Source organism: Pleurodeles waltl, chromosome 9 (assembly GCF_031143425.1).
Source record: "Pleurodeles waltl isolate 20211129_DDA chromosome 9, aPleWal1.hap1.20221129, whole genome shotgun sequence".
NCBI lineage: Eukaryota > Metazoa > Chordata > Amphibia > Caudata > Salamandridae > Pleurodeles > Pleurodeles waltl.
Genome location: NC_090448.1, coordinates 32799681 through 32871769, shown reverse-complemented (window position 1 = coordinate 32871769; position 72089 = coordinate 32799681). Strand labels below are relative to the sequence as shown.

The following is a 72089-nucleotide window of genomic DNA, read 5'->3' as shown; positions in this document are numbered from 1 at the left end:
AGCGTATCAAAGCCCAAGGACCCATTAATGCATAAACCGTCAACAGCCCATGTTTCTTGGAAGGGACACATATCATACAAGCTGACATATTGTGACCAGTCATTGTCTTTCAGTTTGCTAGCCAAGCCGGCTATATTCCAGGACAGTATTCACAAACACCCCCCAATATATTACAGGTGGGAGGTGCAGGGAGTGCATACAGGTGTGATGGCTGAGTAGGGAGAAGGTTTTATTACTAATCAGTTGGTTTTTACTCTAGGGAATGCTCCTGAACCACCAGCAAGTACAGCCGCTACCCACGACCAGATTTTGCAGTTGGACCCTTTTTTCCTCGTATCATGGCCAGGGATCCAGATTTTTCTGCTGTTATTGTAGGTAGTGATTTTCAATGATTCTCGCACTCTACTGCTCTCGGCCATAGAACTCTTCTTATTGTGCCATGGTGCCAGTCCCTGCCTGATAGGGCTGCCTTCCCTCGACAAGTCTGAGCTGCTCCGACACCCCTCATCCCCATTGATTTTCTCCTGATTGGAGGAGGGGCAGGGCAGCACGTCGACCCCCATTATATAAAAGCAATCTGCGTGACTGAGGATTAATCTAGCTATACCTGGAAGGGTGAATTCAACCAGAGCTGAGGGGCAGGAAATAGCAGAATCACCTTGAAGAGTGGTGGAATGAGTGCACCTCCTGCCATAATCAAGCCGCTGTTGCTTGATTCCCAGCTCGACTAATTTCACATCACTGGAGGAAAGAACTCTCAGCTCAGGTACAGCATAGAAGAGGCTTAATAGTCTAGACCTATTTAGGGGTTGGCTTAGGCCAACGTCGGGGAAGAGATCGATGAATTCCAGGCATTGCCCGCTGTTTCCTCTCTCTGGCGCAATATCACTGGGGCCATCAATTCTAACACAATGTGAGTCACAGGCATCCAAGCTGTCTCTGTGTCTAGGTTCTGAAGGGACTATAAATGGCAAAGCTTCCGGGTTCAATCCAGGGGGCGCCCTCAGTTCTCTGGAGTGCATGAAGCCTTCTGTGCAACTTGTTCAACTTGGACTGCTACCATCTCATGGCGGCAGGGCGAGGGATTGCAAGTCTTAGCTTCCTTCCTTGAGCCCTTCCTACCGCCATTCTTTTAATCTTTATAGAGCTTTTCGCCTTATTCCTAGGCTTTCTTGCTATTACTGGACTTTCTTGGCAAACTGCTCCTTCCACTGCACCCCCCTTACGGTTTTCCTCGCAATATTGGGGCTGGGTGGGTCGTAAGGGTTCCACTACCCCTTTGCACTTAGCAGCCAGCCGGGAAGTGTTATCAGGCAGGGAGGCAACTGGATCTCTGATGCCCGTGTTCTCCTCACTTGGCACATCCTTGGTGCTGGCAACCGAGGCTATCACCCTGTCTGTGCAGTTCTTGTTGTTGGAGAACAACCATTTGAGGGAGTAAACTGGGAATGGTGTAGCTTGCTTCCCCTTTTCTTTAACACTTCCCTTGTTCTTATTACGCCGGTTCATGGTTACCCCTGTTTTGACAGGGGCTTCACCCTGGGGTCCCAAGGTTCTCCTTTTACACTACGCAGTGCTAGCAAGTAGCTCCTCCGGTGCAATAAATGCAGCATTTTTACTAGGACTAGCCTTGTGCTCATCTGCAGGAAGGCTACCCTTCTCTGCTGCAGTAGGCCCGGCGCCCTCTCCATAGACATAAGCACCATTGCGACGAGGGTTAGCCATGCTTGTGTTAATCTGTGGTACACTCCCAGTTTGAGAAGGGTTGGAGTCTACATTTTGCGTCTGTATAGTACTCCTTGTAGTGGCGTGCCAGGGGGTCTGTGGAGGTGAAGCCTGGTTCCCCCCAGATGTTCGCTCACCCGGGACTAAGGCCTGCAATATCATAGTTAGTAGTGACTCAATATGCTCAGTCCCCCCCAAGGAATTTCTCCAGTAATGCAAGAATCGAGGTTAGAACATTATTTAGTGCAGTCAATGCCTCGGAAATAATAAAACCTTGTGGGATCTCCAGGGATACAGAGTTATTCCTTGAAGACTGACAGGCAAAAATGTGCTGCTATAGAGAGTCAGTCGAATAAAGCCCTCCGCTAGGGGAGGAGCTTTTATTTACAGGTTTGAAACCAAGCGCAGCCTCCGCGGGGCCGCAGGGCTATCCTTAGCAGGCGGCAAAACCTTGGAAAGTCCACAAGGGCCAGTTATAACTATTGGACTGCAGGGTACATCTGGGAGCGTGTAATCCAGGAACACAAGAGAGCTCTCGTATAAAACGTCACTTTCCCCCTGTAAAATACCATTGCCCGGGGCACCTGTATCCCCTGGTTCGATGGTTGTTGTACGGTGTTCGTCACTAGGCCGTCTATGAAGAGGAGATTCCTGCAGCGGCTCTTGCAAGGGCTCTTGGCCTTTCCTTCTCTGGAGCCCTCTAGGTTCGCTCTCCTTCCTTGGGCTCTCCAGTGCACTTTGTTGTCCCTTCAACGTACGGCGAGACTTCCTATGAGTTTGCTCACCTGCCAGCACTGTCACTGACGATCCTGCCAAAGCATTTTTATCGTTTTCAGCAGCTCTTATCTCACTATCTCTCTCTGGACATCTGCCATGAGATTCTCTACCACCATCCTCCATCATCAGGCTAGCTCCTGTTCCTGTTCCAGAGGAGCACCCTGTTACCCTAGCAGCATCTCCAATTCTATTTGCTTATTAATCTGCTCGGTGTTCTGCTGTAAAGGGGGTGCCTTGTTCACCTTCTGATAGAAGCTAGTTATAAGCCTATTGGGAAGTCTGGAGTCAACCTCTCTAGAGTCGCCATCTAACAGGGGTGCAGCAGAAGCAGAATCGGGTCCTGTAGGCATCGGTCCATAGGAACCACCAGTAGTCCCTACCATAGTCTTATGTTCCTTCTGGCCAGATCCTTTTGCTTTAGGTTGTGCCATAATCAGTCTACTGAATACTCTCATTGAGCGCCTTGGTGAAGTTTGCCTGGCACTGGTGGTTCGTCTATTTTTCAATCTCATTTTCTTATTACTTTCTGTCCACCACCGATGTCCGACAGTGGCCAGCAGAGGCCAAATGGTTTAACAACCGCAGCCGAGCCCTGTGTGTGATAGAACACTATAATGGTGTGACCGAACAGTATCTACCACTTAACCCAGATCCAGGTGGCGGGGCAGTACGCTGAGTGGAGAAAGCTGCACCAGATCCTAGTCTGGCGACTTCTGAGCCTCTCCGGCTCAACCCTGCGGCCCTGGCTCTAACGCCTCAGCCACGCACACCGCACCACGCCACACCACACCACACCAGCCCTGCTGCACTGGCTCTAACGCCTCAGCCACGCACACCGCACCACGCCACACCACACCAGCCCTGCTGCACTGGCTCTAATGCCTCAGCCACGCACACCGCGCCACACCACACCAGCCCTGCGGCCCTGGCTCTAACGCCTCAGCCACACACACCGCACCACGCCACACCAGCCCTGCTGCACTGGCTCTAACGCCTCAGCCACGCACACCGCACCACGCCACACCAGCCCTGCTGCACTGGCTCTAACGCCTCAGCCACGCACACCGCACCGCGCCACACCACACCAGCCCTGCTGCACTGGCTCTAACGCCTCAGCCACGCACACCGCACCGCGCCACACCACACCAGCCCTGCTGCACTGGCTCTAATGCCTCAGCCACGCACACCGCACCACGCCACACCACACCAGCCCTGCTGCACTGGCTCTAATGCCTCAGCCACGCACACCGTACCACGCCACACCAGCCCTGCTGCACTGGCTCTAACGCCTCAGCCACGCACACCGCACCACGCCACACCAGCCTTGCTGCACTGGCTCTAACGGCTCAGCCACGCACACAGCACCGCGCCACACCACACCAGCCCTGCTGCACTGGCTCTAACGCCTCAGCCACGCACACCGCACCACGCCACACCAGCCTTGCTGCACTGGCTCTAACGGCTCAGCCACGCACACAGCGCCACACCACACCAGCCCTGCTGCACTGGCTCTAACGCCTCAGCCACGCACACCGCACCACGCCACACCACACCAGCCCTGCTGCACTGGCTGTCTCTTGTGTCTCAACACCTCGGAGTCACAATATCACAGTGCCTCTGTACACCCTCACTGCGTAGCGCCTAACGAGGCAGTCGCCATTGGATCATCCGATTGGCAAGTTCTAGCAGGGTGCTCTCTGCTGGTAATAAGCTGAAGGCAGAGGGGTCATGCAGGTCGTGCAGGGGTTCACAGCCCCTTTTACCTTTATATCCTTGTGTTCCCTTCCTGCTGTCTTCTATCTTTATGTACCTTTATTTAAAACACGAGGGTGCAGGAGGGCACAAGCAGACACAAGCAGGCAGGTAGGCAGACAGAGGACAGGGGGGAGACTAAGGAAACTATGCAGAGTTAATAGTGCTATACAGGTACTGCAGGTGCAGGCAGGTTCAGGTATTCAAACAAGCAGTTCTCCTCCAGCCCCCTTCCACCTAACCTTCTTTCACCTGGTAGCTGTTGATGGAGGAAAGTCCTGCGATCCCTTAGCAGCCGGGGTAACCGGAGATCCCCACACCTCTCCTGGCTTCGTCTCCTCATAATCGGAGGAATTGTAGAACCGGAGTGGAGATATTTTTAATATCGCCCTGCTCCCTGCCCCGTCTGCCGTTCACTCTTGCCAGGCCGATCCGGTCCCTGGTGCAGCGCAACACGCCGTGTCCGGCCCGTATCTGTATCCCCCCGGCTGCTTGCTTGCTTGCTTGTTTGCTTGCTTGCTTGCTTGCTTGTTTGCTTGTTTGCTTGCTTGCTTGCTTGTTTGTTTGCTTGCTTGCTTGCTTGCTTGCTTGCTTGCTGCTCGCGTTCCCAATGCGCGCGTCAGGGCAGCAGCGCCTCTCTCGGCAGCACGTCGCTCTCCTCTCGTTCACGAATAGGCAAAATCTTGTACCATGCTTTTGAGATCCGACGGCTGTCCAACATTCATGCTCTTTTAAACATGCTAAATGATTGTGATTGTTATTATAGGCCCCAATGGCAATAACTCCTGCTTCCCGCCACCTCCGGCGTGACTGGTCCGGGAATAACAAACAGCTCCTTCCTGCTGAAGACTGTATGATTGCACTTTTGGGCATCTCTGCAACTGTCATTTATACCAATGTTGATTGTATTACAGTTGTTTACATCTGTAATGCAATGATTGCACTTTTTGCATTTGGTCCTATTTACATGAGATAATTAATTCTATTCTTGATGGTCTCTTTAATTAATTTTATGAATTTGATGGCACAATTGCACTTTTGATACATAACCATTTAGCCTATAAAGACTTAGGGCCATATTTATACTTTTTGACGCACAACTGCGCCAACGCAGTTGTGCGTCAAAAATTTTAACGCCGGCTAATGCCATTCCAAAGCGCCATGCGGGCGCCTTATTTATTGAATGACGTTAGCCGGCGCAGCTGACTGGTGTGCGTCAAAAAAAATGACTCACACCAGGCAGCGCCGGCGTAGGGGAAAATGGAGGTTGGACGTCAAAAAATGGGGCAAGTCAGGTCTGAGGCAAAATTTTGGCCTCAACCCGATTTGCGCCATTTTTTTTTACGCCCAACCCACATTGAAATGACTCCTGTCTTAGCACAGACAGGAGTCATGCCCCCTTGCCCAATGGCCATGCCCAGGGGACTTATGTCCCCTGGGCATGGTCATTGGGCATAGTGGCATGTAGGGGGGCACAAATCAGGCCCCCCTATGCCACAAAAAAAAACAAAAAAACTACTTACCTGAACTTACCTTAAGTTCCCTGGGATGGGTCCCTCCATCCTTGGGCGTCCTCCTGAGGTGGGCAAGGGTGGCAGGGGGTGTCCCTGGGGGCATGGGAGGGCACCTCTGGGCTCCTTCCGAGCCCACAGGTCCCTTAACGCCTGCCCTGACCAGGCGTTAAAAAATGACGCAAAAGCGGCTGGACGTAATTTTTTAAGGCCCGCCCACTCCCGTGCATCATTTTTACACGGGAGTTTAAATAAGGCGCACATGCCTTAGAGTCATTTTTCAGAAGGGAACGCCTACCTTGCATATCATTAACGCAAGGTAGGTGTCCACGCTAAAAAATGACACAAACTCCAAGATCTTTGGCGCTAGACGGGTCTAACGCCAAAGTATAAATATGGAGTTAGCTTTGCATCGGATTTGCGTAAAAAAAAAAGCGACGCAAATCCGGCGTAAACAGAGTATAAATATGCCCCTAAGGGACATATTTATGGCCAAGTGACACAGCGCAGCAAGTCAAATCACCGAGTCACAGGGAAAGGGCAGTAATGCACCCTATTTAAATGAACACAGCACATTCCTACCTTTGACTCCGCTCTGGCGCCATCTTGGCTGCCGAGCTCCAATGCAGGCACCCTTGCACCCTGGTGCTAGCGTGCCTCTGTTGTAAGGAGGATTGTTTTTGTGCAGGAAGCGACACCTTCCTGAACAAAAGCAATCCCCTGAGGCATACTCCTCTTTCTATGCGTGCTGCAGATTTGCGCTGCATTGCTTTACTCCTGGTTTATGAAGTCACTCAGGGCCACGGAAGGAGGCCTTGCGGGGCTTTATGAATTGCATTTTTGCATTGCGTCACTCTTGCGCCACGTTGCGTGGTGCAAGAGCGACACAATGCCCTAACATATATTCCCCTTAGAATGTAAACAATGAGATTTTTTCATTCATTTTGTGCAGGGACAGCACATTTGCACTTTTGGCTCTTTTGATGGCATGAGTGCACTTTTGGCTCTTTTGATGGCATGAGTGCACTTTTGGCTCTTTTGATGGCATGATTGCACTTTTGGCTCTTTTGATGGCATGATTGCACTTTTGGCTCTTTTGATGGCACATTTGCACTTTTGGCTCTTTTGATGGCATGATTGCACTTTTGGCTCTTTTGATGGCATGAGTGCACTTTTGGCTCTTTTGATGGCATGAGTGCACTTTTGGCTCTTTTGATGGCATGATTGCACCACTTTTGGTCCTTTATGTGATTCTTTGATTGTACTTTCGGTCCCTCTGCGACAATCATTTCTGATGTTGATAATTTTATATATATATAATGACACAATTGCACTTTCTGCATCTGGTTCTATTTAGTTGAGATAATGAATTTTATTTGTGTTTTTTTTTTTTTTTAAAGAAAGTTGTATATTTGACGGCACAAACGCACTTTTGATCTTTTGCTGCATAATCACTTTTATCCTATGAAGACTCAGGATAATAGCACTGAGGTTTTCATTAATGAATTATGGGCCACATGTATGTAGGTTTCATTTTGCGAGCTCCTAATAGCGAATCTTTACTATTCGCTATTAGGAAATCACAAACAGATACGTACTAATGTGCCCTTAACACATTTAGAGATTCCTAATTGACCTACCTCATTAATATTCATGAGGTAGGTCACAATTCGCGACCCATTGGGAACCAATAAAAACACAGGGGTGGTGGCCTGCTGGGTACAGCAGACACCCATGTCTGTGTTTGCTTTTAAATAAAGCAATTTAAAATAAATGCAGCCTATTTTCCTTAAAGGAAACCGCAATGCGTTCAAAAAGGAAAATGAAACGTTTCTGTTTCATTTTTTAAGAGTAGGCAGTGGTCTGTGGGACATTTTTGCATGCATTCACAAAGGGGAAGGCGTCCCGGTTTGCAAATGGGTTACCACCGAATTGAATTTGGTGGCAAAAAAGCGATTGTTTTGTGACTGCATTTCGGTCGCAAAACATTCATACATACCACTGCGAGTTGCTATTAGAAAGGGACACCCTTTACATGAGCCTTCTGAATACCAAAGTACTATCCTATTTTGCAATTTGGTAGTAGGTTACCAAATCGCAAAATAGGTTTCGGTACATCAGAAAATGTTTTCTGATCAGTTGCACATTGTCTGATTCTGCGAATTAGACCGTTTGAGACCTAAAAAACGCTTCGTACATCTGGCCCTCTGTGTTTAAGACAGCACAATTGCACTCTGGGCCTTTTCAATGGCATGATTGCACCTAGGCTTTCTGCCACATAACAATGTCAGCCTGGGAAGACCCAGAATGTTAACGTTGAGTTTTTTCGTTAATGAACTCTATGCATTTGACGGTATGATTGTACTTCTGATTATTCCGCGATGTAATCATTTTAGCCTATGAAGACTCAGAATGCTAACATTGAGCTTTGTTTTGTATTTAATTTATTGATCCATGTGGGTGGTGTGTTCACTTGCTATGATTTTAATTCACCTTTGCAACAGAGATCATTCATTCATTCATTGTTATACAAAGGAACAAGTTTAAAACATTTGAACAGCACCAAAACAATTGAGTGAGAAATCAACAAGACACTCAAGAAATCCAACAGATTTATAAAAATAGAATATATTTTATTTAATTGTAGACACAAAAACAAAAAACATTCACCAATCAATCAATCAATCAATCATTCATTTGTAGAGCGAGCTACTCACCCGCGAGTTTCTCAAGGCACTGAGGGGAGGGGGGCGGGGAGGTGCTACTGCTCGAACAGCCAGGTCTTGAGGCGTTTCCTGAAGGTCAGCAGGTCCTAGGTCTGTCGTATGTGGACGGGGAGGGTGTTCCAGGTCTTGGTGGTGAGGTGGGAGAACGATATGCCGCCGACTGTAGTTCGGTGGATGCGAGGAACGGTGGCGAGTTTGGAGGTTGGAGGAGCGGAGTTGACGGTTGCGAGTGTAGCTGGTGAGCCGTTCGTTGAGGTAAACAGGGCCGGCGTTGTGGAGTGCTTTGTGAGCATGGGTGAGGAGCTTGAAGGTGATCCTCTTGTTGACGGGGAGCCAGTTTAGGTCTCTCAGGAGGCTGATATGTGGTTGCGGCGTGGGTTGTTGAGGATGAAGCGTGCGGAGGCGTTCTGTACACGTTGCAGTCTTTTCTGGAGCTTGGCCGTGGTTCCAAAGTAGAGAGCATTGCCGTAGTACTGTCTGGGTGGGCCTGGGTGAACGTCCTTCTGGTTACGGTGGGGATCCACCTAAAGATCTTGCGGAGCACGCAGAGGGTGTTGAAGCAGGAAGATGAGACGGTGTTGACTTGCTGGGTCATGGTGAGCGATGAGTCCAGGATGAATCCTAGGTTGCGTGAGTGGTTGGTGGGCGTCGGTGCGGTTCCTAGAGTGGCCGGCCACCAGGAATCGTCCCAGGCGGAGGAGTTGGAGACGAGGATGAGGATTTCCGTTTTGTCTGAGTTCAGTTTCAGGCAGCTGCTCTCCATCCAGTTGGCGATGGCCTTCATTCCGTTGTGGAAGTTGGTTTTGGCGGTGGTGGGGTCCTTGGTGAGTGAGAGGATCAGCTGGGTGTCATCGGCGTAGGAGACGATGTTGAGGTTGTGTGATTGGACGATGTTGGCGAGTGGTGCCATGTAGACGTTGAAAAGGGTTGGGCTGAGGGAGGATCCTTGGGGAAAGCCGCAGATGGTCTTTGTGGCTTCAGATAGAAAGGTAGGGAGACGGACTCTCTGGGTTCTGCCGGAGAGGAAGGAAGTAATCCAGTCCAGGGCTTTGTGGCGGATCCCTGCGTTCTGGAGGCGTGTGCGTAGGGTGTGGTGGCAGACGGTGTCGAAGGCAGCCCAGAGGTCTAGGGGGATGAGGGCCGCAGTTTCGCCTCGGTCTAGCATGGTCCTGATGTCGTCGGTGGCAGCGATGAGGGTGGTCTTGGTGCTGTAGTTGCTACGTAAACCGGATTGGGATGTGTCCAGAGTGTTGTTGTCTTCAAGGAAGCGGGTTAATTGACCATTGAAGATCTTCTCGATGACCGTCACAGGGAAGGGGAGGAGGGAGATGGGTGGGTAGTTCTTGAGGTCTCTTGGGTCTGCTTTGGGTTTCTTTAGCAGGGCGCTGACTTCGGCGTGCTTCCAGCTTTCCGGGAAGGTGGCGGTCTCGAAGGAGCTGTTGACGATCATTCGGAGTTGGGGGCGATGATGGAGCTTGCTTTGTTGAAGACGTGGTGAGGGCAGGGGTCGGAGGGTGAGCCGGAGTGAATGGTGCACATGGTTTTGATGATATCATCGTCGTTGATGTGGGTCCAAGAGAGCAGGAGGTTGGTGTGGCTGGGGTCCGGTGAGTCAGGGGTTGTGGTGACCAGCGGCTGTCGTGGGGGTCAAGGTGCTGAAGCTGTTGTGGATGTCCGTGATCTTGCGGTGAAAGAAGGTGGAAAGGGAGTCGCAGTGGTCTTGCGAAGGTGGGGTCGTTAGAGCAGGGCCTGGAGTTGGCGAGTTCCTTAATGATGTTGAAGAGCTCTTTGCTGTTGTGTGCGTTATTGTCGATGCGTTCCTTGTAGGAGGATCTCTTGGTGGTCCAGATGAGCTGGTGGTGCTTGCGGATGGCGTTCTTGAGGGCAGTGTAGTTGATCTCTGTTTGTTCGTGGCACCACTTCTTCTTGAGTTTTCGGTACTCCCGTTTGGAAGCCTGAAGGTCGGTGGTGAACCAGATAGTCTTAGTGCTGGTACGATTGTTGGAGGGTTTCTTGATCGGGGCAAGGATGTTGGCGTAGTCATCTATCCATTGTCTGAGGTTGCGGGTGGCTGTGTTGGGGTCTGCGATGATGGGTGCAGGGCTCAGGCTAGGGTGGAGATCAGTTGGTCTTCAGTGACCTTGTTCCAGCTGCGGCAGGGGATCTGTTGTGGGTGGTTGTTAGAAATGGGGTTTTTGGTTGACAGTCAGGTTGCCCTCTGTCCAAGCAAGAACCCTCACTCTAGTCAGGGTAAGTCACACACAATCCAAAATCAGCCTGCGCTCACCCTCCGGTAGCTTGGCACGAGCAGTCAGGCTTAACTTAGAAGGCAATGTGTAAAGTATTTGTGCAATAAATCATACAACACCATAGTATAACACCACAAAAATACACCACACAGTGTTTAGAAAAATATAGAATATTTATCTGGATAATTGTAGGTCAACACGATCAAAGTTGCAATACGAATTTGTAAAGATATCACTGAGAAGTGATATTAAGTGTCTTTAAGTCTTTAAAAAGCAATAAAGTGTCTTTCAAGCACAGAGTACCTGGTTTCTGGTGGGAAATCTCCTCAGAGGGCCACAGGAGAAGAGATGCGTGGAAAAAGGGGTGTGTGCGTCGATTTCTCCTCAGCACACACAGACTTGCGTCGTTCTTTTCCACGCGGGGAAGTCGGGCGTCGTTTTCCGGCGCGCAGACAGTCTCTTTTTGTGGATCGCGGGGATTACCAGATGTCCCGGGTCTGTGCGTGGATTCTCCTGCTTATTTTCCGGCTGCGCGTCGTTCTGCGGGGCTGCGCGTCGAAGTTTCGATCTCACGGTAGGCGTCGCGTCGATTTCTCCTTGGAAGTCGGGCGGCGTTGTCCTTGCGAGGCCGTGCGTCGAAATTTTGGTCTCACGGCAGGCGTCGCGTCGATTTCTCCTTGGAAGTCGGGCGGCGTTGTCCTTGCGAGGCCGTGCGTCAAAGTTTCGCACTCACGGTAGGCGTCGCGTCGATTTCTCCTTGGAAGTCGGGCGGCTTTGTCCTTGCGAGGTTGTGCGTCGAAGTCTCGATCGTCCCGAGGGCGTCGCGTTGATCAGCGTCGGTGTGCGGCGTTTTTCTCGCCGCGAAACAAGCTGTGCGTCGAAATTTTCGGCGCACGGAGCGTCCACGTGAAAGGAAGAAGTCTTTTTGGTCCTGAGACTTCAAGGAACAGGAGGCAAGCTCTATCCAAGCCCTTGGAGAGCACTTTCACAGCCAGACAAGAGTTCAGCAAGGCAGCAGGGCAACAGCAAGACAGCAGTCCTTTGGAGAAAGCAGACAGGTGAGTCCTTTGAGCAGCCAGGCAGTTCTTCTTGGCAGGATGTAGTTTCTGGTTCAGGTTTCTTCTCCAGCAAGTGTCTGATGAGGTAGGGCAGAGGCCCTGTTTTATACTAAGTTGTGCCTTTGAAGTGGGGGTGACTTCAAAGAGTCTCTAAGAAATGCACCAAGTTCCCTTTCAGCTCAACCCTGTCTGCCAGAGTCCCAGTAGGGGGGGGTGGCAGTCCTTTGTGTGAGGGCAGGCCCTCCACCCTCCCAGCCTAGGAAGACCCATTCAAAATGCAGATGTATGCAAGTGAGGCTGAGTACCCTGTGTTTGGGGTGTGTCTGAGTGAATGCACAAGGAGCTGTCAACTAAACCTAGCCAGACGTGGATTGAAGGGCACAACAAGATTTTAGTGCAAAGAAATGCTCACTTTCTAAAAGTGGCATTTCTAGAATAGTAATATTAAATCCGACTTCACCAGTCAGCAGGATTTTGTATTACCATTCTGGCCATACTAAATATGACCTTCCTGCTCCTTTCAGATCAGCAGCTGCCACTTCAACAGTGTATGAGGGCAGCCCCAATGTTAGCCTATGAAGGGAGCAGGCCTCACAGTAGTGTAAAAACGAATTTAGGGGTTTTACACTACCAGGACACATAACTACATAGGTACATGTCCTGCCTTTTACCTACACAGCACCCTGCTCTAGGGGATACCTAGGGCACACATTAGGGATGACTTATATGTAGAAAAAGGGGAGTTCTAGGCTTGGCAAGTACTTTTAAATGCCAAGTCGAAGTGGCAGTGAAACTGCACACACAGGCCTTGCAATGGCAGGCCTGAGACAAGGTTAAGGGGCTACTGAGGTGGGTGGCACAACCAGTGCTGCAGGCCCACTAGTAGCATTTAATCTACAGGCCCTAGGCACATGTAGTGCAGTCTAATAGGGACTTACAGGTAAATTAAATAGTCAATCATGGATAAACCAATCAATAGTACAATTTACACAGAGAGCATATGCACTTTAGCCCTGGTTAGCAGTGGTAAAGTGCTCAGAGGTCAAAAGCCAACAACAACAGGTCAGAAAAAATAGGAGGAAGGAGGCAAAAAGTTTGGGGATGTCCCTGTCAAAAAGCCAGGTCCAACAGTGGTGGTGCGTGGTGGGTTTCTTGAAGGTGAAGTGGATGCAATGGTGGTCGGTCCAGTGGAGTTTGGTGTTGTGGCTGAAGGTGACGTGGCTGCTGGCGGAGAAGACGGGGTCGAGCGTGTAGCCGGCAGAGTGGGTGGGTGTCGTGACGAGTTGTTTGAGACCGAGGTTGGCGAGGTTGTCGAGCAGGGCGGTGGAGTTGCTGTCATTGGTGTTCTCGAGGTGAAAGTTCAGGTCGCTGAGGAGGATGTAGTCCGTAGAAGCAAGGGCATGAGCGCTGATTACGTCAGCGATGGAGTCACTGAACTGCGGCTGGGGGGTCTGTAGATGAGTGTTCCTCTGAGGGTGGTGTTGGCGTTGATGTGAATCTGGAAGTGTAAGTGTTCGGCGGCATCGAGGGCGTCTTCGGTGTTGGTCGAGATTCTGACGGTGTTCCTGTGAACGATGGCAAACCCTCCTCCCGGTCTGTTGATGCGGTCTCTGCGGGTGATCTTATATCCTTCCGGGATGGCTATGGCGATGTCGGGTTCCAAGGAGGGGTTCATCCAGATTTCAGTTCGGAAGGCGACGTCCGGAGAGGATGAGATGAGTAGGTCCCAAAGTTTGACGGCGTGCTTGTGGGCGGATCGGGTGTTGAGGAGGATGCATCTGAGGTGGTTGTGTTCGGTTCTGGCGGGAGGGGCGGCAACTCGGGGGCTGGTGAAGCTGCAGTTCCGGCAGGAGAAGGGTCCATGGGTGAGCTTCGGGGTGGCTTGGAAGCAGGTGGCTGATCGGCCGGTGTTGAGGGCGTAGAAGGTGTTGGCACTGTAGCAGCGTCGGGTGGTGAGGGGATCGTGGGGGCCAGGAGGTCTGGCGCTGGCTGCGGTCCATGTGCGAATGTGCGCAGGCACGCCAGCGGGTGCCATTAGGAAGGGGAGGTGGGCGGGAGGAGCAGCTGGGAGGCGGGAGCGGTGGGTGAATGGGGGCAGGAGGGGAGTGGGGCCGCAGGGGACGCAGCGGCGGGACTGGACACAGAGCGCGAGGGCTGAGCAAGGGAGAAAACGGCAAAAAAGGTGAAACTGCTAAAAAAGGCTTATGAGAAAGGAGAAAAAGGCAGAAAAAAGAGACAAAGAGCAGTAAAGAATACAAAAAATAAACAGTCACAAGTCAGACACACAATACTTACGGCAACCACTAGACACCAGGGACGAGGCGCAGGCGGGAGCTTGCGGGTGGTGGAGAGCCTCGAACTCGCAGCAGCAGCAGCAAGGGCGGGGTAAAGGGCACGGGCGCAGTCAGGTGGAGCTGCGCGGCGTGGAGAGCTATCCCGACCTCAAAACAGGTCAAGGGTCACTCCCTGGAGTTCTGGAGATATATATTTTCCAAGATACAGTAAATATACACTTTTACTCCACCGTAAACAAGCATTGACAAATTCAACAAATGTTTTCCAGCAAAAACGTTGGCTAGTTGGACTGTGGTCTGTTAGATTCACCTTGGGTGCCCACTCTGACAGGGAGCCCGTCAGGGGGACCAGTATGATCCTCACTGCCCTCAGAAACAGTTACCTCAACGGATGAAGCAGTTTTCAATCAGTTCCTATGGCAGTGGTCCTGATGCAAAGGATGCTGAAGGTGATCAAGGATGCTGTGGATGTGATGCAGTAGACGGGGACCTTCCTGCAGTTACACCTCATTCCACAGAGGGGGTGAGGTGGCTTTGACTAAGTCCTCTCAGTCCTGGTAGCAGTGCAGTTGCCACTGGGCTACCAATCGTCTCGTATAGTGGTCTCCTAAACCTTTACCTGGGCAATAACTTGTCTCCTTGGTGACCATGCAGCACTCTGACAACTCTTCCAGCTTCAGCGAACTTGGATGCATCATTGAGGGCCTGATTACGACCTTGGCGGAGGGGATTACGCCACAACAAACATCACAGATATCTTGTGCGCCGTTTTACAAGTTCCATACTTCTAAAGACACTCTCAGGAGAGAGGGTAAGGGAGAAAAACCACTTTTACAGAACACTAGGGAGAGAGGGGAAGGGATTCAAACCACTTTTTGCAGAACCCTTAGGAGAGTGGGTAAGTGATACAAACCACTTTTACAGAACTCTCGGGAGACAGGGTAAGCAAAACAAGCCACTTTTACAGAACTCTTGGGAAAAAGGGTAAAGGATACAAACCACTTTTACAGAATGCTAAGGAGAGAGAGTAAGGCATACAAAGCACTTTTACAGAACACTAAGGAGAGAGAGGGTAAGGGATACAAACCACTTTTACAGAATGCGAAGGAGAGAGAGTAAGGGATACAAATCACTTTTAAGGTCACTCTCAGGAAAGAGGCTAAGGGACACAAACTACTTCTAAAGGCACTCTTAGGAGAGACGGTAAAGGAGACAAACCACTTTTAAAGAACACTAGGAAGAGAGGGTAAGGGATACAAACCACTTTTTGCAGAACCCTCAGGAGAGTGGGTAAGCAATACAAACCACTTTTACAGAACTCTCGGGAGAGAGGGTAAGAAAATCAAGCCACTTTTACAGAACTCTTGGAAAAACAGTATAGGATACAAACCACTTTTTCCAGAACTCTCGGGAGAGAGGGAAAGGGATACAGACCACTTTTTACAGAACTCTCGGGAGAGAGGGTAAGGGATACAAACCACTTTTACAGAATGTTAGGGAGAGAAGGTAAGGAATAAAAACAATTTTTACAGAATGCGAAGGAGAGAGAGTAAGGGATACAAACCACTTTTAAGGTCACTCTCAGGAAAGAGGCTAAGAGACACAAACTACTTCTAAAGATACTCTTAGGAGAGACGGTAAAGTAGACAAATCACTTTTAAAGAACACTAGGGAGAGAGGGTAAGGGATACAAACCATTTTTTGCAGACTCCTCAGAAGAGTGGGTAAGCAATACAAACCACTTTTACAGAACTCTCGGGAGAGAGGGTAAGCAAAATAAGCCACTTTTACAGAACTCTTGGAAAAACAGTATAGGATACAAACCACTTTTTCCAGAACTCTTGGGAGAGAGGGTAAGGGATGCAGACCACTTTTTACAGAACTCTCAGGAAAAAGGGGCTCTCGGGAAAGAATGTAAGTGATACAACCCACTTTTACAGAACTCTCAGGAGGGTGGGTAGAGGGTACAACAACCATGGGGTCTGACATACTCTCTCTTATGCTCCTGGACAAGCATTATACACAATGGTACAATGCATGAACACCTACACAAACGTCTGTGAAGCCCGATTTACATTTGATGGGACAGCTACTACACTACTCAGGAAGACTTGCAAAAAACTTTGAATTGGACAGAACCTGCACTTTTGAGGTCTGTAGGCATACCATAAACTGTAGACTACCAGCATGTCTTATTGGGGCTGCTGTACCCAGAATAGGACAGTGTGGGTGCTTCTCAGCAGGGCCGCTCTGCGGTGATTGGGCGAGAACTAGCAGATCTAAGCAGGCAATAGCAAGTGTAAAGGAGCACTACTTGCACTTAAGAGGCGTGTTATATTTGAATTGTGAAGGGCCTGGGCACTCCTCAGAGGGGTGCAAGGCATTCACTGTGGCTGTACCCTCACTTCACAGCAGGTTTGCTGTACCTTCTTCAATGAGTTTCAGCTCTTCCCAGCAGGGCAGTGATGAGTTAAAGGGACAGTTTCACAACCGCTAGACTGTACTGCGTCTAGTGAACAGGAAGCAGTCGCGTCACTTTATGGAAACACTTCAATGCATTTCACTGAATGTTCCAAAACTTCTCTTTTTTTTAAAAAGGTCTTTGGTATATATAAAACCATAATATTAATGTAATTCATTCAATTTTTTTAAATGTCAGTACAAATATACAAATTATTATAGTGTGCAAAGAGGCGATATCCTACCTCTTGCATATCAATCACTTGATAGCAAAGAGAAAGTATCTGCTCCATGTACTTGTTCCCAAAGAAATGGGGCCAGATGTATGAAAGGATTTTGCATTTCTTAGCGGACCAAATCTCTATTTCAATCCATTAAGAAATGCTAAACAGCATTTTCCGATATACAAAGGCAGAGAGGAAATCACAAAATGTAATTTCTACCCAGTAGAAATCTCATTTGTGATTCCCAAATAGGAAATAGCAAATAGGGATTTCTTATTTGTGATTTCCTAAGCACATGTACAAAGCATTTCCTAAGTGCGAAATGGGTATTTAGGAAATGCTATCACCATCAACTCCTAGTCGATGGTAACCATGTGCAAGTTCACAAAATGCATTCAAAATGCATTTTTTAAAGTGTCATATGGCACACAGATTCCCTAGGGGAATTTGTGCTCTTTATATATGCACCACTTGTTTTCTTGGGGTGTATCAAGGGTGGCCGTAGGCCCATAGGCACCCTTGGGTTTGCATTTCCAAATTTTTGATTTCCTATTCGGAAATCGCAAATTTGGAAGTGCAAAAACATTTGTACCTATCAGCCTTTAGGAATGAATGGTGTAGCATGTCTTAAATAGTGATTGTCTAATAGCGATTCCTAGTCTGTATGAATTGCTATTAGGAAATCTCTATTTTTGTACATTCCATTTTGCATTTCCTAAATAGAGATTTAGCGACTCTTCTTCTGACATGAGATCCAAGGGGTTCACAAGTAGTGAAAGTATTTTTATGCTGAACTCTGTCAGGGGTTCACAAACAAATAAGCCGTGAAGACTTTCAGCCTGGTCGTGAACCATAGGACAACTCTGTGGATGTTTGGGGACAACGCATCAAGTCTCTGTTCCATCTTTCGGTCAGCAGGTAGACCATGCTTTTGAGACCATCCTCCTGATCTTGGGAAACTAACCTTCCCAGAAGTACAACCCTTGATCCCTTTAATAAAAACTATTAGCACATGAATTGAAGAGAGCTTACCCATTCAAGACAAGATTGCTACAACTCTAGAATGAGTGTGGATCTGGAGTGGTCTTTTGGTTGCTGCTGGTATATAAAAAGCTTCTTTGATAGAGAGATGCACCAACATATCCCCAAACTAGCTAGTTCTACCCTTGATTATTGATGGATTCCTAATTGGTATATTTAACTTACTTGCAAGTCCCTAGTATTTGGTACAAGACGTCCAGAGGAGGACACGAGGTCTGGAAAAACTCATGCCCATTGCAGGGAGAGACACCTTATTGGCCCTTGAAGTAGTGGATCAGATGAAGTATGCTCCCATGAAGGAAGCCCTTATTACTAACTTTGGTTTGACCCCTGAGAAGTATCATCTGAGATTCAAGGCTAGCCAAAAACTAACTGTTTGGAGAGCTTGGGAAGGAAACAGACATCTGGATCAAGAGCAGAGTGTCCAATAAGATACCTGGAAGTGACCACAGGAAGGGCGTTTCAGGTTCCCTTACGCAGAGGGACAGGGAAGGCCACGATAATAAGGAGACGTCCCCAAAGGGCCCCCAAAAGAGTTTTGAGGTGAAGGATTCCTAGTTCTCGTCAGAGCACTGGAGGGGAGGTTTTCATGGGCAGAAGCCCAAGGTGCCCTTTCCCACTCATGTGTTATGACTGTCTTCAGTCAGGACACAAGAGAGGGTATTGTATGTCCTAGGATGCTGCCCACAGGTGGGCACTCTCCAGGGGTGGTTAATGTAGCTATAGGGTGAGGTTATCACCAGGAAGTGAGGGTAGAGTATACCCTAGTTACCCTATTCGGGAGATGAACACAGAAGTTAGGCTGGTGATCGCAGAGTGTGGTAGCTGTCACTTTCAGGAGGTCAGAGTGAATGGGGTCCCCAGTTACTGCTCTCGTGGGATATCTATGCTACCCAGATCATGGCCATAGGATGGCTGGTTCCCCCAGAACAGCTGCTGCCCACAGAGGACTCAAGGGTGACCCTTACCCATGGGCAGGACTTCTTCCCCCTTATCGATGTGGTGTCCTTAGAATGGGAATGGATACCTACCCAGACAAGGTCACTGTCCAATTCTAGATGCCCACTAACTGCATCTTTGGTAATCAGCTCCCTCTGGTGAGAAAAGGGGTATTGTCCCCAGACGGGGGGTATGGTGGGTAGGAGGGGAATGCCATCGGCTGTGAGAGGACAGTGAGTCAGGGGTTTTTGTTGTGGGCTTCATTGGACATGTTCTTGCCAACCTTGCCCCATATTTATACAATGACGCCCGACCCTGCGAACGTCAAAATTCCTCTGTGTGCGTCATTTTCTGGATGTGGGAAACCGCCTTACATTAATGACATCCAAAAAATGACTTTAAGGCCTGTGCGCCTTATTTATACTCCTGTGTCATTTTGACACACAGGAGGGGGCGGGCCTTAAAAAACGGCGCACAGCCTGATGTGCGCCGTTTTTTAACACCTGGGTGAGGGCAGGCGTTAAGGGACATGTGGGCCCACTTCCATGGTCTCTGACCATGGAAGCAGTCCAGAGGTGCCCTTCCCTGCCACCAGGGACACCCCCTGCCACCTTCGCCCACCCCTGGAGGACACCCATGAATGGGGGGGACCCATCCCAGGTAAGTACAGGTAAGTTGGCGTAAGTATACTTTTTTTATTTTTTAAAGTGGCATAGGGGGACTTAACTTGGCCCCCCCTACATGCCACTGTGCCCAAAGGTCATGCCCAGGGGCCAGAAGTCCCCTGGGCATGGCCAGTGGGCAAGTGGGCATGACTCCTGTCTTTGCTATGAAGGAGTCATTTCAATGGGGGTTGCGCGTCAGAAAATGGCGCAAGTCCGGTTTGAGCCATGATTTTTGACTCAAATCTGACTTGCACCATTTTTTGACGCACAACCCCCATTTTTCCCTAATCCAGCGCTGCCTGGTTTGAGTCATTTATTTTTACTCTGACCAGCCCGCAGCGCCGGCTAACGTCAATCCTGAAATAAGGCGCCCGCCTGGTGCGTAGGAATGGCGGTACCCGGCGGTAAATTTTTTGACGCAAACCAGCACCGGCGATGGTTTGCGTCAAAAGTATAAATATGGGCCTAAGGCCCATATTTATACTTTTTTAGCGCCGCATTGCGCCACTTTTGTGTAAAAAAATTACTCCAATGCAGCGCTAAAAAAGTATAAATATGGGCCCAAGCTCTAAAGGTGTAGTTACCCCCCTCAGACTATCACACAATGTATCTCTCTCATTGCATACGATTGTTCGAAAGAGTCTGTTGCATCTCACCTACAAAGCCATTAAAACTTGATTCTATTGTAGCCCTACTTGGGCACGATTCACAAAGGAACTTGGAAATTTGCCACAAAATTTGGAGCAAATCTTTGGATCCAGCAAGTACTCACATGTGCAAACATGATCCGCAAGGGTGTTACAGGTAAGTGCACTTCACTTACAAATTGTTTTCTCCACTAGGAAAATATTTTTCTCCCAATTCCCCACTAATTTCCCTAATTTGTCACCTTTAGAGGAGAAAATCCCTGACCTTTTTTCAGTCTGGGAATGTTCTCACGAATGGTTTGCACATATCCACTAAGAAGCAGATTTGTGGGCATCCGTCACCTTTTGTGGGTGTTCTGCACCTTAGAATCCCCACAAGCCTACCATTGTAAGGAGATATGCTGATCACATGGGTGGAGTTTTATGCATGACTGATTCCACTTACAGGTGAAATGTGAATAACCCAGTTGAATTTGCACTCATGAATGCTGTGTGTTCACTTGTGAACTGGACCAAATATGTTGGCTTAATCCGTTAATATGTTGGAGCCATTATTGACTATCTTTAGAGAAGACTTGTGGCTGTGGGCTGACACACACCGGAGGATGCAAGGTTTTCTCCTGCTGTGCTCACCACTGACAGACACTTCCGGTTGCTCACAGGATGGGGGGGGGGGGGGGGAGTTGCCTTCCAGGAGGTCAAACGGTTGGCAGGGTCTGTTCTTCGTGGTCTGTGGTTTGATCTTTGTCAGACTGTCTCTATTTCCAGCCTGTGGTTGCTCGGTCTGTACCTGGCAGGTTTTTATTTGTTCTTTGTATTTTTGGCAGTGCTCAGTCTCCCTCATTCAGTTGTTGCCCTTGCTGGCTTGCCCTCTGTCTCCTTCCCCTCAGTTGTTGCCCTTAGACTTCCTCCATTCAGTTGTTGCCAATGCCGGCTTCCCTCAATCTCCCTCCCCTCAGTTGTTGCTCATGCTGGCTTGCCCGCAGTCTCCCTCCCATCAGTTGTTGCCCTTGCTGGCTTGCCCTCAGTCTCCCTCCCCTCAGTCGTTGCCCTTGCTAGTTTTACCTCAGTCTCCCTCCCCTCAGTTTTTGCCTATGCTGGCTTGCCCTCAGTCTCCCTCCATTCAGTTGTTGCCCTTGCTGGCTTGCCCTCTGTCTCCCTCCCCTCAGTTGTTGCCCTTGATGGCTTGCCCTCAGTCTCCCTCCATTCAGTAGTTGCCCATGCTGGCTTGCCCTCCGTCTCCCTCCCCTCAGTTATTGCCCATGCTGGTTTGCCCTCAGTCTCCCTCTATTCAGTTGTTGCCCATGCTGGCGTGCCCTCAGTCTCCCTCCCCTCAGTTGTTGCCCTTGCTGGGTTGCCCTTAGTCCCCCTCCCCTCAGTTGTTGCCCATGCTGGCTTGCCCTCAGTCTCCCTCCCCTCAGTTGTTGCCCATGCTGGCTTGCCCTCAGTCTCCCTTCATTCAGTTGTTGCCCATGCTGGCTTGCCCACAGTCTCCCTCCCATCAGTTGTTGCCCTTGCTGGCTTGCCCTCAGTCTCCTTCCCCTCAGTCGTTGCCCTTGCTGGTTTTACCTCAGTCTCCCTCCCCTCAGTTGTTGCCCATGCTGGCTTGCCCTCAGTCTCTCCCCTCAGTTGTTGCCCTTGCTGGCTTGCCCTCAGTGTCCCTCCCCTCAGTTGTTGCCCTTGTTGGCTTTCCCTCAGTCTCCCTCCATTCAGTTGTTGCCCATGCTGGGTTGCTCTCAGTCTCTCTCCCCTGTTGTTGTCCTTGCTGGCTAGACTGTCTTCCTCCGTTCAGTTGTTGCCGTTGCCCTCAGTCTCCCTCCCCTTAGTTGTTGCCCATGGTGGCTTGCCCTCAGTCTCCCTCCCCTTAGTTGTTGCCCATGGTGGCTTGCCCTTAGTCTTTCTCCATTCAGTGGTTTCCCTTGCCCTCAGTCTCCCTCCCCTTAGTTGTTGCCCATGGTGGCTTGCCCTCGGTCTCCCTCCCCTCAGTTGTTGCCCTTGCTGGCTTGCCCTCAGTGTCCCTCCCCTCAGTTGTTGCCCTTGTTGGCTTTCCCTCAGTCTCCCTCCATTCAGTTGTTGCCCATGCTGGGTTGCTCTCAGTCTCTCTCCCCTCAGTTGTTGTCCTTGCTGGCTAGACTGTCTTCCTCCATTCAGTTGTTGCCGTTGCCCTCAGTCTCCCTCCCCTTAGTTGTTGCCCATGGTGGCTTGCCCTCAGTCTCCCTCCCCTTAGTTGTTGCCCATGGTGGCTTGCCCTCAGTCTCACTCCCCTCAGTTGTTGCCCTTGCTGGCTTGCCCTCAGTCTCACTCCCCTTGTTGCCCTTGCTGGCTTGCCCTGCCGCCACTCGCCCTTCCTCCTTCCGTGGTCCCTCTTGCCCTGACCTCCACCTGCATAACAAACAAAAAACAAGTTCTTGGTTGCAGACACCGCCTCATAGCGCTTTTCCCCCAAACACTATATTTTCTCCCCCCTCTGTACTGTGTCCCTCCCTCCACCAGCAAAAACACAAAAAGCACTTTGGCATAGTCAACGCTGGCTGCATCATATCTTTCTTTATAACAATCAGCCACGCGCACAACACCCACATTGAGGTACAACCTGGCTCAACAAAATATTGACAAAACCAATCCTCGCTTTGCCAATACTTTTTTCTTTTGTTTTGGGTTGGGTTGGGTTGGGTGGGGGGGGGTGAGGGGGCAACTGCACCAGCCTGCTCCCTATGGAACTTACTGTCAGCAGAGACCTGGGCCCCTCATCGCTCTGTGGGAGGTGGTGCGGAAGCCCTACCTTCCCCATCCCACACCTAAGTGAATATATGTGCAGCGGGTTTGCACATTTTCACGCAGGAATAAACACTTTTTTGCTGCAATAAAGCAGTGCCTCAGTGCTATGTCATACAATCAAAGGCTGAGACATTGTCATTTTAATGTTTATTTCTAATTTGATCCATCACTTTAAAGTATGTTCTACAGTCACCAGATTTGTTTTTCTCGTGCTTTGTGGTGTTCAGGCGTCACAACAGTTGGCTTTTTGAAACGCCCCCTCATAAAACTCCTTAAAAACATTACAAACACTAGGTCATGAGTACACAATCTTTGTGCGATAAAACGTTGGATGTACAGCTCAGTTGTGATGTGATATAAGCGCACGATTGTGCAACACTCAGCACTATGCACAGCCAAAAGCTGATCTGAGATTGGGGGATCACGCCAGACCAACTCCTGACTGTCTTCAGTGGCAGAGGAGACGTGCTTCTGCCTATGCAAACCAACAGTGGGGAGATAGCTCAGTGGGGCGATGAGCCTGTCAGAATGATAACCACCAAGGTTGTACATTTCTAACCTTATCTGTCATTCTTGTGGGATAGATAATCTTAGGAGCCCCCCATCTTGTGTCAGTTATTACAGCTTATGGATACATGGCCTTCTTCGGCACCGATTAAAGTTTATGGCCAAACTCTGATTACTCTTCAAATAGTACTTTCCACAGGCATCAGAATTATGAGTTTTCCCCCCTGCAGTTTTACCTTCATAGATTCCAACAAAATTTATTGGTGGGAAAAAGCCTGAAAAAAAAATCCAAAACATGATGAATTTGCTGAGTTAAATACGATCTGCCCAAGTTATACCCAGTTGCTTAGTTAAAAACTCGGATACGAAGAGATTTCCCACACCCAGAAAATACCACACCGCAGGCTAGGGTGGGGTAAATACCTCACAATATTCCCCTCAATGTGTGATCAGAGTAATTTAACTCTATTAACAACTATGTATCAACTAGATTGCACTTCACAACCTCAGTTATCAAGGACCCGAGAATGACAAACACATAAAACAGGTATCACCTGCCACATTTTGAACTCCTGAAAGTACAAACCATACAATTTAAATGTATAACATACCTCCAAGTGCTAATTTAGAAGTATTGGTCTGTTACATTTGGTTGTTACTGTGCTCCCATTAATACACTGTGCAGTGATTTAAGTGCAGTTGCATTGGGCCGCAGGCAGCTACAATGCAACCCAACACACAAGACCAGGTGAGCAAACCATCTTTGTGAATCTGGCCTAGATGACCCTATACCTACGTTTATAAGTGTAAATGGCTCCATTTATGCTTAATAGCTACCCACAAAAGGAAACCTGCGAGGCATAAATGTTTTTATTACTGTATTATTCTCTGCCATCTATGTAGAACTATTTATTAGTTAAAAAAAAGTCCCATATGACTTTCCAGAAAAGTTCAGAGATTTACCACAGTAAACAGATAGAGGACCCTTTAGAAACAAGCAATGGAAAAGCCACTAGATCAGGCCTTGGCTGCCAGCACTTTGTCTTTGTCAATGCCCATTTTGTATTGTCATGGATTTTGCAAAACCTTATTGTTGACGGACACAAAAATTGACAAATGGATGAAAAGAGGTGGCGGAAAGCCTCTTTAAGTATATTATACATATCATTTTAGTAAAATGAAAAGGTCTTATCTAACATTGATGATTATAAAAAAAAAAAATACACACAACTCAGTAGCATACCAGCAGACAACAACTGGCTTCGCTATCCAGGTATAAAACGGCTGAGATCTGTGAATAGGGGAAATTTGTAAATCTACACCTGGAAGAAACAGAACTTGTACAACTGCAAGCATACAATACCCTTTGTGAATCCGGCGACACATTTCTCAAGACCAGATGTATTGGAACACTTCAAAACTTCCAAAAGGCTCTGCCACACCAATTACAAATTTAAGTCCATATTTCAGAAACAAAGAAAACATGTGGCACAGGCATGCACAAGAGTTTTGGCTCTATGAAGTCAAGGAAATCTACATAGAACCGCACAACACTAAGAACATCTGCACATGCAGTGACATGCTAGAGCAGTTTTCCATCTAATTGGTACACATTACCAAGCTTTTTTTAAATAATAATTCAAAACATGTAAATACATTAAAAAAAACTTTAGATGCTGAGCACAGAGTGATATCCATTTCTATACATTGTCTTTCGTTTTCTGACAAAGTCAGGTTGCAGCAGCAGTTTTTTTTCAATAGTTTCTAAGTCATGGCAAACATGGTGCATTGCCCACACCCTCCCCCTCATAGAGCGCACCACGGGTAAATAGTTGCACAAATCAAATACCCCATTCGCACTGAAGAACAATGTGTGATGTGCATTTTCGAGCAGATATTACTTTTGACTAGTTGTTACATGATCACGTGGTGTTGCCTCATATACTCGATTGGGTGGAGGAGGTTTGCACACTTCCTTGATGTACCACCCCATCAGAAAATGTACATTTTATTTTATACATCACAATCTGAAGATGGCTGATCCGGGTTCAAAACAAAGAAGAGAAAAAAAAAAAAAAAATTTTTTTTTTTAAACCAAAAGTGCAACATGCAGAATTATTTTATTTTAATGATTATATAAAAAGCACTTATACAGTAGTAGTAACAAAAGAAAAGTCTGAAGGGAAGTACCTAAATTGATGTGTTATACAATGTTGGCTTACTACTCTGCCACTATGATGCTGTGTGCATAAAAAGTGGTGACTGGGGAGGGGAGAAAGAGATATGTGCCTGTAAGACAGGGTCGTGTGTATCCAGACATATTGATTTTTATTTATCAATTTTACCAGCTACTCTCTTCAGTGTGCTGTAACTCGTGAAGGGGTACACATTTCAACATATTTTCCGTCCCACATCTGAGATCCACCACAGCAATGAGCCTTAAATCCAGACACAGCACAGTGTCCTTTCACAACACCATGAAGCCAATGAGTTTAATATAAAAAATAAAAAATAAATAAAAAAAAAAACTCATGTTACACCCAGTTAAGAAGACATCACCCAATAATGAAAACCTGACAACTGGCATTTCAAAGACAGGGCGCAATCATGAGTCTTTATTCCATTCTGTTACTGTTTCATTTTTTCTATTTTGTTGTGTTTTTTTTGGGTCATAGTTCTTCCCTTTCTACTCTTTCAAGTGTGTCTCCTCTTGGTAAGATATTGTTCTGTACTGGTTATGAAGAGTCTGAGTCAATCCAGATATTTTCCTACTTATTTGGTTCCAGGTATATGCGTCATCTTATCGATCATTCTCCTGGTCTTTCTATTGTTTATATTCCATCTCGTTCATTACAATCCTTCCATTTATCATATGAGCCCTATAGATTGTATTATTCTTTTCGTATTTCTTTCAGTTGATTTATGTTCTCTACTTACATTCAATCTTCTAATTAGATTACATTCTCCAATTTATTACGTACACAGTCTTTCTTCTATACCGATTATGTACCCTCTCCATTATTGACATTCTCTTTTTTCTTTTTGATTATACATAGGCCTCTGGGTTTTATTGTATTTATTTTTTTGACATTTCCCATCTGTATTTATCAATATTTATTTTGGGGGCAAAATAAACTGAAACCAGTACATTTCCCCATCTATTTAACCAACAAATGTGGACTCTTACTTGAATACCGGATAGGTTTTATTGATATGAACAACCCATAGATGTTAAACCAATTCACTCCTATGAAAACATGCAAATTTTAGATTCAATCTTGAGCATATTTACTGCTGTTTGATTCTCATTACAATTGTTATTTTTCTCAACCCCCTTACCTGTCACTCCACACAGCGTCTGGGATGGCAGTCATGAATGGCAGTATTTAGAATCACTTGGAAAAATAATCTAATTTCTGTTTTTACCCACATCTACAAATATATAGATAGGAAAATAAATATTATTCTGTCTGTAATTATCTGTAGAAATGGGAAAGGGTGAAGCCTTAATTATATACTATAGCTTTGTTAATGTCGTCATTGTCCTTCTTCCATTTCAGTTAGGTCTACAATCTTGTTGGCCGGTACTGCTGTGTTTCATTGACTTCGATTACAGCCTGTTGAACCTAGAGAGGATGAGGGGGAACTGTACGTGGTGGTATTTTAAAGGGTCCTCACTGACCTGGGATCTTTTCCCGCTATGAGTAGGGATTTCACTGTCATTTTACAAGTGGTTTGTTGAACTACAACACTAAAATTATACTGTTTGCACATCTGAGCGCTAATAAGTTCAGAAGCAACCCCAGGACACAATATCGGCCTCAAGTGTATATATTCACAACAACATCATAGGGTCCAGTGAGTAAAGTTTATTAATCTAACTTCACAAGATCTTCAACTTTATTTAGTAGTTTCCCACAACACAATTGCCATACCCCTGCTAATTCATCTAAGGCATATTTAATATGTGCAACAGGCATTGCAGTGTTGGGATGCTAATTCACTAATCTGTTGAAAATATTGCCATGACTACAAGAAGAACGGTTACAAAGATTACCATTTGAATTGTACCCTGGATATGTATCTGTTGACCATTTGATACCTTTCACGTCCAGCTTTGAATTAGAGTAGACAGAGCCATTGCAAACTCAATGTTCTTGCTAAATGTTTACAGTGGTTCCACTTACACTGCTGTATAAAAAGGCAGCACTTCTACACATTTGATATTGTGAACATTTAAAAACATCTTTCACAAATTCTTTCTATGCTCTCATTTACCAAAGAGCCACATTTGCGGCATCGAGTGCAGAGTATTTCAAAGGCATGCATAGATACCACAAATGATGCTGCATTTTGAAGAGAAATTGTTGTTGCTCACAAATCAAGACAAAGTAATCTCCGGTGAAGGGCTGTGAATAGTTCCCTTGGACAATTTATTAGAGAGCTTCTACTAATTCTGTATTAAAGGAATAACTTTGATAAACAGTCATAGATGGGTTACGGAGCAATTACACCATTATTGAGGCAAACAATGCTATAATAAAAAGTTAGCAGGTACTAACAAGAACATCCAGTAATATATAAAATATAGTAATCTAGAAAAACAATTTGACATATGTAAAGGTAAACATGATAAAACAAATCTTCATGTTTCGGTATGCTGTCCCAGGGAGGTAGTCTTCCTCGGGAGCTGACGAGAGAGCTTCGGATCGACACGACATTCCCGATGGCGTCAAGCCTTCCTGCTCAACGGGAGTGATCGTGTCATTCTGGAGCAAGTTCTCTCCAATGGTTTTGAGCACGGCAGGAGCATCTTCTGAGGTCCTGTTTGGCAATGTTCAGTTAGTTTCTTACAGAAAATTAAGATGGTGAGAATGAGTCAGACAAACATCACATATGCTTTATGTTCTTGAAAACAACCTAACTGAAGTACATTGTGTTCATGAGGGAGAGCTTAAAGTTACTGGCAACAAATGACCATAGTGTGTTTCCACAACCTTATACCTGGGCTGGCACATGCCCGCTTCCTGCCACCAATGGACCACAAGAGATCTGGATTATTGTGTGCACACTTTGCTTGGGCTGCTGACCAATGAAGACATTTTTATGTAGAAGGGGGATCTCTTCAGCTAAGACAGAAAGCAATGCAGGGCCCAGGACTTTGTGGTTTCAGAAGTAATTACCTGGTGCACTTTACATGGCGATGGAGAGCCCCAATTGCAGTTTAGGAGCTGAGGTGCTTCTCCACAGAGGGATTTTCAAACTTACCTCTGACTTCAGACCCTCGATGGACTCCAGGGGTGATTTCAAGTAGGATGTAAATCTGATTAAATAAACATGATAGAGCATTAATTATTACAATGACATCAATCGATGTTGTATTCACCAGTTCTGTAATTGGCAATCATTCCATTTTGTATTAAGGATGTCCAGTGTACATCCTTGAAGGTCAAGCATGTGCCAGTTTTCAGAATTACTAGTATGTGAACAAGTACTAGAGATCCCGGAATATCCTAGAAGTATTTAGTTCCCACGCACCACCTAAGTGTCCTTTCCCCGCGATCCCTAGGCCTGTCTCCAGGATTACTGGGGGCTCCTGGAGTTGGTAGAGTGGCTTCTCATGGATGGCTAGGCGGCCACCTTTGAAGCGTCTTTACTACTAGGCATACAGGACAATCCACTGGTGTTCGGAAGTCCCAGGACCCATTCTATAGTCTCACTCCCCACATGGTGCAATACAGCCTCCCACAGTCTGGTTACATGGAGGATTGTTTTTAGTCCAGCCTGGGTACTTGTGTGCAAAACGGCCAAGGGTTCTCCCTCTTCCTCACAGACAGTCCCTCTTCTCCAACCCTGGACCCCCTTCCCCCACCAAAGCAAGATCAGAGGATGCTCAAGCTTGGAACGACCTTTTCCTGCACCTCAGGAACACCTCATTGCTCCGGGAACTCAGGAAATGACTCAAGACCTGGCTGTTCAAATGAACAGATCACCACGGAGCAGCTAGCAACTCCATCACCTGGACACCCTCACAGGTGATCTGCTGTGCTTTATAAATCCCTGATTGATTGAGAGAAAAAGCCAATTATCATGACACTGAGATGATTGGTGAGAGTGGAGACGCCCTGGATCAGTCACAAGAGAGGGGGAGGAAGGAGGCCACCAGACAATAGGGGACCACAAAGAGAGGGAAGGGCAACGGGGGGGGGGTTATAAATGGCCATTTCATTCACCAAGGTGGACAGAGGCTTGACATTAGGATTGTTCCTATAAACAGGCTCCTTTCTTCACTAACCACACGTGGGCTGGCACAAGGATGGGTAAAAGAGTTGGGTAAGATAAAGAGTTGGGGGGTGGTTGGCAGGGGGGGAGTGGACACCTGGATCTGTGCTCTAAAGAGCAGGCTAGCTCATAGAATGCCCAAGCCTCAAGAAGAGAGCTATCCTTCATCTCCAAACAAGAGTTAACCCAAACAAGCATTGGCAAGCGTGAGAAAGATAAAAGCACCACCCTTCGATTTTCACTTTGGGGGCCTCTTGGAAATAAACTGCAAGACGGACTTTAGCAGCCCACATTACCTGCTCAGAGTGCAGAATTAAGAAAGAGGCAGTGTTCACTCCATCGTAAGAGTAAATAAATCTAACCTCCTACCAACTACAACCATCTGATGAGCTCCTTTACACACCAACTGGGCAAGCAACTGATGTGCATTTAGAGTCTAGGTATGCACGTGTCCACCCACAATCTGGCAGGAAGTTAGGCCTACCTGCTCACCCATCATGGGTGAAGGCCAGTGGTCCGGATCGGAGATGCACGACATGCCCCTACTTTTATGACTTATGGGACACTGTTTTCCCTACTTTTTGTAAAAAGGCAACCATCACAGGACAGTTAATTCTGATTTCTGACAATGTCTCAGCTGAAGTATCATTTAGTGAGTGTCCCATGTGGTGAATCCGGAGTCGGCCCCACATCTAAACAAGCATTCCTGCAAGGGCGGCTGCTGCCTGAAAGAAATGAAAATGTGCAATTTAAGAGATGGGTATTGGTGTGAACACGTTATTTTGTGTTATGTGTCATGGTGGTGTCTTTCCCTTGATTTTTTGGGTTTAGTAGGACACAGTCACTAAATCACAGGTGTGAATTATTTTATGGCGGCATCATGATATAAGTATTAGAAAGACACTTATGACAAAATATGAGTGACAATATCAGTATCAGTATTTTTGAACTTTTGTTTTAATGCAGAGCGTTTTCCAGCTCACTGACAGATTGTGATCTGAGGCCCTGAGGAAGGTGGCATAAAGTATTAAACAATTTCGGGATCCACCGAAACGCAGGTTGGCAGTTGAATTTGTGGCTGGATAATTAAATATGTGGCTGGCAAATACGGAGCACCAAGGATGGGTGCCGGATATGGATTCGACCACTGGCGATGGGTTTTGTGGCTGGCTTAAGGACTTTATGTATTACGATTAAAGCTGGCCACAAGAATTTAATGTATTGATATTTCTAATGTGATTGTATTGAAACTATTTGTTATAAGTTTGGACAAAACAACAAAGAGAAAAAATATGTGATTTGGTTATACATTTGTTGAATTGATTTTTGTGAAATGTGACAAACTGTATTTGTTGGTTGAATGCGAGTATGAGTGGATTTGAGTGGTCATTATTATTATTTTTCTTTGTTTGTCTCTGTGTCTTTATGTTAGTTTCAAGATATTCCAATTTTATATTTGAAGGAAATACAAATGTTTTTCCATGTATAATAAAAAATATATAGATGTCTAGAAGGATTTGTATTTTTGTTTAACATTTGTATGTAGAAATGTATGGATTGACACCAGTTACATTACACAAAGTCATGGGGAGATTAAGCGATTTGCCCAGGATCGCAGGATGTTGAGCCAACAACGGGACTCGAACCTGGTTCCCCAGTTCCAAAACCGACAGCTCTGGCCTTTAGGCTATATTGACTCCGTATATGTACATGAAACGCTAAATTAAAAAAAGAAGAAAAAAAAAAAAAAAACACAGACCTGCGAGATGCTAGGTAAGCTTCACAAAGTTGGTTACTATCTGGGAGGCTTTGCAGGCCTGCCAAGTCTCCTTGGAGTCTATAAACATCCTCCTTTTGGAGGAGACTAACATAGCCACGCCCCATTCAAAGTGCATTTCTCATGCAAAGCACACAATGTCATGGCATGTGATCCTGTGCATCTGCACACTAGAAGCCGCAGTTCATATGACTCTTTTCTCATCCTGTTGGCTGCATGCCCTCCCACCTCATGCCCTCAGACAAGGGCATGCCCCAAATCCACACTCATTCCTTCACACTTACAAGTGTAGATTTTCAGATTTATGGTAATCCCAAAGCTTCCAGGAGCACTCCTTGAAAACTACAGTGAACTTCCTTTTAAGTTTATGCCAAACCTCTTCTTCATACACAGACTTGTGACAATTGTGCGTATGCAAATGGCACTCCAGTGGCGTTGGTAGACTGCCATGGGCCCTAGTGCAAGAAAAGTAACTGACTCCCTCACTAGTGAGGCATCGCAGTCTGTCAGCTGATCCCCAATCTCCCTTCGACAGAGTCTGCATCTGTCCTATCAAAACTCACTACCACTCATTTACACACTATTGCATTTCCACTTCCTGCTGCATTTCTGCAAGTCAAAGCCAGAACCCTAAAGAGCATTACCAAAGCCTGTGGGTTTGGCCATTGGAATGTGCATGCACAGAAAGACAATCTGCAGGGACCCCCCACACTCACAGTGCTGCACTCACACAGGCTCCACTGGAGCGCTCGCTCCAGGTACATGGGAGCAGATGTATTCCACATAATATAACCTCAATAGGGCATAATATAGTGTGTGAGTAAATAAACTTACAAGGATAATTTATTCCACATAATATAACCTCAATAGGGCATAATATAGTGTGTGAGTAAATAAACTTACAAGGATAATTTAACTCTTTGTGAATTCCCAAAGTGAATTTTCACTCCATCGATTCCCTTGCAAGTGCTGTTTTAATTTACAGGTGCAAATGGTTTTGTGTGATCTGGCCCCTCTAGAAAGCTTGGGTGGCTTCCCATTAAGGCTGGTAGTGGTGTAAAAGCAGGGTCAGTCTCTTGTTAGACCAACGCCAGTGAAACTAGCTAGTTAGTCAGATGACATGGATGGAATTAAATTAAATCCAGGATTTGTAAAGCACAGCAAATCACACGTGAGGGTCTCAAGGAGCTGAATTGTAGGCACAGGGAGGTTAAGTGATTTGTGCAGAATTTCAGGATGTGGAGCCGAGGCAGAGACTTGAACCCGGTCCCCCCCAGATCCCAAGCTGGCAGCTCAGGCCTCTCTCCTGGAGGCTGTAGGATTACAACCAGCAGGGATCTAGCTATCATTGGTGCAGCAGGTGCATTGCACCAGGGCCCACAGGCCGGAGGAGGCCTAGTCTTCCCTGCACCCACTGATATTATTTCAGAGAGTGTCTGTTGTGATGTTTTTCTTTTTAGACAGAGTGCATGCCAGGGTCTTGGCTGTGTTTACTGTTCACTGGCAGGGGTGCAGAGAGATTAGATGATATGGGAACCATAAAGGGATGAAAGATAAGAGGGAGGGAGAAGGGCAGGAAAATGTGGCAGCGGGAGAAGGAAATGAGGCGGCCTTAGAAAGCGAAAGGAGATGAGAATGAGCAAAGTGGGCAAGGGGTAAGGAAGAGCGATTGAGGAGGGGGGAAGGGGGTGTGGATGAGTGAGTGAGATAGAGAGAAGAGGGGGAAGAGAGACTGATTATGGGGGATAGAGAGGAGAGCATCAATGAGTTGAGAGGAGAGAGGAGAGCGGATCGAGATACGGAGGAGAGAAGGGAAGACAAGAAGGAGAACTTGGTGACCCGTAAATTTCATTTGTGTACCAGGTGCAGTGACACCGGGGTCCAGGGGTGTGATGGGCACCGCATTTATAGCAATATTTTAATACTGGTGGGGGGTGGCTTGTTTCATTGCTTACACTAGGTGCCAGGACTCCCCCGGTTACGAAACTGCAGGACATGACACCAGCTGTAATTAGCGTCCAGAGAACCCCAAATCTGTACCTAGTAAATACATAATAACTGTATATGGTTTTTTGGCCAAAACAAATCTGAAAATTGCTTAAAAGCTAAAAATATCATGGGAATTAAACCAATCCTTTTCTTATGCCTTTTTATATCCACTTTGCACAAGGTCAGATTTCAAGTTCTTAAACCCCATAGGTTACTTCAAACCCAGTTTCTAGTTAGAGAACTGTGTACATACAAATGTGCATGTTATAAAATATTTCATTCTAAACCAATTTGTAAGCACTAAGGATTGGGGCTGATAAGGAAACCAGCGCAGATGACTACAGACCTCCCATATGCCCACGATTTGTTCAAATGTGGAAACTGGAGTTCAGAATATAAAAACAAAAAAAGAAGAAAAAAAGAACTCTGCAGCATGGCCTCTAACCATTTTCGGACACATTACAGCAGAGGTGTCCCACACTGGTCTCATCCATGCCAGATTTTCATGACAACCAGACTACCTAAACCAGCTACTTTTACATAGACTGTGTGGAACTATAGGCCTAGGGGTCTGCCTTAAAATCCGGAAGTGGGATCGTGATTCAGGCTACCTAACACTCCTCCCTACAAAATCAGAACACTTTACTATATCCATTTTATTATTATTATTTTTTTTTTTTTAATCAAACGTTCCCATTTTTTGAGGGGTTTCACTAGTTAATCAGAATTCTACCTTACTTTATTCCTGAGCCTTGATTTGACCGACGTGGAAGCCCCATGGGGCCGTCGCTGCTCTTGCCTTTCAAGCGCAATCAATTCATTCATATTCATATTCTCTCTCTCTCTCACACTCACACACACACACACACACACACACACACACACACACACACACACACACACACACACAGCCCTACACACACACACAGCCCTACACACACACACAGCCCTACACACACACACAGCCCTACACACACACACACAGCCCTACACACACACACACAGCCCTACACACACACACACACAGCCCTACACACACACACACAGCCCTACACACACACACACAGCCCTACACACACACACACACACACACACACACACAGCCCTACACACACACAGCCCTACACACACACAGCCCTACACACACACAGCCCTACACAGGACTAGAATACCAGAGCAGCCATATACACTTCCACCAGACACCTGCGCTCGGCCTCACTCGCACACATTCCCAGCATCCGCTACAGCAAAACTGGAGGTCGCTCGTTCTCCTACATCGCACCCAAGACACGTAACGGCCTCCCGCTACGCATCAGAGCCTCCCCCTCAATTCTTCAGTTCTGCAAGAAGCGGAAGACCTGGTTCATCATATAAGCACCTGCCTAAGTGCCTAGATACCCTCTTGGGTGATTAGTGCGCTATACGAATCAACATTAAATATTTAACTGTCTGTACCACCCTGCCCGACACGTACTAGGTTATGTGAATTGCCCTTTACATAGCACAAATATATTAATAATAAGGCCTTGCAGTGCTTTGGGTTGGTTCTTCTGTGCTTTACCACTTTGGGTTACAATATGCAAGAGCCTGGTTAACCGAATTGATGTTTGATGTGCCTAGCACTAGAGGTCATGACCTGGTACATCAAGCAAGTAGCCTTACACTACAGACCTTGAGACCACAGATGGCTCATGCCCTGGTGCAGATGTTCTTGAATAATGTCAGTCCTCTGCATGTGTGCCATGATGGTAGGCACCGAGCTTAATTTGTGCTAGTGCCCTAACATGAGTGATGGTGGCCCCCGCCCCCAATTGGCAATCACCGGCTCAAATTCAGCCCTAGTGTGTTAATTTTGCCCCAAGGTCACCCTCTGTGATGGAACTCTGCTCTTTCTGAAGAACCTCATGGAACAAGAACAACCAACTTACTGAACATGGTCTGGGCAGGGTCGCTTCTATCCTGGAGAATCAAAATACCAGCAAGAGACCGGCTTACGCCCACTTACCAGTTTGGACTGGATTCCAGTAAGTAACCTCGTCTATAGCACTTCTGGATCACCCCATCTAGAGAGAGACTTCATGCAGACATTACAACAAAATCCAAATCATACTGGTAGAACAACCGATCAAGTTGTGCGACGATAGAAGATAAACAGAGAGACTAGTTTCAAAGTGGTAAATGAGAGGGTTCCTTGAGATAAAACATCGTTCAAGGGGGTTGCCCTAAAACGATGCCTTTCTGAAACAGGAAACCGAGCGTAAGCCTTGAAGAAGCATCACTGGGAAGGCGAAACAGGTTATGAAACATGTTGCTGAATACATGAAAAAAATGTCAGTGCATACATGCAAACAAGTGAAATGACGGAAATAAACAGATACATTGGATCAAATAAATAACATACAAAGGATAGAACATATCAGGTACATGTTGCAAAGAGTCTCAAATGAACTATCCGTGAAAAATAGATGACAAATTTATAATTGGACTAGAGATACTAATTAGCAATTGAAAATAAAACTACATGCACGTGGATTGACAAATCAGGATTTAAACAATGAATTGAGTGGAAAACAAAAAGACATTGATAATGAATAAATGCTAAGTTGTGTACATATATATATTTTTTCAAACTAATTTTTCCACTTAATTTTTTTATTTTTTTAAATACAGTGCAGCTGTGGTTATGACTTACAACACAAAAGCACTGAAATTCACAAGTTCTAGTTATGACCACAATTCATAAGTAGCACAACAGCCATGCAAACCAAAACGTGCGCACCAAATGCAATGCTTATGACTTCACAATATTTATATTATTAAGTGACAGCACCTCCAGGCAGAATGTAAATTAAATAACACCATACACTCAAACCAAGAAATAGTACTACATTCTTTGTGGTAAGCTTAATGTGATAATCTCATCTGAAAAATAATTTACATTGGTCATTGCATCTGTCACATTAAGGGCCACTCACGAGCACTGCATTTGGTGTGTGAGTTATGGATTCTTGTTTGAGAGTACAAACTCTACACGGACACAGACGCATGAATATGCCCGCACCAGCCAGAGATACTGCTCAGAACCAGTGAAATTCCAACACTTTGAGGATATCTGTGTGACTATGTGTGTGTTACATTGAGAGAGGGTCAGTGAAGGAGTGAGTCCGAGTGAGTGAGAACGAGTGACATTAAGGATGAGTATGTGTGAGAATGAATGGGAGGGAGGGAGAATGACAGTGAATAACTGAGTGTTACTGTGTGTGAGACTCAGTAAGACTGAGTAATTCAGAATGAGTGAGATGTGAGATTGAGTGGGTGAGAGGAGAATGTGTGAATTAGTCAGACCAAGTGAGACTGAGTGAGTCAAACTGAGACAGAAAACTTAGGGGGCTATTTATGAGAGGTTTCCACCACCGAAGATTCACTTTTTTTTTTATATGCTCCAGTGGTGCAGGCCTCTTAATCATATCCATGAGGTGACGCATGACCTCAGTTATGGAGTAAGGCAAAGCAGCGGAAAGCCCTGCGTGGCCTTACTCAAAGTCAAGGAGGCGTTCCATGGGCATTGCAGTGGGTGTTCCCATGCAACACCCATGGGTTTTGACACTACCCAAGATTTACTTAATCACGTAAACCTGGGGAAGCACCAAAAAATTATGCCTCCCCAGAGCAGGTGTAACGAGGAGAAAGGTTTTAATTTCTCGTATTTTTTCCTCTTTTCATGTGTGCTGCATTCTGCAGCACACATAGAACGAAGGCAACAGCTCCATGGATTGTTTTTGTGCAGGACGGTGTTGCTTCCTGTACAAAACCAATGCTACCAACAACGCAGAAAGGGTGCTGCCTCGGCGCTAGTCACCAAATTGTGTGCCGGCACTGGCTGAAAGGACAGGAATGCACCGTATCTCGAAGACACAGTGCATTCCTGTCCTTTTAAGTTGGCGTAGGGCAGCACAGCCCTATGCCAAATCTTTGTAAATGAGGCCCTTAGTGCAAGAAAGTGTGAGAGAACCCTTCAAGAAGAAGCTCATTGGAATTCGAGCCAAGGCAGTGCTTAATTTGTGCTTGTTGTTTCCAGTGCGGGGCACTGGCACTTATTTTTGGAGGCCGGCACTTATTTTTCTGCCTCAAGCATTTAGTGTGAGCAAAATACACATATGGGAAAGAGGGAAGAGAAAAACGAAAAAGCGTCACAAAGGGAGAAAGCAGAAAGCTACAAGAGTGAGTTGAAGGGGCAGGGAGTGGCTGTAAATGGATTGAAGAGGCCCAAGATGGCTTCAGGATTACGCCGCATCAGTATTCCATGTTCACACATTTAATTGCAGCAGCCGCATGTTTAAGAGGAGGGATTTGGGCACCGGCATGTTTTTATTTACAAATTGAGCACTGAGCCAAGGATTACGTCCCACCACTTTTAAAGGTCACCAGACGCCACTGATTATGTCACGATTTTGTTTTTTTAAAATATACCAACACTATCTGAGCAAAGGCGTTTACGTCATTAGTATCAGTTTAACTCCTAAAAACAGTAATGGCAACTCCAAGGTGATCTGTTAACTTTTGTAAAGTATCTGCCACTGTGCGTCACCACGTGCAAGGCTTTTCTTTTAGTAACTTTTGATCCATTTGAGCTATGAACACAAATATTTTGTTTCTGAAATCTGCACGTGAGGCAGCAGCCACTGTGGTAAATCCATAATTATGCGGCAAAGCGCCACATCCTTGAACCGCATTCTCCAGTGGCCTTGTTTGAACCCTTGTGGGATCACGAACTTGAGAGTCTGAACTAGCAGAGGTAATCCTGGACTGGGGCCAGGAGCATAGTGTGCAATTCTGGAGAAATACTTCAATCAAGGATTCATAGACTCTTAGTGGTCAATCAAAAACAAACAACACCAACAGCATGAGTAAAGCTGGAATACACATGGAAGCTTTGGTCACTAAAAATCAAGAAACCAGTTGTGGTAAAAGGAAGGTGGGTGGGGGTGAGGGATGGAAACGTCGAACAAACAAGGGAAATGAGTTTACTGGAGAACCTCTGGTGCTTAACTTATTTCAAGTTGTAGAAATGAAATCATCCTTATGAAGAAGGAGATCGAGGCATTTCCAGTCTGTATTCCAGTTACAAACCAGTATTTGTCACTTACACATGTATTTCATAGATCTTCACATACTTGTTAGATGTTCTGTTGTCCAAACACCAGGTCCTGCCAGCTCCTCTGAGCCAGGAGTCCAGTCACAGAGAACTTTGAGTTTAATGCTTTGTGCTGTGGAAAAAAGAAGTGACTGGTGTGAAGGGAGAACAGAGGGAAAGCAACAGAACGAGGGAAAGAAACAGAACGAGGGAAAGAAACGGCGAAGGGTGGGAGGGACAGCGAGAAAGTGGAGAACAGGACAGAGAAGGAGGGGGAAATAGAGAGAAGGGGGAAGAAAAAAAGAGAAAAATCCCGGGAGAGAAAGAGACAGAGAGAAAATGGGCGGGGGGGAAAAAGAGAATGGGGGGAGACAGGGAGAGAAGGAGGAGACAGTGAGTGGGGCAGGGAGAGAAGGGTGGTGGAGAAACCGGGAGAGAAGGGTGGGGTGGGGGGAGGTAGAAGGGGAGAAACAGGGACAAATGGGGGAGAAACAGGGACAAACTGGGAGACAAAGGGTGAAACAGTGAGAAAAGGAGGGGGAAGAACTGGAAACAGAGGGCGGGAAGGGGGAGACATACTTATGGTAAGAGTAGAAACGGAGAAATAAACAGAACAAAATGGAGGTGGAGAGAAGAGGGAGTAAGGGAGAGGTGGAGAGAGACATACGCACGGTGGGGCGGTGAACGAAGGCGCCCCAAACGTGGAGCGACGCCCGTGCAGAAGAACAGTTAACGGAATCCAATCGCAGCTGAAGCGCCTCGAAGCCAGCTGCTTTTGGGATTCCGTTGGCCGCTCTGGTGCAGTCTGGAAGGTGGGGACCGACTGATCCGGTGCCTGGCGGGGGATGAACCTGAAAGATGGGTGCAGGACAGGGTCAGAGGTCACATTCTGTCAGCTGTTAGAGTGAAGCAAACACAAGAATAAACCAGTTCATCCCACAAACATGAACACAACCCCGCAGTCACAGCGCCCGGGTACCCCTAGAATGGAAGAGGAAGGTCTGGTCGCAGGAAGCAAACAGTGGGGGCCCGGTTGGCAGCGCATCAGGGCCGGCTTTAGGGCGGTGGGACTGGTGCGGCCGCACGGGGCACGGACCTGGTGGTGGGGGTGGGGGGTGGCACTGTGTTTAGCAATAACTTAAGATTTAAAATCACCTGCTGCAGAGTTCCTTGTGAGTCCAGCTTTCGTGTAGCAATAAAAATGTCAAGATTTGTCTTGTGATCAATGCTTCTGCTAGAGAGAGATCAGATGTAGCAGTTTTGACTGACCATAAAGTGGCAGCTCAGAGTTAATATGCCTGCTACACGCCATTAAGTAGCACAAAGGGTTAATGCCCCTGCTGCCAAGAACAGATCTTTATTTTATGTGGCTAGCGGAGTGGATTGGTAAAGCCAGCTTGTACTGTTGCTTTAAAACGGATGAACTGTATGCAAGAAAGGGGCTATGGAGAGATGTCGGCCACTTTTGTCAGTGGTAGTGAGGGAATCCAAGGAGGTGGTCATGGGGTGTGCCAAAACGGATTGTCACACCGGGCCACCAGCACTAAAGCCAGCCCCGCAGCTGATGTTTGCACAGCAGGGTTCACACCTCCAGGGCAGCACTCAGGAGCGCCCCTCCGCCCAAATCCAAGTGCAGTACCCTGGGCCCTGGGTAGGTGGCACTCTCCGAGGTCCTGATGCTGAAGGACAACTCCTGAAGAGTCGACTGGGCTCCAGTCCAACCGCATGCATTTGTTGTTTCAGCCTTTGGGTCATACAAAATTAAAACAATTAAAAACATTTTTGAAAAAAAGAGACAGAACTAGATATTTAATTTCATCTTTATGAATCCCAGTGAAAAAAAAAAAAAGTACACACAAAGAATTTATTTTAGACATTGCAATTCCTGAAAGACCAAGGGGTGTGCAATAACAGACGTCAACCAGGTCTAGTCAATTTCCAGGCTCGTAAAATGTCCAGTTCCATCTGCTAGAACAGACGGGCAAAGAGGTCCACCTCATTCTATGGCTTCAAAACAGAACAGCAGGGGTTTCCAACAAGGACGGCAAGGGCCGGAGCCATTCCAGGATACTGCAGACTGTACTTGAGACCAATACCCGGGGAACCCACACTGATAACTCATCCATGGACATCCAAGTGACCAAGAATGTGGGTATCCATAGTGTTAGCTCATCCCTGGACTCCCAGATGACCAAGAAGCCAGGTATCCATATTGAAAGCTCATCCGTGGATACCCATGAGACCTAGTCCCAGTATATCCATATTGATAACCCATCCCTGGACACCAAGGTGACCAGGAACCTGGGTTCCATGTTGACTACTCATCCCTGGACACAGGTGGCCAAGAACCCAAGTACCAGGGTATCACACTGAAAGCTCATCCGTGGATACCCATCAGACCTAGTCCCAGTATATCCATATTGATAACCCATCCCTGGACACCAAGGTGACCAGGAACCTGGGTTCCATGTTGACTACTCATCCCTGGACACAGGTGGCCAAGAACCCAAGTACCAGGGTATCACACTGAAAGCTCATCCATGGATACCCAGGTGACCAATGTTGTGAGGACCTGTTTGTTCCGCATTCACATCAAGTCTCTCACCCACTACCTTGGATCATGCAAAATATCTACCTGGCATCTCGAGCCAAGCCTCTTAACTCCAGCTTGTGGGACATGCTGCCACCAGGCTGGCCACTGGACTTCTAGAGGGCAAGACATGGCCACATGCTCTGCTCCCTTCTCTGGCTGCCCATTTACACTTGATTTGATTTTAAATCTATTGTACACAACGCATTACATTCAAACAGCCCTATATTTCTGGTTGATACATTTGATTGGTCCACTCCTCATGGGGCGATGTGGTCTCTTAACCAATCATCTGGTGGTGGCACAAGAAGTGAAGTATAGAATAGTCAGGGGCGGCTCCTCTGCTATCGCGAAGGAGCACCCCACCCACCCCAAAAAAGTAGGAGCAGCAAAACTTTTACACGAAAACAATGTTAAACTGTTTAGTATCGTTTTCTTGCAAAAGGGGCTGGGCCACAGGCGATGACAGGGATGGAGGGGGGAGAGCAGAGCACTCCCCAGCAGTGCGCATGTATGTTTGGCCGGCCGTCTCAGACCGGACAAACAGACATGCGCATTAGGCTCTTTCCACCCCAGCACTGCATTGGCGGTTGGAGACCACCGGCACAGACTCTGTCTTAGGGCTCCCGGTTTTATGGTATTTATTCTTTGGCATTTCCATCTGTATTTATCCATATTTAATTTTTACTAATTTTATCTGCATTTATCCATGTTTACTTTGGGTTTTAGGAAGAAAAAAAAATGAAGCTGAAAATTGTATATTTCCACATTATTTGACCTCTAAATGTGCACTCATCCCATTGAAACTGGTGGGACATTCAAGTAGGATAAATCCACGTTTATCTATCATCTGTTCTCATTATTGTCATGATGAAAAGATGCATATGTTTGAGTATCAACATTGGTGAAGCCCAATTAGTAGAATCCCTTTCTTTTTTAAACACCTCATTTGTCAACCCGCACAGCTATTGGCCCAGCAGTCATGACTGGCAGCATTGGGAATCAATCACAAAACAACTTAAATTCCATTTTTATCACTCTTAAAAATAAATACAGACATGAAAATAAATGTTTTTCTGCCTGTATTTATCTGTACAAGAGCCTTATAAATAATGCATGTTAGTTCGCCCTTAGCGTGTCCTCCTGGTGTCCGATTTGTATTTTAATTTGTGAGTTCGCACGCCAAGAAGCTCCTCGGATGTGAGCTCTACAAGAACAGAACATCTGATTCATTGTAGGTATATTTAGCATATATGGTGATCATGAAAATCTGGCATGGATCTGACCCTTCTTGGCCACCGTTGGACAACCCTTCAGTGCGGTCTACAACTTGGGGCCAGTGGGTCATAGCATACCTCAGCATCAATCCGTGGATTAGTACTCACCTCGCCGCTGGTCGAAGCGAGCCATGGGTCGTGAGTGGGCCACAGTAAACTCCTCATACCTCCTCTGGTTGGTCATTCAGCACCTTAAAGATTAAAAGAGAAAGGTGTGGTTATAAAAACAAGAGTACACATCAGCCCAGGGTCACCTGTTCACATCCTCCCTCCCTTAGAATGCCGCTTGCTGGAGGTCCACACACTACTGGACAACTGGACGTAGCAGTAGCAGAGCAGCCTAACGGGTGGCACCACGTCACCAAGTTCAAGTGCATGTTTTGTTTATTTATTTTCTTTAAATAAACCATTACATCACAGCACTTTTGTCTAAATATCTCACGAAGTGCGACAGATTCCAGAATGCACTAGGTTTTAAAATGAAATCAGGCGGCTAGAAAATGGACTGATCCAGAAAACCTACCTGGCATAAAAAAAAAAAAATAAAAAAAAAAAAAAACCACACACACACACACACACACACACACACACAAAACACATTATACACCATGGGCAATGGGTCATCCCACTTCATCCATGGCCCATCTTGAACTGTGATGGCACCTGTCTGAAAAAGATCACACTTCTGTGTCTGGGCTATTGATCCTGGGGTGCTGGGCCACTTATTTTTTACATAATTTATTTTGTATATTATTGATAAAAGTGGCCAGGTTTGCGAGAAGCGCAAATATAAAAAAACACTGCGCCATTGCTAACACGTCACAATAGGTAAATATTACTATAACTATTTATCTACAAGCACTTCACTAGTGATCTATTGAGGAAAAAATAACATTAAAAAACATAGCGTAATTACACAGTACTTTGTGCTGCTCCCAAAGTGAAAAAAGGCAGGACAAAGAGGCAGACCACTAGCAAGCAAGGATTTTTGAAGGACACTGCAACTAACAAATGAGAACGCTGGAACTCACTCTATAGTTTACTTAAAAGTATACAGCAGGCCAAACGCTACCGTTCGACCTAAAAACTGACAACAAATAAACTACCTTCAAATACCGCAACACCTAAGTGGGAGTTTATACAACTTTTAAACCTCAATATATTATCTTCCTTATATGTATACATGCTTCCACAGAAAGGGAATATGTATGTGTATCACTTTATTCCTACTCTACAAGAGAAAGAAAATGACTCTTCAATGCACCACTGTCTCAGCCTAGACCTCTTTCAATCTACCCTCTAGCTTCACTCTCTGACTCATCCCAAAACTCATTCTACTGCTGTGATCTCCAAAATAACCCTTCCTAGACTCTTACCTCCTCCACCTCTCCTGGCTCACCCCAAACCTCATTCTACTGCTGTGATCTCCAAAATAACCCTTCCTAGACTCTTCCCTCCTTCACCTCTCCTGGCTCACCCCAAACCACATTCTACTGCTGTGATCTCCAAAATAACCCTTCCTAGTCTCTTCCCTCCTCCACCCCTCCCGGCTCACCCCAAACCTACTTCTACTACTGTGATCTCCAAAACAACCCTTCCTAGACTCTTCCCTCCTTTACTCCTCCCGGCTCACCCGAACCTTGGTTTACTACTATGATTCCCCCCAAAAAAACCTTTAAAATTATTCCCTCATGTATCTCTACTTTTACTCATCCCAAACCTCAGTTTACTACTATGATCTCCCAAACAACCCTTCTAAATTCTTCCCTCACGTAGCTCTGCTTTTACTCATCCCAAACCTTATCTTACTACAAGGATCTCCCAATTAACCCTTCCTAGACTCTTCCCTCCTCTATCCCTCCTGGCTCATCCCAAACCTCATTCTACTACTGTGATCTCCAAAATAACCCTTCCTAGACTCTTCCCTCCTCTAACCCAGCCGGCTCACCCCAAACCGTGGTTTACTACTATGATCTCCTAAAAAAAACATTCTAAATTATTCCCTCATGTATCTCCTTTGACTCATTCCAAACCTCATTCTACTACTATTGTCTCAAAAATAACCCTTTCTAGGCCCTTCCTATACAGGGAGTGCAGAATTATTAGGCAAATGAGTATTTTGACCACATCATCCTCTTTATGCATGGTGTCTTACTCCAAGCTGTATAGGCTCGAAAGCCTACTACCAATTAAGCATATTAGGTGATGTGCATCTCTGTAATGAGAAGGGGTGTGGTCTAATGACATCAACACCCTATATCAGGTGTGCATAATTATTAGGCAACTTCCTTTCCTTTGGCAAAATGGGTCAAAAGAAGGACTTGACAGGCTCAGAAAAGTAAAAAATAGTGAGATATCTTGCAGAGGGATGCAGCACTCTTAAAATTGCAAAGCTTCTGAAGCGTGATCATCGAACAATCAAGCGTTTCATTCAAAATAGTCAACAGGGTCGCAAGAAGCATGTGGAAAAAACCAAGGCGCAAAATAACTGCCCATGAACTGAGAAAAGTCAAGCGTGCAGCTGCCACGATGCCACTTGCCACCAGTTTGGCCATATTTCAGAGCTGCAACATCACTGGAGTGCCCAAAAGCACAAGGTGTGCAATACTCAGAGACATGGCCAAGGTAAGAAAGGCTGAAAGACGACCACCACTGAATAAGACACACAAGCTGAAACGTCAAGACTGGGCCAAGAAATATCTCAAGACTGATTTTTCTAAGGTTTTATGGACTGATGAAATGAGAGTGTGTCTTGATGGGCCAGATGGATGGGCCCGTGGCTGGATTGGTAAAGGGCAGAGAGCTCCAGTCCGACTCAGACGCCAGCAAGGTGGAGGTGGAGTACTGGTTTGGGCTGGTATCATCAAAGATGAGCTTGTGGGGCCTTTTCGGGTTGAGGATGGAGTCAAGCTCAACTCCCAGTCCTACTGCCAGTTCCTGGAAGACACCTTCTTCAAGCAGTGGTACAGGAAGAAGTCTGCATCCTTCAAGAAAAACATGATTTTCATGCAGGACAATGCTCCATCACACGCGTCCAAGTACTCCACAGCGTGGCTGGCAAGAAAGGGTATAAAAGAAGGAAATCTAATGACATGGCCCCCTTGTTCACCTGATCTGAACCCCATTGAGAACCTGTGGTCCATCATCAAATGTGAGATTTACAAGGAGGGAAAACAGTACACCTCTCTGAACAGTGTCTGGGAGGCTGTGGTTGCTGCTGCTCGCAATGTTGATGGTGAACAGATCAAAACACTGACAGAATCCATGGATGGAAGGCTTTTGAGTGTCCTTGCAAAGAAAGGTGGCTATATTGGTCACTGATTTGTTTTTGTTTTGTTTTTGAATGTCAGAAATGTATATTTGTGAATGTTGAGATGTTATATTGGTTTCACTGGTAATAATAAATAATTGAAATGGGTATATTTTTTTTTTTGTTAAGTTGCCTAATAATTATGCACAGTGATAGTCACCTGCACACACAGATATCCCCCTAACATAGCTAAAACTAAAAACTACTTCCAAAAATATTCAGTTTTGATATTAATGAGTTTTTTGGGTTCATTGAGAACATGGTTGTTGTGCAATAATAAAATTAATCCTCAAAAATACAACTTGCCTAATAATTCTGCACTCCCTGTATACCTCCTGGCTCATCCCAAACCTCTGTTTACTACTATGATCTCCCAAACAACCCTTCTAAATTCTTCCCTCACTTATCTCTCCTTTTACTCATCCCAAACCTCATCTTACTACGAGGCTCTCCCAATTAACACTTTAGACTCTTCCCTCCACTATTCCTCCATTATTCTATTCAATCCATCTAACAGACTCACGTGTCCCCAGCTCAGATTAACTCATATTTCCCTCTACTAATTCACCATTAATCATTTTGGGTTCCAGAGTAGCATGCTACTCACCAAAAAGCGGTTTGACGCCTCCTCAGGGGTAGTAAGCGCTACATGAATACAATTACACTTGCCAAGGTCAGACCTCTCGGCTTTGCCAAAGCTTTGGTGTGGCACTGGCATAGCACAAACTTAGCGATAAGAGGGCAGAGTACTGTAGATGTTCATGAAATGGGGCAGGATTTTGCCACTAATGGGTGGTTCCTAAAAGGGGCATTCTTACTGCATTCATATCTGTTAGCAATAAGACGCCAGGCTGGCGCAAAGGCGTGATAGCCTTTCGACAGGGGTGGTTCCTCCTAAAGAGCGGAGGAGCATCGCCCGGCTTGCTGCGGGCGCTGCAGGCAAACACAAATAAACTAAATGGCACAATAATAATGCATTTTATTTTTCCCCGCAGGTTGCACGGTGTACAGTGTGAGAGTGTGAGGGCAGGGGTGGGGCTTAATCCTGTGATTGCAGGATGACTGCTGCCTCTTTCAGTGCGCATGTCGGGTTGGCCGGCTGTCTTGCTTTGGCCAGCCACACATGCGCACTGTAAACCTTGCAATCCCAGGACTGTGAAACGACCGGGGGATTGCTGGCACAGGTCTCCAGTCTCAAAGAGCGCTGGGTTAGCCTTCTCCAAATGAGAGCAGCTCCAGGATTGGATGGATTCGCATTCCACGGAGCAGGAAGGAAGTCCTTCCATTCCTGCTCGTGGATGCCGGGGAAAGTGCTGCACCAGGGGAGCCGCATATATGATGAGTTTGGCATCATCCCGCGCCCCACCATATTTTAGTCCTCTAGCCCTCACTGCCGGCCAGTGCCCTTCAAGTGACTGATCATCAGTTTATCAGTGAATTGCTGGGACTGCAGCAGGGCTGTCACAAAGGTGGGAGGGGGAAGCAGAAAGTGCATTAAGGCTCAGGGCTAGAAGTTTCCAGGGCCACCATAATCAGAAAGATGTATTTCTTCATGGGGTAATTCGGCAGCTTGTGTGGATGAACCACTAGATGGTGCCAGATGCAATGTTTTGCTCTTTCCCCTACACTACATTTTTTTCTTTCCCTAAAGCACATGTTTTTTCCTTAGGAAGAAGCACCCAGAGAGCCCCGCATTAAGTTTTACACATTACTTCTAAAATTCAGAGAAAAAGAACTGAAGATACACTCTTCAAGGCGCTACCCCTGACCTAAGTCTACATATTACCTTCGCCCAGTCACTGTATAGCCCTAGGGCCTTGCCCTGTCAGCCCTCTCTGGTTCTCCAGCTAGGTCTGTGCTCTGTAATATGTACATATTTGCAGTATTTTCCCCAGTGGTGCTGAACTAGGAGCACTGATACCTCAATACCCACATAGCGGTGCCAGCCTCTCACAGTGCCTACCTGTGCGCCAAGAAGCAGCAACTTTTCAGAATGAACGAACATCCAATTCTAGGTCCCTCTGCTGAGACAGTCATCAATCCATCATCACAGATCATGGAAAAGGAACAACGCCATGTGTAACTGGTTAAATGGAATCTCCAGCAGAGTGGGTATACAGAGGATATGCCTAAAATTAAAAGTGACCAGTTATAACTGGCTCCTACTGGACCTCGGCGCAACAAAGGGTTTTTTGCCCGATGAACTTTGTTTTGAGCAGAAAAAAAAGAAATATGGTCTTCTACATTAGCTGTCGAAACAACCTTATGCCACAACTAGACCCAGCAAAAACCATCTTTAAGTGTTGCTGGAATTTCCACCATGGTGGCCCCCACATTTAAACAGGTGCCCTACGGCCTGTTAGTGTGTCAAGCTACCCCGAGCAGGGCTGGCGGGGTGGTGCCGATCGTAAGAGTATTCCCAGCTTGACACACCTGACAGGAACTATCAGCATGGCCACTAGGATTATGTGGCAATTCTGTGGTAAAGGAGGATCAGATTATGTGGCAAGGTTGACTTAAATAATGTGCCACGAAAAGGCAAATTGCGCTGCATAATGCGGAAAATGCACATTTTGTGAAAGCATTACCTCACTGCTGTGTCATTTTTACACCTGATAACAGTGTCTGAGAAGAGAGTTCACCCTACTTAGTACAAATTTAACACCCAAATACAACAATAAGCAACTTGAAGACAACCAGTCAACATTTACAGAAAGCCTTCCAGTGCGCAGGAACCCAAGTCGCTATATTTTTCGCAACTTTTGATCCATTTGAGCTAGAAACATTTTTTTGCGTGAGAATCTGCAGATTATGCGGCAGTTGATGGATTATGTGGCAAATGAGGCAAATCCATAATTACGTGAAAATCGCTGGAGAATCTCATAATTGCAGTGGCCCTGGCTCTCAATGGGTGATGCTGGAGAGACACCTGCCTAAGCCGAGAGACGCCTCGCCTCTCTCCCCACAGGGACTCACTCAGCCCTCCAAACAAAGCCCCCACCTGTGTGTGATGCGAGGCCACGGGCACAGGGCGGCCCTTGTGCCAGGCTCAGCTGCCAGGACCGGGCACCGCCTCAACGGGTTCAGTCAGCTGGCACAAACTGTGGCACAAAGAAGCCGGAGCTTTAAGAAACTCGACCCGGACGAGGAGCTATGCGCCAGAGGGGTGGGGGCGGTTAATGCTAGATCCCCTTTTTTGTCCCGGGGGGTGGGAAGGGGAGGGGTTACCTGAGGCAACATATCCCTTATACTGCTCCCACTACACCTAGACCGGTTCAGGTAAAGCAGGTAACCCGAGCCAAATTAGTGATGTAAGAACTTTTTAAACAACGCTTGGTTTGAATCTTGCAGCTTCAAAGCACTGTACCAGGTGCTACGATCACCCAACTCTTCATACACCTCTAACGCGATTGGATTAATTCCTTTCTCCTCAGAGAGACATCTGTTCTTTGCACAGCTGTGCCCCGGAGATAGCTGAGGGGGTTAAGTATGCAGCGACAGAGCTGTGTGCCGGCAACAAGTTATAAACCACAGTAAAAGGTACAGCCTTTCATCACCCGGACTTTAGTATTTTATCTAAAAGAACGTTCGTTACAAACTTTGTACAGTACATGGTCACCCCGAAAGTGGATGCAAGAGCGTGAAATGCACACAGACAATAATAATGCGGAAAATACACATTTTAGCATATTGAACAAGCAAGGAGCCCATCGTGAGGATCACAGATGCGAAGATGGAGCCGCCCAGCGCATACTCACCCCTGTTCCTGCAGGTTACACAGATCTCAGCAGCTGGCGCCAACCCCCACCAGGCTATCTCATCAGATAGCTCAGGTTCATCAATACATTGACAAAGGTAAACGATTCCTTCACCATCAGAACAGGACCCTCGTCGGCCCGGCCTTCAGCGTCCGCACTGAGGAATCAGCATGAAAATGTGAGCCCACGCGGGCAGAGCCCTCACAATCACAGACCTGCACCCCTCCTCACCCGTCCATGGAGGTGCAGGTCCACCAGGACGGTCCCCTCACAGCCTTCACCATCTCAGACCTGCACCCCTCCTCACCTGTCCATGGAGGTGCAGGTCCACCAGGACGGACCCCTCACAGCCTTCACCATCTCAGACCTGCACCCCTCCTCACCCATCCATGGAGCTGCAGGTCCACTAGGACAGACCCCTCACAACCACAGACCTGCACCCCTCCCCACCATCCATGGAGCTGCAGGTCCACCAGTACAGACCCCTCACAGCCTTCACCATCTCAGACCTGCACCCCTCCTCACCCATCCATGGAGCTGCAGGTCCACCAGGACAGAACCCTCACAACCACAGACCTGCACCCCTCCCCACCATCCATGGAGCTGCAGGTCCACCAGTACAGACCCCTCACAGCCTTCACCATCTCAGACCTGCACCCCTCCTTAACCATCCATGGAGCTGCAGGTCCACCAGGACGGACCCCTCACAGCCTTCACCATCTCAGACCTGCACCCCTCCTCACCCATCCATGGAGCTGCAGGTCCACCAGGACAGAACCCTCACAACCACAGACCTGCACCCTCCCCACCATCCATGGAGCTGCAGGTCCACCAGGACAGACCCCTCACAGCCTTCACCATCTCAGACCTGCACCCCTCCTCAACCATCCATGGAGCTGCAGGTCCACCAGGACAGACCCCTCACAACCTTCACCATCACAGACCTGCATCCGTCACCCATCCATGGACCTGCAGGTCCACTAAACAGACCCCCTCACAATCACAGACCTGCACCCCTCAACCATCCATTGAGCTGCAGGTCCACCAGGGCAGACCCCCTCACAACATTCACAATCACAGACCTGCACCCCTCCTCACTCATCCATGGACCTGCAGGTCCACCAGGACAGCCCCCTTAACCACAGACCTGCACCCCTCACCCATCCATGGAGGTGCAGGTCCACCAGGACAGACCCCTCACAACCACAGACCCCTCCTATCCGTGTAGCTGTCATGGAGCCCTACACCCAAATGGTTCATTTGTGCCTGGTCAGCAGTCGCGGGCTCCTACTCCTCAGTAGTTCACTCAAATCTCCTCCGTAGCCATGGGACTCTAAACCTCAGTAGTTCATGTGTACCTACTCAGCAGTCACAGGACACAACAGCTGAGTAATACATGTGTACCTGCCTAGCAGCTGCAGGACCCTACTCCTCAGTAGATCACTCATACCTGTTCAGTCGTGGGACCCTACACCTCAGTAGTTCACTCATTCCAGCTCAACAGTCTGTGGAATTCAGACCTTAGTAGTTCACTCATTCAGCAGTCACAGGACCTTACACTTCAGCAGTTCACTCGTACCTGCTCAGCAGTCGCGGACCCTACAACTCTGTAGTTCACCCATACCTACTTAGCTGTTGGGGGACCATACAACTCAGTAGTTCAATCGTTCCAGCTCAGCAGGACCTACACCTCAGTAGTTCACTCATACCTGGTCAGCAGTAGTGGGACCTTTCGCTGCAGTAGTTCACTCATACACACTCAGAAGTCTCGGAAGCCTACTCCTCAGTAGTTTATTTTTACCTGCTCAGCAATCGCGGGGCCCCTACACCTCAGTAGTTCACTGGTAACTGCTCAGCAGTCACGGTACCCTACACCTCAGTAGTTCAGTTATACCTGCTCCGTCGCAGGACCCTAGCCTTCAGTTCACTCGTACACCCTCAGCAGTCACAGGAGACCACATCTCAGTATTTCACTCATACCTACTCAGCTGTCGCGGGACCTTATATCTCAGTAGTTCACTTGTACCCACCAAGCAGTTGTGGACTCTACACCTCAGTATTTCATTCATATCTGCTAAACACTTGTGGGACCCTTCACCTCAGTAGTTTCACTTGTACATGCTCAGCAGTCGCGGGAGCCTACTTCTTAGTAGTTCATTCATACCTGCTCAGTAGTCGCGGGAACCTACACCTCAGTAGTTCACTTGTACATGCTCAGCAGTCATGGGACCCCTCGCATCAGTATTTCACCAATATCAGCTCACCAGTAGCGGACCCTACACCTCAGTAGTTCACTCAAACCTGCTCACGGGGGTCACAGGGCCCTAGTTCTCAGATCACTTGCACATGCTCAGCAGTCGCAGGGTCCCTACACCTCAGTAGTTCACTTGTAGACACTCAGCAGTTCCGGGAACCTACACCTCAGTCGTTCACTGATAGCTATTCAGCAGTCGAGGGTCCCTAGTCCTCAGATCACTCGCACATGCTCAGCAGTCGCAGGGTCCCCTACACCTCAGTAGTTCACTTGTACACACAGCAGTCGCGGGAACCTACTCCTCAGTAGTTCACTCATACCTACTCAGCAGTCGAGGGACCCTAGTCCTCAGATCACTCACACACTCAGCAGTCGCGGGAACCTACATCTCAGTAGTTCACTCACTCACTCAGCAGTTGCGGGACCCCACTTCTCAGGAGGTCAGTTATTTTCAACAAAGATCAGGAGTGAGTCCTTGGGCGACCCCTATGGCAGAGAGTTTTGCAGGTGTCTGCAGCGAACCGGAAGGTGCATTTAAGGCTTTTGATACAGGGTCATATTGTGTCACACAGCTAGTTGCAAGACTGGCTGTTTGTCTTTTAAATTGCCGTTAATTTCACCATCCCCCACTCCCGGACTTTGTTCAGCAGCGCTGCGAAGCCGAGGCCCCTCGGGCATCGAGGCGGAGCGCCAACTTCACTTTCAAACATGTGGACTGTTTCTTTATGTAACTTCCAACACTTGAAAGCCCAGCTGTCTCAGTAGAGGGTCCGGCCTTCGAACATTACATGAACATGTTTTCAGTACCACAGTTTAGTTTAAAGGTCTTCTCAGATGGCCTACATGGAAGGCATCGACGGATGCCAGAGTGGAAAGGTCAGGGAGGAAAGGTCACCGATGTTCCTGCGCCCATAGCTAGCTCCAGTTATTAATATGCACTTAAACCCCTCTTGGCAGGTACCGGGGTACACTGTGACACGGACCACACACAGGAAGAACACCGGAAAACCTCGTGTGTTGACCAAGAACAAACACACAGAAAGTGCCTGGTTGAGTCATTTGGGCGCTGGAGAGAGGCAGGGAGGTTGTGCCCGGCCCCAGGGCATCTCTCGGGAGGAGGCAGGCACACTGGAGTCTGGGATGGTTTAAATCCAGGAGAGACCATCGAAAGAGATCGATTTATGAACTAAGTGTGTGCAGGAGGTGGGACGGGTTTAACCACATCACTCATGGGATGAAAACAGAAGAAAACTGCACTTCGGTGAAGAACACTCCTTGAAGTCATAACTAAAGTAACAAGCATTTGCAGTGCAACGTGTCTGTCGTTTGCTCATGTTAGAGCTGATCGCGTTGTAAACTCCTAACCCGACTTTTCATCTATCGGCAAAAGTGCTTTTATGTACGTAACCTGAAAAAGTGAAATTAACTGTGTAAAGCGCTTGACTTCTGCCAAGTGAAATCGCGCTAGGAAAATAGAGAAAAAGTAGTCCACGATCCGACAGAAAAAAGCGAGCCGCGCATGTTTTCTGTACTTGGTCGCTGCGCTCGAGGAGGGCTAGCCACCGGAAAAGGCATGACGTATGCGTGCCTTCCACTAATGAAATCAAGCAGATTCTAACAGACAAGCCCACGAACCAATGAAAAACACGGACGTGACGTCGACAGGGCTCCAAGCCCTTTTCTAAACACTAAAGCGTCTCGCTGCGATACGCATGCGCGAGCGCATGCAACGCAGGCTCGACCCTAAAAACCACCTCCCACAGGAACAGTTTTGCAAAAAATAAACGAATTAAAAAATACTTGAACAAAGATGGGGAACAGTGCTGGGCAAGGGTAACACTGGAGACTATTTAAGGTCTGTGTGGCACAGACACGACAGAGGGACAAAGCCACACAGGTGGAGAAAGGGAGTGTGTCCAACAGGACACAGCAGTACTCACACACATCTGTGCTTCTACTTACAACAGGACACAGCCAGACTCCACCCCCAACACAACTCAATACCCCTCACACACAAACACACTCGCAGAGGCCATTCCACAATCACACACACACACACACACACACACACATTGGCTTTTTAGGGTTTGTTACACGCCTAAAAACACAACCCATCAGACACTCGTTCACAGTCATGGAAGGACAGATCACACATGACACAAACACACCAGAGGTCTCAAAGACTCAACAGGCCTACACTCCGTAGATGCACACGGAGTCTTCCTTCAGACCACATGGAACCATCACCAACCACCACACCGAAGAGACCCATCGTGACACAAACCAAACCCAAGGAGATCTGACTCCTGGAACCCTGACTGGTGAAAAAGCCCAGAATGTGCCCAAAGGACAGTGCCAAGGCCATGCAAACTGGGCTACACAAGGTTCGATGACAACACAAGGACTAAGGAAGAGCAGACTAGTTGATCTGGTGTTTCTAATCCTGGGGAAAGAACCAGGTTTTTATGATGAAAACAAAACACAGGAAAATAATCCACCTTGTGTCCTCATCCAGGCAAAAGCATGTAGAAGATATGCGGTGTCCTGCAAGTCAAATCATTTTACATATGTACACAACCAGCTCTTGGGCCGGTTACATACAAGAACACAACATCTATAGTGGTGACCCTGACGTACGACAACACATCATCTACAGTGGGGACCCTGACGTCAGGACAACACAACATCTACAGTGGTGACCCAGACGTCAGGACAACACAACATCTACAGTGGTGACCCAGACGTCAGGACAACACAACATCTACAGTGGTGACCCAGACGTCAGGACAACACAACACCTACAGTGTTGACCCAGACGTCAGGACAACACAACACCTACAGTGTTGACCCAGACGTCAGGACAACACAACACCTACAGTGGTGACCCTGACGTACGACAACACAACACCTACAGTGTTGACCCTGACGTACGACAACACAACACCTACAGTGTTGACCCTGACGTACGACAACACAACACCTACAGTGTTGACCCTGACGTACGACAACACAATATCTACAGTGGTGACCCCGAAGTCAGGACAACACAACATCTACAGTGGTGACCAACTGTTACTTGACATCTTTGAGAGCTATAATGACCTTTCTGCTTCAAATCTTCAAGTTGCAAGATACAGGACCTCCTAGCCTTCAGAAAGCGCCTCAAAACATGGCTCTTCGAGCAGTAGCAACCCCCACAGTGCCTGGAGACCCTACCGGGTGAGTAGTGTGCTTAACAAATTATTGATTGATTGAAGTCTTCTAAATATGGAATGTATATTTGTGAAACCCTAAATCGCTTTAGGTTTTCTAAATATGTAATTTGTAATGATTATGTAATTATGCAACTCTCACCATGAGTAACCGTAGTAGCTATACATATTGTCACCTACTGCCATGTTATGCAAAATTTCTCATGTAACGTTCTTTCTCTGTAGTGTAAAGCGCTCCGACTCCTCGGGGTAATGTCCGTGCGATATAAAAACTCATAAATAAATACAGTGCAGTTAAGAAGATGAGGTTCCTGGATGCTGTCCCAAGCACAGATGTCCTTCTGTTCACCCAGGATGGACAAGTGGAGTGACCCAGAGGCCAGGATCCCACACAGAAGGATCTACTTCTGCAGACTAGTCATTGTATGTGGTGCCCGCTCTCCCTTAAGGAGATCAACGCGTACATTGAATACCTGTCTTATTGAGCATTGAGAGAGGTGGGGTTCATCTAACAGAGTAAAGGCATGAAAGCTCAACAAAAGAAATGCAGTGTCCTGTGTGGCACGGCCCTGCTCCAAATATCGAGAACCCTTGCAAGGTCAGACATTTTACTCTTCCCACAAACCAATATTGATGATCACTTATCAATACAATGAGTAGATCAATCGTTACTGATTGACCCAACACCACCAAGAATCCAGTCTACAAGGAACCCCAGAATCATACGGCAGGGGTACCCAGAATTGTGCTGCTGGCCACACAAATGGCAGAGACTGGCAGTGTGCCTTGAAGGCAGGGGAGAATGTGCAAACACCAAGGGGTCTACCCTAATAACCCTACTATGCCTGGGTAGAATAAATGAAAACCATAAATAGAAGTGGTGCAACAGTAGGGACAGATTGAAAAATTAAATTACCCACAATGAACTTATAAATTGATCATTGGTAATGTGCTTTAATTACAACAAAATTATTCTCATGATTTTTTGGGACATAAAAACCCACAATAGCCCACATACAACATATATATATTTATATAATGTACAGAAAGACTTACATTATACTTCTTTACAAACACATATGTACAAACGTGTACAGACACAGTCTTTATCGATCTCCAAAACTAATTAGAGAAAAGTGGTTGACAAAATATATAAAGATTTTTATCCACATAACAGAGATGGTTGCGACGGCTATCACATCTTATATATCCGCTTTCCTTAGGCTTTGATTCAAGGAAAGATGTGAGCTCAAATCATAGTCTGTATGCTAACTATTTTTTGCAACCTCCTTGACAAAAAGGTTGACGTGTTTCGGCCCCTTTACCTACGGGCCTCTTCAGGACTCATGGAGCGATAAAGACACTGTCAATCTGAAACAATCCAAACTCACAGCCTCACTGCATTTAGAACAGTGGTTCCCAACCTTTTGATTTCTGTGGACCCCCACTTTCACATTAGTGGAACCCAGTGACCCCCACTGAATCATCAATGGAATCCGGGGACCCCCGCCTGAGTCATTACTGGAAGCTGGGGACCTAATTTGTCAATATTTGTTAATATTTTTTAATTTTCTAAGCAGTCGCAGACCCCCTGAGAAGGCTTCGCGGACCCCCAGGGGTTCCCCGACCACAGGTTGGGAACCACTGATCTAGAATATTAATTTGTAGGAGGTCTGCAATAAGCCCGGCGCACCGGTCATTCTACCGCGTCCCGGTCGACATAAAGGCAGCAGAGAGCAGGTTGGCTCCACTGACCAGGGGGGTTTCCACCTTGACCACAGGCTCCCGCACATCTTAACTTGAATTACTAGATTCTTTTGGTCTTTATTTTATTTGTCGTGCGTGACCTGCACCCCACAATCTCCTTGATGCCGTCATGGACCAGCGCAGCAGGAGACGGCGATGTTGGGATTTTTGCGCCTTATTCAAGCTTTACTTCTGAGCTCCTAGATTTTCATTCACCCCTCAATAGTTTTCTCGCCCTGGCTTCTACTCTTAATCCAGAATTGGGTTCCATCTCTCTTCCTTAGATGTCATTTTCCCTCAGTTCTCCTCGAACATTAGGTCGTCGTTACTGGTCCTACCACATGGGTCTGGGTTTTAACTTCTGACATTTTAACATTCATTTGATTTAATTATTGGTTTTGTTGAAATTGATAAAACACTTTATTTTCTCAAAGGGTGTCCTTGCACTGGTCAGTGAAAGAACCCACGCCTGGCACCGGCATGGCTGGAAGAGGGACAACAAGGCTGGCACCGGCATGGGTGGAAGAGGGACCACATAGCTGGCAGTGGCATGGGTGGAAGAGGGACCACACGGCCGGCAGTGGCATGGGTGGAAGAGGGACCACACGGCCGGCACAGGTGGAAGAGAGACCACACGGCCGGCACTGGCATGGCTGGAAGAGGGACAACAAGGCTGGCACCGGCATGGGTGGAAGAGGGACCACATTGCCTGCACTGGCATGGGTGGGATAGCGATACATGGCCAGCACTGGCACGGAGGGACCATATATTCTGTACACACTAGAGAATCAACATACCAATAGCCGGGTTTTGAACTGTTTTCTGAAAACTAGATGTTCATAAACCATAAACAATGGTGCCAAAGAGTGATGGGCTTACAGGGAAAAATAAAATGGCGACCCTTGAATTCTTGAATTAATCCGAGCCGGCTGTAATTACGCAAAGTCACAATCCAGCTAATTTTTTTGCCCACCATTGCACTCTAGACAGAGATCCGCCATATACAAATCATTCTTGGCCCCATTCCAATAGAAACAATTCAGTGTGATCTGCCAGACAGGAACAAGTGACCAGAGATCACAGTGATCCCCTAATATGGCCTGCCTACAATCGGGGTTCGTCTACAGCATAGAACCCCGCAGACCCAAGATCCTGATGGCACTAGGGAAGGAGCCCACTGACAGATGCAGGGGACCCTGACAATAATGCGCATCTCCGTGGTCCAGCCAATGAAGCTTGTCCAGATAGTCTCCAATAGAGAGACAATACTGAAGCCCAATCCTAGCCTTTCTGCTGGGTTCGTATGAGTTGAAGCCTTTTTTGTCAAGTGTTTGGTAAGACAAATATAGGGAGTGCCCCTAGCCTATAGAAGCTGAAATGATTGGCTGTGCTACAATTCTGTGGTAGTTCACCAGGAAAAGAGAAGAACCTTCCAGAGAGTTTTGAGGAGAAGGAAGTACATGTAGGAGTCTGATCTGATTAACCCAGGCACCTCTCGGAGGGAACCTGGGTAACCAGGCACTCCTCTGCAGATCCTGGTTAAACCCAGGCACCTCTTGTTGGGATCCTGGTTAAACCCAGGCACCTCTTGTTGGGATCCTGGGTAAACCCAGGCTCCTCTCGGCGGGATCCTGTGGGTGGGATCCTGGTGAAGCCCAGGCACCTCTCGGGTGGGATCCTGGTGAAGCCCAGGCACCTCTCGGGTGGGATCCTGGTGAAGCCCAGGCACCTCTCGGGTGGGATCCTGGTGAAGCCCAGGCACCTCTCGGGTGGGATCCTGGTGAAGCCCAGGCACCTCTCGGGTGGGATCCTGGTGAAGCCCAGGCACCTCTCGGGTGGGATCCTGGTGAAGCCCAGGCACCTCTCGGGTGGGATCCTGGTGAAGCCCAGGCACCTCTCGGGTGGGATCCTGGTGTAGCCCAGGAAACTCCGGGAGGGAACCTGGTGTAGCCCAGGAAACTCCGGGAGGGAACCTGGTGTAGCCCAGGAAACTCCGGGAGGGAACCTGGTGTAGCCCAGGAAACTCCGGGAGGGAACCTGGTGTAGCCCAGGAAACTCCGGGAGGGAACCTGGTGAAGCCCAGGCACCTCTCGGGTGGGATCCTGGTGAAGCCCAGGCACCTCTCGGGTGGGATCCTGGTGAAGCCCAGGCACCTCTCGGGTGGGATCCTGGTGAAGCCAGGAAACTCCGGGAGGGAACCTGGTGTAGCCCAGGAAACTCCGGGAGGGAACCTGGTGTAGCCCAGGAAACTCCGGGAGGGAACCTGGTGTAGCCCAGGAAACTCCGGGAGGGAACCTGGTGTAGCCCAGGAAACTCCGGGAGGGAACCTGGTGTAGCCCAGGAAACTCCGGGAGGGAACCTGGTGTAGCCCAGGCACCTCCCAGAGGGAACCTGGTGAAGCCCAGGCACCTCCCAGAGGGAACCTGGTGAAGCCCAGGCACCTCCCAGAGGGAACCTGGTGAAGCCCAGGCACCTCCCAGAGGGAACCTGGTGAAGCCCAGGCACCTCCCAGAGGGAACCTGGTGAAGCCCAGGCACCTCCCAGAGGGAACCTGGTGAAGCCCAGGCACCTCCCAGAGGGAACCTGGTGAAGCCCAGGCACCTCCCAGAGGGAACCTGGTGAAGCCCAGGCACCTCCCAGAGGGAACCTGGTGAACCGAGGCACTTCTTGGCAGATCCTGGTTACATTTTTGTGTTACTCGCATCCCTCATACGCACCTCTTGATTTCGAGATGAACCAGAGTGGCCAATATAGAGAAACCAGCTAATCCTATCGAACAGCGCCTGCCTTCACAACGTTGAGCTACAGAGCTGGAAAGTTTCAGAGTAAATCTACTCATAATGAAACCTGCCCCTGTTCACTCGGGGACACGGATTCAGTTCGAGTCTGGCGGTTTACATCGAGGAGACGGAACTGAGAAAAATACAAGACGATAGATGCCTCCTGAAGTAAATAAATATTTTATATGAGTCTTATTCATGTGCAAAGAAACAATAGAACACAATTCTGCAGCATGAATTGCATGAGTTGCATCCAGCTGTTTAGCAACCTGTTTGGATCTGGCCGCCCATTTTAATGAGCTCTAGTCATTTATTTTGTGTAGAGTTCACAGGCAAATTGGTGAATAACGTTGAAGTTTTAACTACAGACTTTATTTCACCTGGAGAGATCAATTGGGACTTTGAAAAAACTGAAACAAATAGTTGACTCAAGAACCCATACAACCTTAAAGGCAGATGGTTGAGTTCTGACCAGGCCCCCAATTCAGCTGGTTTCATGATACCCCCAAGGTAGTTTTCTAATTTCCTGAGAGATATTTGGAGGTGCTTCAAGGCTGACAGGCTATTCAAAGGTGTAGGGAGTGATTCGCCCGCGCCTAGGACTTCAGTGTTGGTCTCATTCAGGCAGAAGAAGTAATGTTTAATCCGCACTGATGTATGCTTCGAGGCACTTGGTAATGAGAACTACCCAAGTCATTCTCCAGGCTGATAGGAAGTTACTTGGAAACTGCCCGGTCCATTGATGCCTAAATTCCGAAGTGGGAGTGCATACTCACCGAACAGTAGCGGTGAAACGTACAAGGTACTGCATACTAACAGGTGAAATGGGAGCAGACAAAATCCCACCCCTCACCCATCCTCTCTATGTGTAATAACAGGCAGTCACTGCACCTGCTGCACTAATGATAGCTACACCCCGGAGGCTAGTCTATGTATATTTATTCCAAGTGCAATCAGTTAACTTCCCGACATTGACAAACTCTGCCCTGGTCCTTAAAAGTACTGAGAACTTTCCCTCCGCACTCATGTTATGATTTTCAGGTATTGCCTTTACTCTAACAATAAGGTGTTTTTGAGGCTATTTGTTGCACCTTGGTGCCCTCTTGTGGACATTTCTGTTGGCGCTGTAAGGCAGCTACATATGATGGCCTTAATGTAGCACCAGACCTGGAGACACAAAGAGAGCAATAAAAAAAAAAAAAAAAAATGGTATTGTTCGGGGATGTTCTCTTCCGGGTCGGTGGCAGCAGTTCTCACATCCTCTTCCCTGGCACAAGTAGTAACAATAGTCTTGAGAGAGCAGAGAGCTGTTCCAGGCGCTGGGCCAGACCCAGCAGTGACCAGGCACACAGATTTAAATCCCTCTCGTCTCATTTGCTTTGTGTCCCCTCTTGGTGAAAACTTCGCAAGTCCCTGAATTTACTTTGCAACAAGAAATAATTAAAAACAAAAAACAGATAAACGATCGCAGAAGGGTTTGCGGGAACATTAATCATCGATTTTTTTTCTGGGTTTTGTTAAAGATGACCATAAAATGAGGTGGTGGTTAAATTGTTTTGAACAGCAGGAAGTGCAGGGCGGAAGTGAAGCTGCTAACGGCAGAAACAGGCTTTCTTTGTGGTTTAAGTCAAACCTCAACGCCAAGGGGAATTCCAGTTTAGCGACTTACGATGCCAAGTCACCAGAGATCTATTAAAGAAAGAAAAATTGGCAAGTTGGAGAAGGGGAGGGCGTGTGGAGGGGTGAACGTAGCCAAAGTGTGTGCGCCCACGAAGATGGGTAGGAAGTCAGACGAATTATAAAGTTTTGAAGGCAATTACATATTAGAAATCCAAATGCTGTGAAATAACTAATGTTAATATTATTAAAGCAAAGGTACACATTTTTATCGACTTTGGAAGAATGAAAGGTGTAGTCATCGCTAGTGGGATTCGAATCACAAACTGCCGGAGAGTTCAATCAAGGGCAAGGACAAATTAGAAAATACAGTTTTATTTCTATACATGGACATTGTGGGAACAGTCATTTAAAGTTGTTCTGCAGCCGTTCAGCTACAAACAACATCTATGACGTCAATATGTTTAGGGAGTGTGACATCAGAAGTGACAATTACATCACGTCACCATTTACATCATCAATATCGCAGGAACCACCAATGGCTGCTCTTTTCCACATCAGCTAGCCAGAGGTGAAAATACAGACTCATTCCAGAGGTACCCATCGCGAGGACATCTGTATGTCGAAAGTGGTACTGCAGCCTTCTAGCTACAAATAATGTGCACAAGTGTATGCATTGCTGTGTGGTGTAAGTGAAGCGACCTTTAGTCACCGTGTACCTGGCCAATATCTGGAATGTCATCACTGGGCAGCAGTGATGTCAGCCATGATATCATTTGTAGTGTGATGATGAAGTCATGAACCGTTCATAGACGCAGGTTGCATATCTTAACGCAACCGGTGACTTTCGGTGTTTATATCTGTGAAATCCTTTAAAATTAAGTTTGTTCGAATTTTTTTTTAGGATTACTAATTGAGCTTCTTATACACAGAACGGACATTCATAGACACAGATATATATATATATATATATATATATATATACACACACACACACACACATGCTGCTATTAATAAATGGGGCAACATTTATAAAATGCGATTTTAAAAACGCCACCAATTCGGTGAATTACAGGTTTCAGATCATTTGAAAAACAACAAAAGTGTTTAACACAATATAAGAATAGAAGATGTCCGATTATGGCCTCAGTGGCTTCCAGTCGCGGCTCGCAAGGGCTACAGGGGCAGGCGGCACACAGGGGGGAGATTAATAAAATTAAATAAATCCTCAGAGCAGCGTCAGGATTGGCTGGGAGCACGCAGCCAGGGCACTCCCAGGCAGACTGGGAGCCTGTGCCTGCTCTACTCAGCCCGGCAGAGCACAGTGCGCATGTGTGTTTGGCCGGCCCAAGACAGCTGGCTGAAAATACATGCGCACTGAGGGGAGTGCACAGTGCACTCTCAGTGCTCGTCATCCCCAATGCCCCGCCCCTTTAACAATGAAAGGATAATATACTTAGTTTATTATCCTCTCATTGTTAAATGATTTTCAGAACTTGCTGCTGGCTGGGGGGTGGCAGGGGGTGCCAACGCCACTGATGGTTTCCCATGTTAAGGGGCCAGTCGCCACTTGGCATCGACGTTCAGAACTTTGAACACGATAATACTGCACGTTACGTATATCCATCCTCTCCCCGCTCATATACAGTTATTGTTCCCATAAGGATGTACTCCCTCCCCTCTGGTGACTTCACTTCCCCCATCACCGAGCAGGGTGGAGGTTTATATCAGGAGGAGGAGGACACCGCTCCACTGCACCACAGAAGGGCGAGGAGGAAGGCAACACTGTTTTGTAGCCGCCCCTATAAATCACTTTTAAAAACACTATAAAAAGCAATGCATGGGATTTCACAGCACGTAGGTAGAGAAATAAAGCTTTTTCTTACAAACATAAGTCTAGTTGGAAAAGGTTTAAAGAGTTCAATGTCTCATGAACTGTTTCCCACTTGGGCACACCAAGCAATGGTCTAAGGCGCTATTACAAGTTTGAAGGCGGAGGGCATCAGTCAGGAGCCAGCAGAAATTGCCCACAGTCACTCCATGAACATTACAAGCAAATAATGAGTTTTCATCCAGGAAATTAAATCAGTGAAGAATGAAGATTGCTTGAGAACAAAGCATTTGCACCCATGTTAGATCCAATTTTTCCTTTCTTACATGGCACCCAATGTTGAAGGCTGATAGGTTTGTATCTGCGCCCAGTAGTATCGCCTAAAGGAACAATGGCCGATGGGTAGGGCAGACGTTTTGCCCAGGATGACATTTTCAAAACAGACTCGCCTAGCTCGATCACATTGGTTAAACATTTTGTAAAGATCCAAGATTTGGTAATATGTGTATATTTGGTCGTGCCAATAAGGGCGTATTGTATTGTATGAACCGCATACAGGAGTAGTTGGTGGGTGCAGAGGGCAGACTGGGCTTGACCCCAGTCAATTGGGGCCAGCCAACCCGCGGCAAGAGGTGAGTGGCAGCAGAAAAGAGCATGTTCTGAGGGACAACAGCACTGCTAAGGTTTGCTGCTGGTACGCTTGTCCTAGCAGAGCATGCAAGAGCCTCTCCTGCCGTGAGCCTTACTCTGCGTAATAAGACTACCTCCTATTGGTGGAGGTATCGTGGGGCGGGGTTGAAAGGTGGAGCCTTGCCAAGGTTGTCTTACATTGGTTTAGTGCAGATGGTGCTAACTGGTTTGGGTGAGCCCCAAAGAGAGCCATGTCTGGTGCTAGCTTCCAGGCTCACTGCTCCCCCCAGTGGTGCTGACGTGTTACTGCACGTAGTACTGCACATCCAGCATAAGCCTCGGCGTGCCACCTTACACTCCCGAATCCTTAGTGAATCATTGTAGATGCTGGGCAGGTGCGTAGCTTTGTCAGTAAGATTAGGGGGTTGTGAGCTTCAGATTTCACAACAATCGTGCTGGTTAAAAGACATTATCCGAGAAGCAGGGCAGAGAGTGCGGCCTTAAGGAGTGGCTTGAAGAGAGGAGTGTGGATTGTAAGGGACACTTATAACTCAATATTTTGTACAATAGCCATTTTAAGACCTTTAAAACAGAGACAAAAGCGTGTGTGTTTTTGCCTGCATGTGTTTGTAAAACCTCCCAAGGGAATTCTGATAAACACCTCACTGTCCCCGACTTAAAGCACCTGTACCCAACCAATTACTACAGAATACATTCCTTAGGGGGTGTAACACCCCCCCATGATGCTACCTACGCCCCTGATGTTGGGGAGTTGAAAGTATGAGGAAGACTGTGGTCTTACCTCATAAAACAAGAACATTAAAAGCAGACACTCGCTGCGAGCGAAAGGCAAAGGGCCACTACAAATGAGCGTGGAGGGGAACACGTGATTGAAGTTTGTGGCCAGCAATGGACCGGTCCCCCAGAATTAGGATAAAGGACAAATCAATTCCACTTCATTTGAAGTTATGCCAGCCACAGTGTGTGCACTTGAGCACAGTTCACTCTAAAGGCTTCTATGTGGATTGTGTTAACTGACTTGTCTGGGGTTACCACAGGGTTATTGAAAACAAAAAAATGTCTCCTTCATTCATTGTTCCATGTAATCTCGTGTCCTCTGCTGTGCACAGAAACAGATGAAATAAGAGAAGACCGGTTTTGAATCTCTCCAGAGGGCTCCTTGGAAGGCTTGGTTTATAGAGAGAACTGGGGTTCAGACAGGCCCCCTGTTTCTTGTCCTTCACTTGTGTGAAAATGATTGTTCTGCATATGGCTGGAGAGTACGATTTCTCGATTCTATTGGTTTACTTCTCTTAAAACGGACCACATAAACAGCATTAAAAAAAAAAAAAAAAAAATCACAAATTGAATTGTAACAGCAATAATTTTATGAACAGAAGATCCATTCAAACTGGCATTGTGTTATGTTCCAACTATATTACATTTCAATTCTCTTAGTTCAGGCGAAGCTCCAACTAAAAACTGTAGATATCTAAAACGCTGACAAAATATTCGTTGCATAAATCCGATATTTATAAGTTACAAAGTGCAAATCGCATTTGTTGCTGACATTTAAGTTGAAATTAAAAATAGAAGCCTTCTGCTCACTATGATTTGTGTTCCAGCAGTTGGCTAAAGAGGAACTTGAAAAGTCCATAACCCAGGGCTGTAGATGGGGAGAGTTACTAGTTCCAGGGTGCTTTGAAAGGTTTTACCCCTGCAGTTTTAAACAGTGAGATTAACCATTTCATAAGTACACCCCTGAACTCAGTGCAGAAAGTCAAAAACAAATAAGGTGTCTAGACCAGTGGTTCCCAACCTGTGGTCCGTGGACCCCTGAGGGTCCGCGAAGCCTCCTCTGGGGGTCCGCGACTGCTTAGAAAATGTAAACAGATTAGATCCCCAGTTTTCCATAATAACTCAGTTTGGGGGGGGGGGGGGTTCCCCGAATTCCAGTAATAATTCAGTGGGGGTCCTCAGGTTCCAGTACTGATAAAGTGGGGGTCCACAGAAATCAAAAGGTTGGGAACCACTGGTCTAGAATCAAGGAGCAGACAGGGAAAGGGCTTTCAGAGTATGTCCCCCTCCTCCTCCCCCGACCATCACCACCACTTAGAAGTGAAGGGAAGAGGAGCTCAGGTTCCAAAGCAGACCCTTTTTGGGGTCTAGGAGGGTATTTACCCCTGTGGTAGCGAAGTGATCACTTGCTCAGTCTACGCAATAACTTTCATTAATATGTCTGCGGGTGCAGCTGTGCCCCCCTCAAAGACGAAGGAAACCAGACCAATCTTTGATGGTGGGTCATCACCAGCTCCTGAACACCCATCTCACACGTTCCCTCAACCAGCGCAACCAGGCTATGACAGGATGATTGGAAGCATTTGAAAAAAAAAAAAAAAAAAAAAAAAAAAAAAAAAAAACCCCATAGAAAATAAATGTCACAATACACAAAGCAGGAACTGCCTACAACTTTCTTCTGGAGGCGGTCAATGGAACATGGGTGCAGGGAAAGCAGTTCTGGGGCTTCTGGCCAAGTGATTGTTCTTCTGTGTACAGGAGAAGGTGTGCCAGAGAAAGCCATGGATCCAGGAGGGGTGGGAATGACCTGGGGCCTGTGTGCAGAAGTCCTGAACTGCCAGTATATCAAGAATGAGAACTCTTCCCCCGTCCCCTCACCCTCAAAGATGCTGCAATGTCATTGAGGGACCACCACGAACCGCTCTATAAGATGCTCTAGAATTCATATCTAGATAGAACTCTGCAAAAATCACCCCTGGCCCCTTTACATGGTGCTCAAGAAGTCCTTGAAACTCCCCGACTTCCCATTTTGATTGTATTATTTTCTCAATATATTATGTACCATTTGTTATACGTATTATTGCTTACCTTCTGCTTAAATCAGAAACCTGTTTGTTGTACATGGTCCATGTTCATACTCCCTGCTTGATTTTCTCCCCCATTACTCAATTATTTTTTCTTATTCCAATGTACTAATTTTTTAGGTTTCTTGTGATTGTATCATTCTTTCTAAAATAAATGTATTCTTTAAAACTTAAAGAATCCATACTTAGCCATCTTACAGGTCTCAGAATGCATCATTTGCTCAACCCCAGATCTGCTAGGGCAACCTGATGTAAGATCATGTACCCTGATGAACTACACCGCCGGGTCAAGCTCCTCCGAAATGTCCTATTTGGACAACATCCCTTCAGAACGTCTTCGGGTAGAGGTTCAATATCCTGTGTAATGGTATTTAAAATGGATCTGATTTTATTAAATTGCAGAGCTCAGATGTGCTTTGAGGGACCAGAATGATATGAGGGTTTCCCCCAATACTGTCATTATTCGCTCTGAGGACTAGTGTGCGTACAGCGCTCTTCCACGAAGGTCTCTCCCCCTTCGTTGAGCTTCGGGTGATCCACCCCAAGTTGGGGTGCTCGTCGCTGCTCCTCAGCGGCAGCCTGAAGTGCAAGCTGGTGCCAACAGTAGATCCTAGGTGGGACAAATGCCCCCCCCCCCCTCTAGCTGGGAAGCCCACTGCCCGCTACCATCCGAGACCTCTCCTGTGCCTGGTGCATTGTGGGCCTGGCACCAGCTGCAGGACATCCAGGGCCAATGTCCTTCTGCTCACAGGGGACCCCAAAGGACGCCGAACCGTTCACCCAGAACTTTGTTAGGAGAGTTACTACTTTCAGACCAATTTGCTTCAACCAGCTTTTAATTTCTAAATCCCCCAACTCACTACTAGAGCCAGAGTTTACTCCAACATGTGGGTGCCGCCAGCCCACCCACCCCTCAGTCTCTGGTCCCTCACACCCCACAGCGGTCTCCTCTCTCCGTATTGGAGGGAGGACTGGCACTTTTAAACTGAACGCACCCATAACTTTAGTGGGGAGCCGTTCACGTGCTCCTGTTTCATTGTATTTATATAGCGCTTATTACCCGTGATGAGGCGTCAAAGCGCTTTGAGGAGAGTAGCACGCTACTGCGGAACCCTGAAGGTGTTGGTGGTGAATTAGTGTAGGGAAATATAGTTGTATTGAATAGAGTTGTAGAGGGATAGAACGGAGTCCACTATATGACCAAGCACAACTTTGGTCACCCCCCACCTCACAGCCCAGTTAAAAGAACTCCTGTTACTCGCCCATTTTCCAACAAAACACCCAAAATCCTTCTACGCCCCACCCACCTTCTGCGATTTGCATTAATTGGAGATCTCCTCTCGTGAGGCGGGTGAAAGGATGTGTGACCTTTCGCCCAGAGATGTCATCAGGAGGTGACCAGTCATGTAAGTCCAGAATCTCCTATAGGCTCCCCCACATGATCTAGTTTTAGGCGCGCACCCCAAGTTTAGTTCATCCCTGCTGAAGTTTAAATGCTCTCTAGAAAGTGCCTGTCTGCTCTGAGGACTTAGGTTTGTGCTCGATCAGGTATTCAACATAAAGACAAGAAGTAAAACCTGTTGCCCCACAGGGCACGGATCACCCACCCCAAAGTCCTCATCTACCCCGCTTGGGGGCAGCTCACAGTTAGGCAGATCTGCGGGGGTGGTTGTGCAAGAACTTGTAGACCATGTGCCAAGAAGCCCAAAGGCCTGCCTCTGGCCCGCCTCCCACAAACAGCGCAAAGTCCACAATGTGGCAGCCACAAGAAAGTTAATGAACAGGTCACTCAGCTTAGATATTTAAACTCTGCTATTGGTTCAGTTAGTGGATTGGAAACAGGTCTTGCTTCAAACCGCTTGGTCATGCGATACAAAGCGAGTACATAGTTATTTACAGATTTATCCGTCATTAGATTGAACGGCAGCTTTCACGCCCATAATTTAAGTTTACATGGTTGTGCCTGTAAATCCAAGATTCTCTACCAAACGGTGGCCAATGCATTCAAAATAAAAAATATATATATATACGTAGACAAGAATGGTGTCATGATCCCATCGAGGGGTACAGAGTCCTCCACAGAGAGACAGCTGCACACCCAAGACCCATCTCTACCCCCTGCTGTTCTCTCGTAGAAGAGGGTCTTAACTAGGCACCCCGACTGCTAAGAGTGCACAAGTATCCGAACCCCAAAAAGGCTTTGATCGATATGGACTCACCCATTGCGCGTGATGCCTGTATGTCACACTCCGGGTCCTTCACATCTGTACAACCTCCTTGGCAACGCAACACCGATCTGCAAAGGGTCCCAAAAACCCCAAAATAAATTAAAAAAATATATAACTCATTTGGAGACGAGGTAATGTAAAATTACAAAATATATTCCTGCATCAGTGACCTAAGGTAAAGCCTACAACTCTGGCTGGTAAAACTCCCCTAACAAACACCCACAATGGGGCGTCCTCTTCCATTTCCTGCCTCCACTGTCCCCCTGACTCCACCCCACCCTCCCAGGTGGAATGAGCTGTTCAAAAGGACGGCTCTCCTCAGAAGCGAGCACTTTGCCCCCTTTAAAGGGAGGCCAGGGGCTGCCCCTGCACAGAATGGTAGGGACCACACAGGAGTAACCTAAACATTGTAATTGTGTTTATATAGCGCTTACTACCCCCGACGAGGCGTCAGAGCGCTTTTCAGCTAGTAGCAAGCTACTCTGGAACCCAAAAGGATTACTGATGGATTAGTGTAGGGAAATCGGAGTTAATCTGAGCGATGGACAGGAGTCTGTTAGTTGGATTGAATAATGGAGGGATAGAGGGAAGACTTTAGAAAGTGTTAATTGGGAGCTCATAGAAGTAAAATTAGGATTGGGATGTGTAAGAGGAGATGGAGGAAGGAAGAGTCTGTACAAAGGGATTGGGGAGATCGTAGTAGCAAAATGAGGTTTGAGATGAGTCAAAGGAGGGATACATGAGGGGAGAATTTAGAAGGGTTGTTTGGGAGATCATAGTAATAGAATGAGGTTTGGGGTGAGCCAGGAGAGGTGGAGGAGGGAAGAGTCTAGAAAAGGCTTTTTTGGAGATCACAGTAGTAGAATGAGGTTTGGGATGAGTCCGAGAATGACGATGGAGGATAGATGGGTGCAGTCAGTGCCCACATTCTCATGGGGGTCTTAGTGCTTCCCACATTGGTTGAGTGAGGTGCCCACCAACCCCCACCCTGGCTTCTGTTTTATGCGGTCTCACCACGTGATAATTTACTGGGCACATTCTTTGGCCGATCTGACGCGAGTGCCCCTAACCACAGGAGCTCACCTGCAGGACCAGGGCCTGCGAGCCCAATCTGTAATCCAGCACTGGGGTTCTAAGTGTCAGCGAGTTGCTGCTCCCACAAGACATTTTGGGACACCAGTGAATGGGGAAAACATCTTTGGAGATGGGGGGACTGTGGAAGAGGGCGAGTAGGCTAAGGAAACATTTTTAGAACAGAAAGAGGTGGAGTCTTGAAGTGAATTAAGGAGGATGAAGAGAATATGGAAATGGAGGGGGCAAAGACACATGAGGGGGCACATGGATATAGACATGGGGAAGGGACGGGGTGCTGGGCACGGTGCCCACTTGCATGAACTAGGGAGGTCGCACGACCCATTCACTCCGCTTCGCACCACCGCAGGGAAACCCCATAACGTACATATGATGCTCAGCACACTCTTGTGGGTCAGTAGAAACCCCCAGGGCCAGCCCCCTGTACAGGCCACTGAATGACAGATGACTGACTATACTCAAAATGACCAAGTAACACCAAGGGCTTTATGGCTAGATTTTCTTTTCAGAAATTACTGCAGAAAAAGGGAGCATGATAGGCACTATTCCAACACTCTGTAACACAATGTACCAAGACATCACTGTAACACTGCATCTCCCATCACACAGAAATACAGGGCTGTTTCACTAAAGTATTTGTGAGCACAGGATCTAATACTACTGGAGAATTTACATTATTTTGTGATTCGACACTGAAATGTCCAATTTCTAAGAGGGCGCATTCCTTTCTATTTGTACTAACTGTATAGGAGTATTCAATGAGTGCCCCCTTGCATTTCCACATTAGATGTTTTGGGGACCACTCCATAAAAGCATGTAAGAGTATTTAAAATAGTACTACTTACTACAGGAGTAGTGCTTTACTCACTCCAAAATGCATTCGTAAATCGGCCACGTTAAATACTAAAACAATCCACACTGCTACATGTCCTAAGTGTAATAATATTCTAAAGGACACGTTTTGAAAACCCGCGGCCTTGTACTCCAGACTTTGGACGGCTCTAGTCCAGATTACCTTTAAAAAGTATTCAGAATTTATCACTTGACCGCGCAACTATGGTCAGTGTTCTTACATCTCACAACCTTCCCGCTGAGATACTATGCGGCCATGTCGAAGCCATCCCGGCTCCTACCTCTGGAACGCTTCCATTGACCCGTTGTCAGACAACCATCCGCTCAATTTGTAAACGACTGAAGACCCACCTCTTCCGCTAAGTATTTGGTGTAAAATGACCTTAATCCTAACTATAGTGCCTCCTCCCACTTGTGGATCTGACGCAATGCGGCATCCACTGGCTGTTGACTGTCTTTATAATAAGTTAATGAAGAAAAGTTTTGCAAATAATTTCCTTCAGTAGGATCCAAGATCCAGAAAGGTCTTAATTTTTTTTTTTCAGGATGGGCGGATTGTGAATACACCGCGCTTAAATATCTAGTCTTTTTTTTTTTTTAATATGTGCACAATGATGAAGGTACAACCATTTTTGGCATGAGCAACTCTGGCCTTGTGACAAAAGGGCCCAATTGTGCAGTGTGCGCTCACAGGAAGATCTTTTACCAAACTAGGATGTGCTCCTGAGAGCGGACAGTCACCTTCAATGGGGTTAAAAAAAAAAAAAAAAAAAAAAAAAAAAAAAACGACATGTTTCAGCTTTATCGTTTCATGCACTCCTGGTAACTTCCTGCCACGTGACAGATAACCATTTGTATCTTCAAGAACAATCATTCCAAGTTTCCGCCCCAAACTAAGAGTAAGGGTTGCTGGCTCTTGCACATTTAGCATACTTAGAACTGCAGAGGCTTTGTGCACCCCAAAAAGTAACCTAGCCACGCTAACACATGTGCAGTTGAGGCAGTGCTTAATTTGAGCCGGTGGTTTCTAGTGCCCAGCACAGGCACTTATTTGTCAACCCCAGCGCTTGTGACAGTCTGCCACAAGGTGGCCCTGTCTGGCTAATTTAGATGTGACCACAATTATTTATTAATTCAATATACGTTAAAATGACTATTACCCACTTACCAGGCCATTCATATAGCTTTGGGGGCCTGAAATAGACTGAATTGTCACACTTGAAGGAGAGTGATGGATAATAGTTGTGTGGGTACTATCATTGGCAGCGCTGGCAGGGGCAACGTGTGGTGCAAGCTGTAGTGAACTCCTGACGATAGCCCTGGCACTTCTTCCCCTCCCCACCCATGTTAAGCACCGAGTTCAGGCTTTATATCCTATGGTTGTAAAGAAACAGCAACCCTGGACATGCAGGAACTACGGAGTACCCAGGATGAAGGACAGAGAGCTCGGTGTATTCTGCTCGACCTACCAGCAGCCTTCGACACCTTAAACCAG

At 47.0% G+C, this 72089-nt stretch overlaps 1 long non-coding RNA gene across 1 annotated transcript; it reads right to left on the bottom strand.

The window, feature by feature from the left end:
* Positions 1-39656: 39656 nt before the first annotated feature.
* On the bottom strand, positions 39657-68722 carry LOC138258570 (uncharacterized). Its single transcript, XR_011198422.1, has 3 exons — positions 68642-68722; positions 42511-42593; positions 39657-40279 (listed from the first exon to the last, which is right to left on the bottom strand). It is a non-coding gene; the product is annotated as an uncharacterized lncRNA (long non-coding RNA).
* Between the last annotated feature and the right edge of the window lie 3367 nt (positions 68723-72089).